Source organism: Siphateles boraxobius, unplaced genomic scaffold, assembly GCF_051911475.1.
Source record: "Siphateles boraxobius isolate OS27281-9 unplaced genomic scaffold, OSU_SipBor_1 7, whole genome shotgun sequence".
Taxonomy (NCBI): Eukaryota; Metazoa; Chordata; class Actinopteri; order Cypriniformes; family Leuciscidae; genus Siphateles; species Siphateles boraxobius.
Genome location: NW_027509197.1, coordinates 14,364,616 through 14,436,704, shown reverse-complemented (window position 1 = coordinate 14,436,704; position 72,089 = coordinate 14,364,616). Strand labels below are relative to the sequence as shown.

At 38.6% G+C, this 72,089-nt stretch overlaps 2 protein-coding genes across 2 annotated transcripts; both read left to right on the top strand.

The window, feature by feature from the left end:
• The first annotated feature begins 33,582 nt into the window (after positions 1–33,582).
• On the top strand, positions 33,583–35,584 carry cxcr4b (chemokine (C-X-C motif), receptor 4b). Its single transcript, XM_077217069.1, has 2 exons — positions 33,583–33,701; positions 34,010–35,584. The coding sequence occupies exons 1-2, from the start codon at positions 33,687–33,689 to the stop codon at positions 35,054–35,056; spliced, it is 1,062 nt and encodes a 353-aa protein (XP_077073184.1). The 5' UTR covers positions 33,583–33,686; the 3' UTR covers positions 35,057–35,584.
• A 2,619-nt stretch (positions 35,585–38,203) lies between these two features.
• Positions 38,204–71,781, top strand: dars1 (aspartyl-tRNA synthetase 1). Its single transcript, XM_077216177.1, has 18 exons — positions 38,204–38,624; positions 43,085–43,187; positions 44,064–44,093; positions 44,778–44,835; positions 45,527–45,619; positions 48,525–48,627; positions 54,753–54,855; positions 58,054–58,134; positions 60,548–60,607; positions 64,693–64,804; positions 67,173–67,307; positions 68,263–68,410; positions 68,948–69,094; positions 69,198–69,240; positions 69,901–69,981; positions 70,074–70,185; positions 70,614–70,685; positions 71,306–71,781. The coding sequence occupies exons 1-18, from the start codon at positions 38,602–38,604 to the stop codon at positions 71,395–71,397; spliced, it is 1,596 nt and encodes a 531-aa protein (XP_077072292.1). The 5' UTR covers positions 38,204–38,601; the 3' UTR covers positions 71,398–71,781.
• Positions 71,782–72,089: the final 308 nt, after the last annotated feature.

Here is a 72,089-nt window from a genome sequence, read left to right as displayed (position 1 = left end):
CGTGGTTTTGTGGCACACTCTACAACCCGGTTCCTCAGAGACGTCGGATTCAGTGGCCAAGAGTTGCGTCGTACAGTAAAGAACTTATCTGAAGCAGCAGAAAGGAGCAGCAACTGGCTGTGGTTGAGACGGAAAGATTCTAGCTGGCTGTGTACAGGCCGCCATGCTACGGTTTCGTAGAATTCTTGAAAACTTGAAAGGTCTGTTGGTTTATTTGTATAGGTTGTATAGTATTTAGAGTCATTACGTTCCTGTGTATATTGCGTGAATGACGGGTGGTTGGGCAGATATTGTGTTTTGCGGTAGGTGGTATGCCATACGGAACCGTTGCCACTGAAACTGCATATTAACGCACCAGTGGGGCTCGACAGCCTTAGTCAAACGGGTTGGCGCGTATGGTTGGGTTGCGGAGAGATTGTGAGATTGTGGTTAGGTCTCAGCAGCAACTGTTGGTTTATTTGTATAGGTTGTATAGTATTTACAGTCATTACGTTCCTGTATATATTGCGTGAATGAAGGGTGGTTGGGCAGATATTGTGTTTTGTGGTAGGTGGTATGCCATACGGAACCGTTGCCACTGAAACTGCATATTAACGCACCAGTGGGGCTCGACAGCCTTAGTCAAACGGGTTGGCGCGTATGGTTGGGTTGCGGTGAGATTGTGGTTAGGTCTCAGCAGCAACTGTTGGTTTATTTGTATAGGTTGTATAGTATTCACAGTCATTACGTTCCTGTGTATATTGCGTGGATGACGGGTGGTTGGGCAGATATTGTGTTTTGTGGTAGGTGGTATGCCATACGGAACCGTTGCCACTGAAACTGCATATTAACGCACCAGTGGGGCTCGACAGCCTTAGTCAAACGGGTTGGCGCGTATGGTTGGGTTGCGGAGAGATTGTGAGATTGTGGTTAGGTCTCAGCAGCAAGAGGGAAGTAGAGGTCAGTAAGCTGGGCTGAGTTGAGTGGGGGACGGAGGGGGTGACTCTGGGACGCCAGAGTCACTGTCGAGCCCTCTTGAGGTGTCGTGGGCTAGTCGACGAAACACTGAGGACGGAAGGTGCCCACTTGAAGACCCTAGAGATGTTCCCTACTCCGCTCAATCCAGAGGGTTTTTATGGGGGGACCGCACTGTGGTTGCAGCCGTTGTGTGTGCTGACGCGCAATACACTGTATTAACACCAGACAGAAAATTCACGTCACCAGATGGAAAGAATGGATGGAGAAGCATAGGTTACTGCAAAGCTACGTCTTAGTTGGTGATTATCTTGGCGAAAGCCGAGTACAAATCAGCATGAAGTTTTAACATCTACTCTCGTGTAATGGAAATCATTAGTGATATTATTCATATTTAGTAATTGTATTGTTTTTACTGTTATAAGTGTCATTAAACGTTTTGTTAATGTGATATGGAAACAAATAGCCTCACGATATATATGATTGTAGTACTGGCCATTATGTCAGCGTTTGTTGCCCGCCAGGTATCCATGGCAGTCACATGACTGCAAAGTATGAATATAATCTTGCTTTTAAAAGTGCATAGAGCTGCTTGTTTTATCTGTTGTTTGTTGATTTTCAAATATAAAACATCAGTTCTTTTTGAACACTTTCCATCTCGTTTTAACAAAACCGTGATAATATTGATAATCACAATAAATTTGGTAACTATAATCGTGATATGAAATTTTCATACCGTCCCATCCCTAGTTTAAATGCCACGGCCTACCTGAGCATTGTTTCTGACCATGTCCATCCCTTTATGGCCACCATGTACCCATCCTCTGATGGCTACTTCCAGCAGGATAATGCACCATGTCACAAAGCTCGAATCATTTCAAATTGGTTTCTTGAACATGACAATGAGTTCACTGTACTAAAATGGCCCCCACAGTCACCAGATCTCAACCCAATAGAGCATGTTTGGGATGTGGTGGAACGGGAGCTTCGTGCCCTGGATGTGCATCCCACAAATCTCCATCAACTGCAAGATGCTATACTATCAATATGGGCCAACATTTCTAAAGAATGCTTTCAGCACCTTGTTGAATAAATGCCACGTAGAATTAAGGCAGTTCTGAACGCGAAAGGGGGTCAAACACAGTATTAGTATGGTGTTCCTAATAATCCTTTAGGTGAGTGTATGTTGCTCTAAGTGTTTTGTTTCTCTGTGAAGTGATATAAACCACGTGAGCTGAGGAACCGCAGCTGAACACAGCTTCAGCAATTCAGGGCTGACAAATGAAAAGTAATTGACTCAGGAGCTAGAAATCAGACCCAGTGGAGGAGGAGTTATCATTCTGAATACTGATCAGCTTATGTGATTGGCATCTAACAACACAGAAAAAGCCCAAAGCACAGAGGGTTTCATCATCAAGTGTGGAAACATTCAAATCGTTACAGAGAGCTATGTCTGCAGGTGAAAATTAGTTGGACATTGTGGTCCTCTCTTGGGACGTAACCCCAAAAATAAAAACTCAAATTCAGAATTCTGAGACAAATCTCTATGTTTGCATTATTTCTTAATAGAATCATTAACAAAATACACAATGCACTGTATGATTCAGGTCTCCAGACTAACTTTTTTCACTAGGAGCACAGTGGCCCCCAACTGAAAATTTTAGGGGCACAACCAGGAAATTTAGGGGCACACACCGTAAATCAACATGCTGACCAAATATTCAAATATCTACTAATTTCCACTGTATTACTAATATAAAATTCTTTGATAATAGACGCAGAAATTACAATGTGCTGTTTCAAATTCAGTGTCACATTTTACTGTGCACATTTAAAGATGCAACAACAAAGTAAACCGTCAGCACCATTGCTGTCATGTTAGTACAAATAGGAAAAAGGGCTTTATTATAAAATAAGGAGTTTATTACATGCACTTCATGAGGCACACACGCACATTTGCACAAACACGCAAGGTCTCTCGCTCCTCCCTCTCTGCCGTGTGCGCAATACACGGTTTGGAGGTCGCAAGCTCTAGATTCCGGGAGATTAAAACTAATTTGCGGGCATCAGGAAGCCGCTATCAATATGCGGGAGACTCCCAGAACTTCCCGGAGACTTGGGATGTCTGCATTATAATTATTATGACTATGATATGATGATGGATTTGATATTATGGATTTTTTCATTAGGCTATTTTTGGTGCCCACTCAGCACTTGGTGCCCTACCCCCCGCCGCGTGATGCGCATGGTGGGAGCGGCGGCGCTGACTGTCGGCAAACTTCGTGTTCCCCGCAGTTTTGGGGTAGTGACTGCAACATTCGCATTTCATGGAGTTTTCACTAGTATAACTCCATGAACTGACCTCGAGTCAGTACACTAGTATAATAGCGTACGCTTCTGTTGTTGTATGTCACACGCATCTCCCACATGACCAGCGTCGGCCAATAGTGGGCCTGCGTGTGACGTAGCTCTACTCAATCACACTACGTTAACTGAGTAGAGGCCCACAGAGAAGGAAATAATAGTTGAAATAAAGTTGTTGTTTTTTTTCTCACAAAAAATATTCTCGTCGCTTGATAAACTTAAGATTGAGCCACTGTAGTCACTTGGACTAATTTAACAATGTCTTTAATAACTTTTCGGGGCTGGCAAGTTTCAATCCCTTAAGAAGCCTATGGAGGAGTGATCCAGCGCTCAGATTTAATCCAAAATATCTTAATTTGTGTTCTGAAGATGAACGAAGGTCTTATGGTGTTGGAAAAACATGAGGGTGAATAAATAATGCCAGAATTTTTATTTTTGGGTGAACTGTCCCTTTAATTGATTTATTGACTATCACGACAGGCCTAATCCAGATTAATGACAGCTAGCCGGCAGCCGTGGCTACCAGCTGGCAAGCTACCAGCTGTAAACCACTTAGCTAGCACAATCATACCACTTAGCATAAAATTTAAATTTTCTCCAGGTATCTCTGTCTCTCTCTCTCATTCAAATGGGCAGTTTGGGTGGCCATACCAGGCGAGATCGGTCGTAAATATGGCGCTGGTCTATTTGATCACACAAGGCATCACAAGTTCATGTTTTACAGCAGAAACCGACAAGCACCCTGGTGTTTGTGAACATCTCGATAAGTCCATTTTAGCGAATCAGCGCGCAAAATTCAGGTCAGGTTACAAGGCTGCTAGTCACAGCGCGCAATATTCAGGTCAGGTGACAAGGCTGCTAGTCACTTTGAAAAGACGTGCTAGCTGAGAGGAGTTTCGTCAAAGCTGACTAAAAGTGATCGAGGATGGTCATTTCAACGAACTTGAACTCGTGATATCTAAAAGCTGAAACTTTTTCAAGCAACCTTGCTAAAGCAGCACGTTAGTGCTGAGGAAATGTGGCGTTATCTGCTTTTGCCCAAAAATTACTTGTGGAGTTATCTATTTTTGCTAAAAAACAAACTTTTAATACATAAAAAAACATACTTTCAATGAACTTTAATTTTGTAAGTTACCTGTATTTTTTAAGCTATTATTACTTATTTAAAACAACCCAGCTGCTATTTGATTGATATTACTTGGAATGCACAAAAAAAAACATGATTCATGAAAATGAACAAGAATACTGTTATCTGTTTCTGCAAATGGACTCTTCTGTAGTAACTTCACAATTTTCCAAGAGTTTAATAAAAAGTAAATTATTATATTTTGGTTGCATTTGTGAGTTAATAAAAATGTAACTGGTTGTGTAAACTTGGCACATAATATCTAAATATCAATAAATCAATCAAATCGAATATTTTTTTGAGGTATCGGGTAAATATCATATTGTTGGCTGAGAGAATCGATATCATATCGTATGGTGATGAACTGTCCGATTTCATTGTCCCTGCATAACTTTGTTTTGCTGCTAACATTTCACTGGTTTGAGTTAAGGCAAGCGTATCAAAGTGAGTACGCTTGGGGATGCAAGCTTGATCTTTCCTGGGTGAAGGTGTTGCCATCCAAGGAAAACTTGTGTGCACGACTATAAATTTATAGTTACTACTAAGTAATACACATAAGAACAATATATTTTATTTATATTTAATTAAAAAATATATATATATAGAATTATACAAGAAATCTACCGTGCACTTTTATCCAAAAAAAATGTTCCTGCGAGTCTAGAGAAAATGAATAGAATTTTGACTTGCAGAACCCAACTTTTGTGCTCTGCCGTAATTTATATAGGCTATATATATACACGCACACATTTTTTTTAAATAATCATTCATAGTAAATTATGCAATCTGCATATTCAATTTAGAACTGTGCTTATCTCCATGTCATGGTGTAATGAACAGAAACTGCTCTTTGTAAATAATTGGAATCTGTTCTGGGAGCGACCTAGGCTCTACCGTGCTGATGGCCTGCACCCCAGCAGAATCGGAGCGGCTGTTCTGTCCGACAACATCTCCAAGACGTTACACACCATATGACTAGTAAGTCAAAGTCCAAATCACAGTCTTTGCTGTCCCAACTTAATTGATATAAGTAGTGTAGAACATTATATAGAAACTGTGTCTATTCCTCGCTTAGTGAGGCCAAACAATAAATCTAGTGTAGGATCTAGCAAAAATCTTATTGTAATTAAACCAGAAAATCTAAATATCAGTGAACAAAAACAATTTCTAAAGCTAGGTCTTCTAAACATTAGATCGCTCACACCTAAGGCGGTTATTGTAAATGAAATGGTCACAGATAATAGTTTCGATGTACTTTGCCTTACTGAAACCTGGCTTAAACCAAATGATTATTTCGGTCTAAATGAGTCCACTCCACCAGGATACTGTTATAAGCATGAGCCCCGTCTGATCGGTCGTGGCGGCGGGGTTGCAACAATCTATAGAGATATTCTTAATGTTACTCAGAAAACAGGTCACAGGTTTAATTCGTTTGAAGTACTTGTGCTAAATGTTACGCTCTTAGATGCAAGAAACAAATCCATATTATCTCTAGCCTTGGCTACCCTATATAGACCTCCAGGGCCCTATGCTGATTTCCTAAAAGAGTTTGCATACTTTCTCTCAGATCTATTGGTCAATGTCGATAAAGCAATAATTGTTGGAGACTTTAACATACACGTAGATAATACAAATGATGCGTTAGGGACTGCGTTTACAGATTTATTAAACTCCTTTGGGGTCACGCAAAACGTCAGCGGTCCCACTCATCGTCTAAATCATACACTAGATTTAATTATATCATATGGAACCAATCCAACTGATATAAATATTATACCGCAAAGTGATGATCTCACTGATCATTACATGGTAACTTGTATAATACGTACTGCTGAAATTTGTCACGTTGCGCAACGTTATCGACCAGGCAGAACAATCCTTCCAACCACTATAGATAGATTCTCAAATAGCTTACCTGATCTATCTCAGCTGCGCAGTGCACCCAAACAAACAGATGAACTAGAGGAAATGACTAGCAGTTTGAGCACCATGTTCTCTAGTACACTAGATATTGTTGCACCAATTAGATTAAAAAAGGTAAGAGAGAAAACTAAAGCACCATGGTACAACAGTGCTACGCATGCAATCAAGAGAGAAACTCGTAACTTAGAGCGTAAATGGAAACAAACTAATTTAGAGGTCTTTAGAATCGCGTGGAAAGACAGTATGTCACGTTATAAAAAGGCTCTAAAAGCAGCAAGGGCTGAGCATCTCCGCAAACTAATAGAAAATAACCAAAATAATCCAAGGTTTTTATTCAACACCGTGGCTAGACTAACAAATAAACAAACATCACCAGAGCAAAATATTCCATTACAATATAGTAGTAATGATTTTATGAATTACTTCAATGAGAAAATAGAAAGCATCCGAAACACAATTGTAAATATACAATCCTCTATGATGTCTTATGATTCAGCCTCAATTATGGCCCCTCTAGAACAACTACACCGCTTTACAACTATAGGACAGGAAGAGCTAAATAAACTTATCATTGCATCGAAACCAACAACATGTTTATTAGATCCAATACCCACTAAACTACTGAAAGAAGTGTTACCTGTAGTCGAAGAGCCTCTTCTTAATATTATTAACTCGTCTTTATTTTTAGGTCATGTTCCAAAAATATTCAAGCTGGCAGTAATAAAACCTCTCATTAAGAAACCGCAATTAGATCCAAATAACTTAGCAAATTACAGACCCATCTCAAATCTTCCATTTATGTCTAAAATACTAGAAAAAATTGTGTCCGCTCAATTGTGCTCTTTCTTACAAGAAAATGATATCTATGAAAAATTCCAGTCGGGATTCAGACCGCATCATAGCACAGAAACTGCGCTAGTTAAAATTACAAATGATTTACTTTTAGCTTCTGACCAAGGCTGTATCTCAATACTAGTTCTACTCGATCTAAGCGCTGCGTTCGACACTATCGATCATAAAATACTCCTGGATCGACTACAAAACTACACTGGTGTTCAGGGACAGGCATTAAGCTGGTTTAGATCTTACTTATCAGACCGTTACCATTTTGTCTGTCTAAATGGGGAAAAATCAAAGATAACGTCAGTAGACTATGGAGTGCCGCAAGGATCGGTGTTAGGCCCTCTGCTATTCTCAATATATATGCTGCCACTTGGTAATATTATAAGAAAACATGGAATTAATTTCCACTGTTATGCTGATGACACTCAATTATATATCTCATCACGACCAGATGAAAACACTAACTTATCTAAATTGACAGAGTGTCTAAATGATATAAAATGCTGGATGACGTGTAATTTCCTGCTATTAAATTCAGATAAAACGGAGGTACTACTTATTGGTCCAAAAAACTACCCACAAAATCCCTTACAATACAACTTTAATTTAGAAGGATGTCCTGTTACTTTATCCACTACAGTAAAAGACCTGGGTGTTATACTAGACCGCAACTTGACTTTCGAAAATCATATTTCATATATTACAAGAACAGCCTTTTTCCACCTTAGAAACATTGCTAAGCTACGCAACATGCTATCTGTTTCTGATGCAGAAAAGTTAGTTCATGCTTTCATGACCTCGAGACTAGATTACTGTAATGCTTTATTAGCTGGCTGTCCTACATCCTCAATTAACAAGCTACAGTTAGTGCAAAATGCAGCTGCTAGAGTTCTTACTAGATCAAGAAAATATGATCATATAACACCTATTTTATCATCTCTACACTGGTTACCTATTAAGTTACGTATCAATTACAAAGTATTCCTACTGACCTATAAAGCCCTAAATGGTTTAGCTCCTGTGTATTTAACAGACCTTCTATCGCCATACAATCCATCGCGCTCTTTAAGATCACTAAATTCGAGGCTTCTGGTCATTCCTAGGATATCTAAGTCCACTAAAGGAGGGAGGGCGTTCTCGCATTTAGCTCCTAAACTCTGGAATAGCCTTCCTGATATTGTACGAGCCTCAGACTCGCTGTCCCAGTTTAAAACTAGATTAAAGACGCATCTCTTTAACCAAGCATTCACTTAATGCTTAACCTTTGATACTGCTGAATCGGTTCGAATGCATTAACATTATGAACATCAGCTATGCTAATTATTTCCCATCTGCCTTTCTGCTGTTATCTCGGGACGCTAGTCCCGAGGTAAATAGCGTTCGTCAGCTCCAGTTTGTATCCAGCCTCTCACGGAGACTTCAGATGCCCCAACGCCTGTGAAGAGACGACTCGACGCCTGTGAAGAGACGACTCAAAGCCGGCGATATGTTATGCCATAAATTAATACTTGATTAACTAACTGTATTTTTCTATGTACATTTCCGAAATGCAATTTCTGTAAAGCTGCTTTGAGACAATGTGTATTGTGAAAAGCGCTATACAAATAAATTTGAATTGAATTGAATTGAATTGAATTATCTGTGCTTAGTAAGCATCTTCTCTAGCATTTATATTCTGTTAGGAAGCCATGTACCCAAAACAGCTTGTTTTGCTCAATAGCCTGCCAACACGAAGAAAAAAAGACTTTGCATGCAAGAACTCTGCGCTTTCCCTCAGCTCACTATGCAGTGACAGAATTGGCCAATTTCACCACCTGCCATGGGCGGTGTTTACACCTCACTCACGTGACTGGGCAAAGAGGCTAATTAAAACCAAGGGAATACTTAAGTGTTGCTTGTCCTTTAGGCTGTTTACACTGGTATTAAGATGTGTTTTGGTCCATCAGATAAAAAGACGACGAGGTAGACCTGCCCGTTTACACCTGGTGATTTATCCTGTCTCTTTTGTCCACTTTCAACCACTTCTGTCCAGATATCTTCGAGGAGGGTCTTTTCAGATCTTTCAATGAAGGACAAAATAAGCTTGCGCAATTTGAACGTGCTTGGAGACGAAAGAGAAAACCACGTGAGAACATCAGCTTTCTTTTCTGCCCTGACAACTGCAAGGATCACGCTGAATGCTTTTGATTGCTTGTTAAAAATCAGGAATGGTGAGAGAACATTGTGCTTGGTTTTTTTTCATCTTTAAACCAAATTTGGGTCTTAAGCCGACAAAGTTTAAATCCTGTCTGGCTAGCGCACTTCCTATAATGTTTAGCATTAAGTCAGTAGGCGGAGAGTAGACGGTCTTTTGTGGCTGTTCAAACGCACTTTTCGACTACCTCTGGAGGTGGTCGAAAGTGGACAAGCTCAAAACGTTTTAGGTCACGTTTAAATCCGTTCATCCACTTGTGATCCAATCGACCAAAATGGATCTTAATACCAGGTGTAACAGCCTTAGTGTTTTAACGAAACAGAATTTAATCAATGACATTTACCTAGCGGTAAGTGACCATTTCAAAACATACTTTCAAAGATTGTTTTAAAACAAAAGTGTTGGGTTTTTCACTATTAGCATGTAAAGGAAAGTACAAAAGTATTCTACACTACTTAAATGAATAGTGAACTCTTGGGATTCAATATCTGATGATCTCATCTCACAAAATTTCCAATTGCTGAAATGGTTTATTCAACATTTCCTCAAACAATGAGGTATAAATAAGATGTCAGCACTGTGTCAGAGGTCTCAGATCTGCCCAGCACACAGCAGAGGGATTGTGGGAAAACACTGCCTTCATATACCTCTCCACATTCATCTGTCCTAGATAAAATTGGCTGCCACCAGGGTTGGCAAGGATCATCCTGCTGTAAATGAAGACTGAGCCAACATAGACGGGCCTGTCAATTTGGCCCCACCATCTTGGGGACCTTCCGGTCCCCAGACCTGCCTGCTCCAACCCTCACCACTATTAAAAGTATACGCAATTCAACTATGGCCAAGGGAAATGTTTAACCACAGCGCTGTCAAAGCGAAGACATATAAAAATTAAACCCCTGCTCTTCCAGGGCCAAAGATGAGAAAGTTAAAGCCATTTAAGTGGAAGCAGCAAGGCGTATTACCTGGGAAACAGAGTGGTTTGTTTATTAGAATAGTAGTACGGGTCGACATACCCGTAAGCGGATTTTCCATCTCACTTGGATTAATGATCTTCTTGTGCGTCTGCTGCTTCATCATTTTGTCATCCATTTAGCTGCTTTATGGCTGTTTTTAAACAGAAACAAAGAGCTACTTGATTTCCACCGCTGAAGAAATGGCTGTCATCTCAAGCACTGATATAAACAGTGGCATAATAATTGAAGTGCTTTACTTTGACTAAAAACACAAAGGGTACTGGCCGTTGGACACACTGGCAGCAGGGGAACAAACTTCTATTTGCTTTGATTTGTGTTAATCTATTTAGCTGACAAACCACCTGGACCAATTGAGATCAATGGTTTAATCCAAATGCTAAGTGTTCCTCGCTGTAAATGCACATGCTAATAATTATGGCGGCGAGGTGTCATTATATTCCTGTAAGGTGTCTCGAGGGATCCGACTTCAAATGAGAATGCTTTGTCTCAATTATGGGCATTTAAACAGGGGGAGTTCGAGATGAGGTGAAATAAAAATTACCCTAAAAATATACTGACAAACAAATTGCATAATATCAGGGGTAATGTATCAACAATCCCCTGAAAAGCCTGCCTCCCACAATGTTTAATTTTCATAACTGCGGGTAAAGCGGTTTCGCAGTCTCTGTGGATAATTTCACATGCTTTTGTTTAAAATCTAATACGGTGGAAAATTACCTCCAGTACATTCATTTCCCCCCAATCCTGCCTGATAAATCGTGCCATTTGAGATGAGAAGGAACAGGTGGGTTTTAAACTGCAGCTTGCCTGAGATGACTAGTGCAAGTCATTTCCATTTTGAGAGGTTTCTTTATTGCTCTCAGTTTTGTTACATCTGTTTTCTGCCATGCTACCTCACCTTGCCTGAAGTTTCTTTGCAACATCGGCTTGTTCAATTTGTATTCCTAAATTACCGAGCATACCATGACTGGCTTATGACTTTCTGAAAACTGAAACACACCTGCAACGAACCAGAACAAGGAGCAACTAATCGTTTCATCTGCGTTTTCATGTTTGTTCACCTTTTTAACACTGAGCTTTAATTGTGTTTCCGAATTAGAGTCATTCGAGAACGTTTAGACAACAGGATAAATTACTCTAATGTTTGTTTTTCCTGACTGAAACAAATTAATCTCATCCTTCACTATTAAACTAACCGAAAATTAGGCAGTATACTCACTGTCAAGACGGTTGTCTTCCAAATAAGAGGGGATTTGTGTTCGCCATCAAATCGATGCAGAATTTATAGAGGCCAGAAAATGGAATTTGCGGGGGAGTGGGGGAAAGCGCACGTGAAAGCTTATCGCAGATTTCACAACTGGTTGAAGATGGTCGCACGGATATTCGACGCGTTGACCAAAAGAAAGCTGGCTTATTTGAAAAAGACTTAGGCTATATGTGAGCTGTGCTTCACAACACACGCGGTCCTTTTTCGCTAATGTGACGTTCCCACCCCTCCGCAAATGTCACTTCCAGGTAGATATAAGTGCTAAAATCTTTGAACATTCCCGTGCAAATAGGATGTAATGGGGAGTAATTAAAGTCATTCAACTATAGCCATACCTAACTAATAGCTTGTTAACAGTTATTTTCAAACTAGTGTAGAGCAGGTGTAGAGTGACGAAACGAATCACTTGATTCAAATAGCACTCGGAAGTTAGAATCGTTTTAGGAACCGATTCCTTTAGACGGTTCAAAAACTGATTCACCTGGGGTCTCTCCAATCATTCACAAAATATCACCCTCTCCGCTAGATGGCACCTACAGCCAATTATAACAATGATTGTCCTTTTGCCATAGATGGCCATAGTCTTAATGCAGTTAAATGTTTAGTAGCTATAGGGCTACTGTTTTTACACAAGTTGTATGGTGCATGTCTGCTTATTATAGGCTAATGCACAACAACTGCCTGAAATGTATAAATAAATATATTTCAAATATATGTTTTAGAACAGCGATGGTTCTGAAAATGGCTGTAGCCTAAGAGCTCTGGGTGAATTAAATAGCCTACATGCTCAAATGTCATTTCTCATTTGCACACATAACATGATACATGTGTTAATATGAAGAAAACGAACAACGGAAAAAAAACAGTGCCAAGCACAATTTGTTCTGCAGCAGGAAGTGATTTTGATCAGCAGCTGCAGAACAAATCACACTTTATCTCAACTCGGTCTGAATGTGAAACTATTATAGCCTCCGTCAAGAAACTCAAAAGCCCCTAAAAGATCACCATATCAAAAGTTCTCTTTTGGTTTTGACATCCCCAGTAACAAAGGCATGTTGTTCCACCACATCAAGAAAAACAGAAAACAAAAATGTTTAAAAAATTCATTATTTTGTCATTCATTATTTAGAGGCAGCATCGGCATGATTGATTTGCAGGCTTTCTCTCCCTTTTTTCTGCCTAATTAGCCTTTGGGCACTCGGTCACAATAATATAAGCCATCTTTTGTTTCCTGTGGCAGCCTTTACTCTGGGATCCATACACACGCACACATGGGAATACTACATGTCACTAGAGAGCAACTCCCCATCATGGCTGCAGGGCAGGAGTGGAGCCACACGGTGGAACCGCCACCATCCCTCTTACTGATTTATGATCTGGAGAGCAACAATAAAACAAGGAGGAGGCCCAATTATTCTTCTGAGGGAAACTGGAGAAAGTATGTTAGCCTTGACTGCTGGAGAAGTGGGCGTGAGAGAGAGGAAAATAAGTCTGGCCCTATGCAGCAGGTTGCTTTTCACCCGAAACCCAGCCATCTACTAAAGTCATGGACAAACAGATAGACCAATTAATGCAACCAATTAAACTTTGGTTTCAGTGCCATTGTAGAGGTTGAAGCTTAATATTTACATTAAAGCTGAAAAAGTTCTGAGTTCATCTGCGTTCAAAAGTTTTTTTCACATTACAAAAAACAGCTGTTTTAAATAGCCATGTGTAGACTTTTTATAGTCGATAGCAAATACTGATCTCCCTACAGAATTCTTCTGCGTATTATCAGTTGGTCTCACAGTAAAGCTGTACAGTGGTTGAGTCTTGCAGTGCATGCAATATAAAAAAGCTGGATATGAAATGTTACATCGCGAGAACATCTGAACACCCAGAGGAGAGAGAACGCAAGCGCTTAAGAAGGAAAAAGAGAGCAGTCTTCACATGAAACATTGATTCATCAAACTTTGATTAAAGCACTGATATATGCCATCTCTAATAGCACTCAACAAAGTGATCACAGATTAAACCAGGAATCTGAAAGTCGCTTGACATATGCTTTGATTTAAGTTCAATCAAAGGAATAAGGGGAAGATTGAGGATCCTGAATTAAAGTGTTTGGAGTGCCACCTGGTGACTGTTTACCATATTGTTTTTTTATTATTATTAAATAAATCTTGACAGGGTCACTGTCAGATGAGGTTACCACTTTAACCCTTGTTCTCTGTTTGGGACCCCTGTCAGTAAGACCCCAAGGTCATTTGAATAGCTCAAAAAGCATACTTAAAATGTTTATATAAATTTACAACCTTACAACCTAAATTATTATATATTTAAGAAATTATTAAAATGTTGGTGTTTCAAACAGCCATGAATTTCCACGCTGCATTTTTGGAGCAGTTTAAGAAAGAGTAAAATTGAAATGACTTAAAATAACTATTATTAATTTTAAATATACAGTATGGGGTCAGTCAGTTTTTACAGAACATGATAGTTTATTACATATGACTCAATCTGGAAAAAGTTTTGAAAAAGTCCCAAAAAAGCGAAACGAAATGGTTCAGCCAACACACAGATACTCGTCCATCAATATGAATTTAACCATCATAATAAGGATGCAAATGAACATCATAATCAGCCTTCTTTCACAGATGGCAGTGCACATGTTGTTTTCCGTCTGTGCGTCTACATTTGTGTGATGTGTTTATTTTGGGAGAATTCAGTGACCCTTTAAGAAACAAACTAATTTTGTGAAGTGAATCACAAAAAAATCTCTACTTTGTCTTTGTTAGCCAAGATGCATTAATACTGACAGGACTAGGCAGATCGGGAGATTTATGACTAAAGTGCAATGACTTCTGAACCCTCTTTTGCCCTGGAGTGCTGTAATGAACACACAACCCTACCCTCGAAGCACAGCTATGACAATTAGCATAACAGGAGCAAGATGTTACATAATTAACTTCTCAACCACGCCATGCTAAAAACCGTTGACATATGAGAACATAGATGTGTTAAACTGTGTTGCATTATCATTCTCCATGATAATGAGTTTGTAGGAACAGCACTTGTGCATATCTAATCTTTGTTCTGATTTGCTGTGCTTGGTGAAGAGACGATTTACATCGATCAAATAACTTAAATGACATAACCTCATTATAAATAGGAAGACAATAAAAATAGTTTCATTTTATTTATGGGAAATAAATATTTATCAGTAGGCTAATAAAATAATTCACCCTAGTAGTTAGCTCCCTAGCTATTTATTTAGCTTTGTTTAACGAAACAAAAAACTTCATTTTAAGAATTTCAAACCTTGTTTTTTTTTACTCTACTTTTTGAAAGTGCCCATGCACTGACTTTCCACCCATTGAGCAGACAATGGTGGAAAGCAGCCCTGTGGGAGGCCTTGAAACCCTGAGCTGAATGCAGTTCTGCTCCAGATGTGTCACCCTGCCATTTTCCTCATCAACAAAGCACAATCGCCGTGCTCCGCTTGTGTGCTTTCAGAATGGCTGTGTCATGTCACTAATCTCTGGGTGCTTGCCTTTGTGTGTGGCTCCTTCAAGCCTGAGCTCTAGCTATTCACTTGAGCAGGCCACACTTCACACCTCCTGTCCTCCTACCCCCCCCCCCCCCCCCCCCCCCCCCCCCACTACAAGACAAGAGGCCATCTGCCCCTCTAATAGATGTCAAGAAGACTCCTGAGGAGGAGTGAGGTACAAGCTTGACCTCTCAGATTTTAAAGCCATGCAACTTCCAAAAAATACTATTTGCATATGGACCCTTTTAACAGTCGTTTCCACAGTTATTGAAATATTAAACCTAGTGATGTTTTTTTCTTTCTTCTTTTTGAATGCACATTTATAACACTATACTGTTATATTACCTTGTCATTAAATTACAGAAAAATGGTTACAGCAAATTTGACATATTTCTCTCTTCTAACCAATGTAATCAATCCCTCAGTATTTTCTTTTGCTATAGGGGAAATGAGAACGCAAGCAATGCATTTGTTGTAGGCCTCAGTTTATGTCCACCATATAAAAGTTTATCCAACTGCAGTATGACTCCTGAGAACCCCAGGACATGTGAAAATTGTCCATTATATTTTATCTTATTAAGTGTTATTTTTTCTTCTGTTATGTTTTATGTCACTTGGGGCTTAAGTGAGCCAGGACCTCAAAAAAAAAAAAAAAAAAGGCAGAGACCCCTGTGTTGGGTTGTTAAAATATTTATTCATGTCTATATCTAAATGAACATGAGGTTAATGTGATCAATATAGAGTCTATGGCTCTGCAACCACTTTACTTTACCATCGGTTGGTTTTAAAATGTCATAGAGCATGAGGTCATGCTTTAAAGTGGCTTTCTTGATCATGAATAAGCCTCTCTCTCATTACAGGTGACACAGAGTTGAACTTGTTTGCATGAAAGACCACAGAACAAGAACGCAACGGAAAGTAGACCAGCGTGAATTCTAGCTTGAAAGTGACCTCACAGCATGTGCACAAGGGGAAACAAACAAGTCACAACTTCTTGTTTTTAATGGTTGCTCTCACGCAATCAGTGCGCAAAACAAGGAAATGGGCAAATGTGACAGTGACTCACCAATGTCCTCGACTATTGATTTAATTTTAGACAAGCGATTTTAGCATGCATAAACAGGCTAGTGTTGGGTTAGGGGGGAGTAAACTAGACAGGGGGAAGTTTCTGGTTTGAACAACATGAGAAGCTCCAGCCATCAGCAGAACACCAGCCAGGTTCACAGAGAGTTCAGCCTCTGGAACACTGTGTTTGAAGTAACATGTTGAATGGCAGAAGTTTGGTAGGGAGTGAAAGGGAGAGCTAATTACCCTGCAGACATCAGCAGACAGCATCATTTTTTATTGCATGTTTTTTTTCAAACTAAATGGCACTGGTAAAAACAACTCTGCAGAAAAAGGTGTTCAGGCTTTTATACTTTAATACTTCTTAATGTAAGTGCCTTTTGAACACCTGCTTTCTAGAGTGGTCTTGTCATTAGCTTATATCATTGAATAAAGAAGTTAGAATACAAGGACAGATACTTTTTCAGTTTTAAAGTGAGTGTCTGGGAAGATATACTTTTGCTAAGATGTTATATGGGGTTTCCATGTGCTCGTTTCCCCAGGCATATCCTTTTTTCTATCCTTAAAAAACATCCAACCAGGACTTCTAAATGAACTATGCCAAGGATTTTGCAGGATTTTTTTCTATTGAAGTGCTCTCTGGTCATCATTTATTATTATTATAGATTAAAGGTGGTAGGCAACTGTGAAAGGTGGCTGCCTGTTTTGGTTGCAGTGTTCAGTGACTGACGTCTGTCATTCTCTGATTAAAATGAAACGCGCTACGTTGACCAGCAGGTAGGACATCGTACCATTGCATTCAGATTAAAACAAACATTTTATGGTCCTACGCCTTCCACAGCCGATATACATATAAATACATTTAAGCCACTTAACTTAATGATGGCTATTAGGATGTAAAGAGACTTTCAACCAGCATAACAAAAAATATTTCTGGTACAAATCACCTACCCTACCTTTAGCAGTTATATGATTATCATTCTATGTGCACATATTGTATTTGTGTTACTTTGACTATTCTCTTTTGATTCCACCTTCTTGCACATCATAATTGGTCACTGCAAAGTGCTCAATTTTGGTCAAACTGCTTTAAAAAGATTTCTGTTTTTATATGGAAATGGTGTCATGTATACGCCCTGGCTCATGCATTTCGAGGCATGTCTGAATCTGGAGCATCAGATAAGCTGTGTTTGTTTTTTCTTTTTTTAAATGTCCCTACAGTGTTCATCAAATACAGATGAAACCTGAATCACGCATATTAGATGAGTTTGAGGTATGATATATATTTCTATAAATAAAAATAATATTATTTATATTGTTTATAAATATCGTTCACACCTTGTGTAAACAAGCAAAATTTGTTTTAATTTAATTTATTATTTAAGTTATCGCTGCATTGAGGAAAAACTTTATGCAAAGTATTAGCAAAATTAACAAAAACAAGATAAGACTAAACTGCACAATGGAACACTCTTATTGCACATCATACAATTGTTCATATTTAAAACAGACCTACTTTGAATGGTTTTATGGTTCAGTGTTTTAAGACAGGCTTCCCCCTGATAAATATGAAAAAGTGATTTGGCCTTAGGAACACCTGAGAACAAATCGGAATAATCCATCTTCTGCAGAAGAAAAGCAGAGAAATGTGATATGGGTGTCTGAGGGCACAGACAAAGCGCTCAGAAGTTGGTTGAGTAATAATTTCTGGTGTCAGACATTGAAGACAATAATAGGTGATTCAGTCTGAGTAATGAACTTATAGCACAGGTGTTGTCATCACCTGGAATGATAACGTTGATTTAATTAACATCAGCCGTGGATGCCAAAAGACTGTTTGCACAAGAAATGCTTTTAGTTCTCAAACAACAGCACATCTGTTAGGGAACAACAGTCAAAATGTACTATTTCTGCAGGGGTTAAAACGTTTCCAATGCTTGTGTATTTTACAATGAACTCTTCAAAACAAAACACATGAAAGCGTGCCAAGGAAATGAAGCAAAATAGTGTCTCATTTTGCATCCTCTACAGAGTTTAGTTCCCTCCAGGACTACCAGCTGCATCTGTTGATGTATCTTCAAGTCACTTCATCTTGTCAGTTACATATAAAACCAGATGGAAACCACCCCGGGGACGTGGCCCTACTAATTCAATTAGACAGGCCTCAGCCGTAGCCCCAGATATAGGCAGTCAGTGGACACCCTGAAAAATGGCAGATTCATCCCCACTGCCACCCTGAAGGCTTAGGGCCCATGATTGATCAGACATTGATTTGATTTGAAGTGAGAGTGAAGAGCACTTTCCTGGGATCTAAGTAAGAGGTCTGAACAAGATTTCCCTTGTCAAATCGTCTGCGTCCTGTGAAGTGACTTTGGCTGTGAACAATATGGGCTTACAGTTGAATGCAATTCGAGCACGATTCAAAACACATTGCTGTGAGTGAGTCAGAACAGAAGATTGGGACATTTTGAGAATTGTACAGCATCCAATATCTGTCTATACACTTCAATCAAGAATTCTGTTAATTTTCAGGCCATCTATTATAGAGGTCTCATGCAACCTAAACTGCCTTTTAAACAAAATATTTTGGTTTTCTATTTGAGATATACGCCAAATGTGATAATACACATGCCGACTAAAGGCTTGTAACACCCAGGACAATAAACAGTAAAAAAAAAAGAAAAAAGAAAAAAGATGCCTTACATTTTTAAGTACAATCAACTTGGATGTTTAAGTCATTTCAACTTAAATTATTAAACTTGTATAACATAAAATAAGTTGAAAATTGCTTAAAGCTCCAGCCCGTAACTTTTTTCGATTAAAATTTATCCAAAATAAATTTGTGAGCAAGCAGCCTACATAACCAGCCAGTGTTCAAAATTATCTGCTTGCCTTAGCTCGATTTAAAACTGTAAGCTCATAATAATGTTTTTAATTCCAGTGGAACTGATGAATTTCCGCTGGAAATTCAAGCATGTCTTTGCGTCATTACGTCACATCTGTACACATACAGAAGGTGTCTCGGCTAGTAGGCTATATTACATGTGAGGATGTTGGAGGTGGAGATTTATAGCCTTTTTTAACAGCACATGATATAATTAAACTTATCAATTTAATGGCGGATCCAGAAAGGTTCAAACGACAATCACCAGTGACAACTGGAGATTCACCCGTTGTAAAATGCAAAAGACTTCGGACTTTGGAGTGCCTACAGAGGAAAAGAGACTGCAACCGGGCCCATGCAAAAACAAGGATAAATATCAGAAGGGCATTAAATGTAGTCACGCAATGCTGATGTTGTTTATTCCAATTCCTGTGATTCCAAATGCCAGTATCCACACCGGCACGGTGACTGACAGCCGCACATTCTCCTAAAAACAATGGATTAATCCGCACTGTGAATGGGCCTTAACTAGTAATCAAATTTTTGTGGATCCTCAAAACACTGCTAAAATGTGAAATTAAAACTGTGTAATTTTGTTATGACTGCCTTCGAGGGGGTTCGAGCCTTAAATGACACTTTGTTAAATGTGAACAGACAATGCTTATATCAGGAATATATTTTGGCTACTTCACAGCAATGCTCTCAGTTTTGCTGTCTGGATCCTGTCGTCAACAGGTTTTATCGGTGAAGACATCTCAGTATTAACAAGTCATAACAGGAAAAAAGGGAAACTGTTGCGTGAAATACAATACAAAATAAACTAAGGGCCGTTACTTACAAAGACCATGCTGGGAGTAAGATTCCCTGTCTGTCCACAAAAAAAAGCCAGGAGGCGGAAAGTTTAGCCAGGAGGGGAAAGGGAGTCCTCTGTTTTCCTTTCTTAAAACACAAAGCCTCATTGGAATCTCCTTTCAGTTTCAGACTTTCATACTTTAAATATACAAATAACAAGGCAGTATTATATGTGGAAATTAGTCCTTAATATTGTATACACGGAATATAAATGTCAACAGTATGAGGAAAAGAAGTGTGTGTGCATGTGTGTCCCAATGAAAAGTACATAAAAGTAAATATACAGTAAATATATTCTTTAAATACATGTATCAGTGATTACTTGGCCTTGTACAGCAGTCAGGCGTCAGAATTTGGAGTTCAGACAGTAGAAGCCTATAATTATGTCAAGAGTTTCACGTTGTGGGCCATCGTTATAGCTTACAGCCTATGAAATTGAGGAACAAAAACAAGTCATGTTAACAGGTTCTTGTTTTTCATGTCTCTCTCTCTCTCCCTCTCTCTATCTCTCTCACCTCCAGACAGAGAAAAGAGAAAAACTACCATTTGTTTTCAGCTTGCTGCAGGCCATTGCTCTGGTCTCGTCTTTCAGGCTTCAAGAAACCAGACCTTGGAGAAGACAGAGTGTGCCGGTATGACTGTGCTGATTATGAACGCTTTGTTTCAGTCCAGTGTTTAAGAAATATCCGCATGTCAGAGCTCTGTATACATGCAGTAGCAGTTAGTGTGAATGTTCTTGATGCATTATGGTGTTCATGTTGGTGATGGAACTCTTTAAAATGTCCATTCTATCTGTCTGAGATTAAAGTTATATTATAAAGATTCTAAAAAAAAATGTAAAGAATATTTATAAGCTTTAGTATATGTAATATTTAGTATTTTATGTCAGTTTTTCCTCAAAAAAACATAAAAGTTTTATTTTAAAAATGCAGTTTCAAATATTCAATGTTTAATATTTATTTGTTTTCAAAAAATGTCCTAGTACCTTAAGTGACCTTAAGTGGATGTGTCAACTCTTCCTCCTGGCTTCCTATAGAAATATACAAAATCTGAGATTAAGTTTTTAACTGATGTTGAGCTTCCGCTTCCCTCCATCTGGACTGACTATACCTCGAATATGACTTGACATGAGACTAATAACACATCAGTAACCTAATAAATAATGAACAACTCTGAAATGCATTGTGGGTGCTCAGAACGCTCATTAGTAGCGTGCCTATGACTCTTCCGTTCACCCATTCATGAGGTCTTATGAGCTGTCATCTGGTGCACCGTCCCTCTTATCTGAGTCAAGTCAAGCAGAATTGAGCGGACCATGTGTTTGATGTGCTCTTTCTCCTCTACTTAAGCCACTCTGGCCATATGGGTGGATTTAGAGCAGAGGACACTTGAAAGGGGGCAAAAGTAGTTGCTCCCCCTCGACCCTTCTGTCACATATAGATGGGCATCATGTTCTTCAGCTGAATGCACATAATGGGCTCTGTTGACAGTTCAGACAGGTTTATCTGTAAATAGCTCAACAACAGTAAAACAGTCTGTCAAAATGTAGGTTACAACTGATTGTTTTTGATTGTTTTGTTATGGAGTGGATTTTTAGGTAATTTCCCTCTGATAGAATAACAGACAGAGAGAATCTGTACCTACGGTCTTGCAATTGCTTGAACCCAGCTAACAGGGAACGTTCTCAGAACTTTGGCTTACATGGAAAGGTTTTCTCAAATATTAAACAATATGACTCAAAAGGGAGAGTAAATGCTAAGTGTTAGATTCAAGTTTCCTGAATTGCTAAAACACTAAACCCTATTCTCTGAACCAAATTCTCAATAGCCTAAACCAGTTTGTTGAATAAATCCCTCTTTCTGTAAAACATTAAACAAGTTCAGGTAGTTAAAAGACTGTTTGCAAATAGACTAGAACAGTTGTCATCGTTTAAACACAATGACTCAAAATAGTTCTCACTTATGTCTAATGATGTGTCCAAACCAACAGTACATAATACAAGTCAGTTCAGAGTGCCAAAATTGACTCAGAATGTTGAACTGAATGTTGATACCAACAATGGATGGAAACATTATAAGAGGGAGAGGAGGAAGAGTATGTGTATAAGAGGTGGTGAACGAAGAGGCAGAAGATGAGAACGAGGATGAGAAAGAGCAAGGTGTGGAGAATGTTTTCAAGGCTGAATCTGGCTTTAGAGTTTTTGAAGAGTTTCTGTTATGTTGGGTTTTTTGGGGGGTTTGTCACGGTAGACATATTCTCTGTTCCTTCTAGTCTTGTGTTTATGTTGTTGGGTGAGTGCACGTGTGTAGTGGGTGTGAGTGTATGACATCACCTGATCCGCTCCAGCTGATCGTCATTCATCACCAGCTGCAATCAATCTCACGACTCCTTAAATACTTACCACTGTTCTATCATCCCTGTCAGATCGTTGTTTGATGTCCTGCGTGTTGGTGTTCCGGTGTTCTGTTCCTGCTTTGTGTTCCTGTTCCTCGTCGTCTGCATCTGGTTCTCCTGTCTTCTCACCGTCACCTCCGCACCGCACTTCTTCACGGATCCTGGCCATCGAAGTCCCTGCGTCACGGTGTTCCTCCTGCTTGTACTGTATTCTTATTATCATCCATTAAACTGTTAACTCGCAACTGCTTCCTGTCCTTCATCCAGACAATATGACAGAACGATCTGACCGTCAAATGGAAGCAGCGAGTTCATCTTCGGGATCTTTGGAAGAATTTATCCAACATAGCATTCGGAGGATGGATTCTCAGCAGCGGGATATCGGCGACACGGGCCGGGCAGTACAAGCATTAGTGACGCAGGTGTCCGAGCTCACCCAGCAGATCCAACGCCTACAGAATCCCGCTGCGCCGCCCACGCCGGCCGTTCCCCCACCACCTCCAGAGAGACCATCGCAGACCGAGCCCCGCCTACCGGTACCAGAGTCATACGCTGGAGAACCAGCCTTTTGCAGAGCGTTTCTGACACGCTGCTCCATGCACTTCGCTCTTCAACCACATACTTTCAACACGGAACAGGCTAAAGTGGCGTTCGTGCTGACGTTGCTAACCGGGAAGGCGGCGCTTTGGGGAACGGCGGTGTGGGAGAATCAGAATCCATGCTGCGCCTCGTTCCAGACCCTCGCCGCCGAGATGAGAAAAGTATTCGATCGGGCTGTCTCTGGGAGGGAGGCAGCCAGAGCATTGGCGGACCTTCGTCAGGGAGAGAAATCTGTCTCCGACTTCTCGATCGAGTTTCGGACCTTGGCGGCGGAGTGCGGCTGGAACGAGGAGGCGCAGTGGGATATGTTCCTGCATGGGTTGGCTGACCACGTCCAGAAAGAGATTTACGCCCTGGATCTGCCGACCACACTGAATGGCCTCATTGATCTTGCTCTGCGGGTGGACGCCCGACTGTCAAGAGTCGAGCGTCGGATTCCGTCCACCCGTACCTTCGGAGGAAATGACGGGACACGATCCAGCGGCAGGGACGTGGTCAGCCCCGTCTACGATCCCGAGCCCATGCAGGTGGGTCGAGCTCGGCTTTCCCGGGAGGAGAGGGAGAGGCGGAGGTCCCAGGGCCTTTGCCTGTATTGTGGAGGAGCGGGACATTTTGCTTATAATTGCCCGGTAAAAGGCCAAGCCCGATAGTAAACTCGAGGCTACTATCGGGTGGGATCTCCGCCAGGAAGACCTCATCAGCGACTACATCTACCTCCACGCTCCTCCCGGTGAGACTAAGATGGTCAGTCCATCAGCACGACTGCCAAGCACTTCTGGACTCTGGGGCTGAAGGTAATTTTATGGACCACACTTTTGCACAGAAATTTCAGATTCCCCTCAGAACTCTCACTCATAGGATCGCTGTTCACGCACTCAATGGACAAGAACTCCCCACCATTTCCCTCTCCACTCAAGACATTACCCTTATCACTTCTGGCAATCACTCTGAGACAGTTTCATTCTACATCATGGATTCACCTCTTGCACCCGTCGTCCTCGGACATCCCTGGCTCCTCCAACACAATCCCCGGGTGGACTGGTTTCATGGATCAGTGCTGGAGTGGAGCAAGGAATGTCATAAGTCTTGTCTCGTGTCTGCTTGTTCGTCTGTGCCTGTTTCTGTTTTTCAGGAGGAAACAGGGGATCTGTCTAACGTGCCCGCAGAGTATCTGGATCTGAAGGAGGTGTTCAGTAAGTCTCGTGCTGCTTCTCTTCCTCCGCATCGTCCCTATGACTGTGCTATAGATTTACTGCCAGGTAAGTCTCCGCCTAAGGGCAAGTTATATTCACTTTCTATTCCAGAAAGAGAGGCTATGGAGAAATACATTTCTGATTCTCTAGCAACCAAGTTCATTCGCCCTTCCTCTTCTCCAGCGGGGGCGGGGTTCTTTTTTGTGGGGAAGGAAGGACGGTTCTCTGCGACCTTGTATTGATTACCGGGGGTTGAATAACATCACGGTAAAGAATACGTATCCTTTGCCGCTGATGTCTTCAGCCTTCGAGAGGTTGCAGGGAGCGTCTATCTTCACAAAATTGGATTTGCGTAACGCTTATCATTTGGTTCGCATTAGGGAGGGGGATGAGTGGAAAACTGCTTTTAACACCCCCAGGGGGCACTTTGAATATTTGGTCATGCCTTTTGGGTTGTCCAACTCCCCAGCAGTTTTCCAGGCACTGGTCAATGACGTGTTGCGAGATATGATCGATCAGTTCATATATGTCTACCTGGATGACATATTGATTTTTTCTTCTTCTCTCCAGGAACATGTGCAACACGTCCGACGAGTGCTTCAGAGGTTGCTAGAGAATGGGCTTTTTGTCAAGGCGGAGAAATGCGATTTTCATGCACAGTCGGTTCCGTTCTTGGGACACATCGTGTCGTCTGAAGGTATGCGGATGGACCCTGAGAAGATCAAGGCTGTGGTGAATTGGCCAACCCCGGATTCTCGCAAGGCCCTGCAGAGGTTCCTGGGGTTCGCCAATTTCTACCGGCGTTTTATTCGCAATTTCAGCCAACTAGTCGCTCCTCTGACTGCCTTGACCTCCCCCAGAACTACGTTCAGGTGGTCTGACACGGCGGAAGCCGTGTTTACCAAACTGAAAGGCCGCTTTGTTTCAGCCCCCATCCTTGTCGCCCCTGATCCCTCACGTCAGTTCATGGTGGAGGTCGACGCGTCAGAGGTGGGAGTAGGTGCAGTGTTGTCCCAACGCTCTCCGGCAGACGACAAGATGCATCCCTGCGCGTTTTTGTCCCATCGTTTGTCACCAGCCGAACGTAACTACGACATTGGTAACAGAGAGCTGTTGGCAGTTAAGTTAGCATTGGAGGAATGGCGCCACTGGTTAGAAGGGTCGGGGGTACCTTTTATCGTCTGGACTGATCACAAGAACCTAGAATACATCAGAACCGCCAAAAGATTGAACTCCAGGCAGGCTCGGTGGGCACTTTTTTTCGGTCGTTTTGACTTTACTCTTTCATACCGTCCGGGTTCCAAGAACATCAAACCCGACGCCTTGTCTCGCATATTTGATTTTTCCGAACGCCCGTCTACTCCCGAGTGCATTTTACCCGAAACTCTATTCGTTTCCACACTCACATGGGAGGTCGAATCGAGGGTCGAGAAGGCCTTAGAAGGGGTAACGCCTCCGCCCGGTTGCCCACCGAATCGTTTGTTTGTGCCGGAGGGATTACGGTCTGACGTTATCCAGTGGGGTCATGGCTCCAATATAGCTTGCCATCCAGGAGTTAATCGCACTAGCTTTTTAGTCAAGCAACGATTCTGGTGGCCACTTATGGCTCGCGACATTCACGATTTTGTTTTGGCCTGCTCGGTTTGTGCTACTGGTAAGACTTCCAATCGACCTCCAGACGGGTTACTTCAGCCGCTGTCGGTTCCTTCGAGACCCTGGTCCCATATCGCTCTAGATTTTATCACCGCCCTCCCCCCCTCTCAGGGGAACACAGTCGTTTTGACTGTGGTGGACCGGTTCTCGAAGGCAGCCCATTTTGTTCCCTTACCCAAATTACCCTCAGCTAAGGAGACAGCGGTGACGGTCGTTGACCACGTTTTTCGGTTACATGGCCTCCCGATTGACGTGGTTTCCGACAGGCGACCCCAGTTCGTGTCCAAATTTTGGCAAGAGTTTTGTAGATTATTGGGGGCGACGGTTAGTCTATCCTCTGGGTTTCATCCCCAGAGCAATGGTCAAACCGAGAGGGCCAATCAGGATTTGGAGAGAGTGTTTTGCGATGTTTGGTCTCCAAGAATCCTTCCTCATGGAGCCAACAGTTGTCTATGGTGGAGTACGCCCACAACACGTTGCCAGTGTCAGCCACGGGCCTATCTCCGTTCGAGTGTAGCGTAGGTTACCAGCCACCAATTTTTCCCAGTATGGAATCCGAGGTTGCGGTCCCCTCCGCTCACGCCTTTGTTCAGAGGTGTCACCGCACCTGGATTAGAGCCCGTGAGACTCTACTCCAGGTGGGGGCGCGCACCAAGGCCAAGGCCGATCGCCACAGGTCAAAGCCTCCCGTATACGTCGTTGGTCAAAAAGTGTGGCTTTCAACTAAGAACATTCCACTGCGCACCGTCTCTAATAAGCTTGCACCCAAATTTATTGGCCCGTTTCCTGTCACCAAGATCATTAGTCCGGTGGCAGTCCGCCTCAAGTTACCTCCAGCGTACAGGAGGGTCCATTCCGCCTTTCATGTATCCAAAATTAAACCCGTGTTTCATTCTCATATTAATCCGCCCGTCCCGGTTCCTCCCCCACCGCGGCTCGTAGATGGGGAGACCACATATTCGGTTAATCGTATTCTGGACTCTAGGCGGAGAGGACGCGGATTTCAGTACTTGGTGGACTGGGAAGGTTACGGTCCGGAGGAGAGAAGTTGGGTGCCTGCTAGAGACATCCTGGATCACTCCCTTATCGATGATTACAATCGACAGGTAACGGAATCTGGGAACGCCAGGAGGCGTTCTTAGGAGGAGGGGTACTGTCACGGTAGACATATTCTCTGTTCCTTCTAGTCTTGTGTTTATGTTGTTGGGTGAGTGCACGTGTGTAGTGGGTGTGAGTGTATGACATCACCTGATCCGCTCCAGCTGATCGTCATTCATCACCAGCTGCAATCAATCTCACGACTCCTTAAATACTTACCACTGTTCTATCATCCCTGTCAGATCGTTGTTTGATGTCCTGCGTGTTGGTGTTCCGGTGTTCTGTTCCTGCTTTGTGTTCCTGTTCCTCGTCGTCTGCATCTGGTTCTCCTGTCTTCTCACCGTCACCTCCGCACCGCACTTCTTCACGGATCCTGGCCATCGAAGTCCCTGCGTCACGGTGTTCCTCCTGCTTGTACTGTATTCTTATTATCATCCATTAAACTGTTAACTCGCAACTGCTTCCTGTCCTTCATCCAGACAATATGACAGGGTTACCATCATGGTGACGAGTGGAGTATGTGCTTAGTTTGAGCTCGACATTGTTTTACTCATTCAGATATCGCTGTGCTAATCAAAGCATTGTGTTACCTGTTAGCATTTACTGAATTAACCAGCAAGCAATAGCTGTTATTTCATCGTCTCGGTTAAACCGATATAGTCGACTATATATGAGTAACCCACTTCTAGCAAACATAACCTTCAATTTGGTTACATGTTGTTTTTTTCCAAACTAACTTATATTTATCCAGTTCCATCTGGTTGGAAGTCGGAGTCATCACTCCGGTATGGAGACGAGTTTGTTGAGGATCAGTGCCGATGGCTGTCGTGTCGATGAGGCCTTCACATGGCTGATGAAGCTGGCACTTCAGGGATGCGTTGTGGATGGGTCCAGGCGCAGGTCCACCATCTGATCTGGATACGACCCGGATCTGTCTGACTTCAGTAAACCTCGGAATAAAGAGAAAGACTAACATTAGCATAGATCCCATTCTTCTTATGATGTTACGAGTACATCCGGGGTTATAGGAAGTGTCCCCGGTTCCGGCTGATCTAATCTATAGCCTAATAATCATTTAACTGATTTAAATAATAGAAATGTATAATGTTCTATATGAATGCCAGGTAAAAGACATGCGTTTTTTTTTTAGTCTAGATTTAAACTGACAGACTGTGTCTGCTTCCCGGACAACGTTAGGAGGACTGTTCCAAAGTTTAGGTGCAAATAGGAATAGGATCTACTGCCTGCATGTTGATTTTGATATTCTAGGTATTATCAACTGGCCAGAATTTTGAAATCGCAGTAGACGTGAAGGACTATAATGCGTTAAGAGCTCGCTCAAGCACTGGGGAGCTAAACCATTTAGTCCTTTGTAAGTAGTCAGCAATATTTAAAAATTGATACAATGTTTAATAGGGAGCCAATACAGTGTTGACAGAACAGCGCTAATATGGTCATACTTCCTGGTTCTGGTAAGAACTCTAGCTGCATCATTTTTGACCAAGTGGACTTTGTTTATTAAGTGTGCAGGGCAACCACCCAGTAGAGCATTACAATAATCTAGCCTTGAGGTCATGAATGCATGAACTAACTGTTGCACATTTTTAATTGAAAGCATATGTCGTAATTTAGATATATTTTTTATATGGAAGAATATGGTTTTAAAGATGCTAGAAACATGGCTTTCAAATGAAGGATTGGTATCTGAAGTGACTGATTACATCAGTTTATTTCGGGTTTACAGTGAAAACTGGGTGTTTTGCAATCTTATGTGGCATACCATGGTCAGTTTGCTCAGCTTCAGTATTGCAAATTAAACCACAATTTATTCGTTGGTGAAGGAAGGTAGGAACTTATCATGGAGAAACAGCATACACCCTTTCCTTCAGACTCCATTTTATCCAAGAAATGCTTGTGAGACACTTCTGTGGTTTGTTTTGGGCTATGAGCCAATAATGAATATAAATTTCAAGCAACACCCCAGGGGAAGTGTCACCATTTGAAATTTCATTTTACCCAACCTATTTTTTCCTTTTTCATTACCCCTTCGTTTTCGAAGTAAACTCGTGTCAGGACGTGTGGGCGAAGAAAATGTGTCAGTGATTTTTTTTTTTTTTTATATGCAAACTGTAGTGCTTCCTGTTGAAAGTTAACACCAAAGATCAGGCAGGCACCCACTCAAAGCACATAGTACAACATGTGACTGCCTGTTTAACATGGTTTCAGTCTCACTTGAGTCACATGTAAACAACATGCAGCAAACCACCAAAGTGAGAGTCAACATTTCTCATCACACATAATTTATCTGAATGGTAGTGTTTGATATTGACACCAAACTTTATGAAGGCACATCTCAAGCCTGTCTAACAAATTCTCCAGTGATTTCTCTCCTCTAATTTAACTCCAAGCGCAAAGTCATGACCTAATGCTATAAGAGGAAGAGCTTTCAGAAAGTGAATAAGTCTGCCCACACCCAAGTAGGAAGCGTAAAAAGGTGCCTTTCTTAGATAAGGCAAACCTTTGTCCTTAAAAATGTCCATTGTCAAATCATAAGACTTCCCTTACACAGTCTTTAAAATTACATTAAGACATTTCCTAAATGTGTCAATGATATGCTATAGGCTTAGAACTGTCAAAGTGCATCCGAATCTCCAAAGTATATCAATGTATCAGTGTCATGGATGCAAAACAACTGGATTTTTTTCCCAACACAGTCACGCTCCAAAATTGAGAAACATTATGATATATGAGTAACACTATCATTTACTCATGAAAGATGAAAAATATTCTGGACTGGAACATGACTAGGCAAATCGTATCATGCCGTTCCCCTGCTTATGTTGGGTGGGTGGGTGGTGAAATATGCAGAACACAACCAAAAAGATACTGGAATGAATTAGGCAACACCCATTCAACGTGTAGTTCTGCATGCCATGTACCATTACCAATAGACCATAGAAAGCATATATGATATTGATGTATGTTTTCAAGCTCACAAAAAGCCCTTTAGCTATTTTATTATGGATCTATATAATGTGCCATCTGAGTACAGAAAAGAGTCTTGATCCTAAACTTGATCTTAAACAGAGTTTGTCGGGACCTATTGTGTTTTGCATAGAGCTACTTAATTAAAATGTATCTAATTAATATAGCTAGCACTTTATTTTCCCCTTGAAATAACTAAAGAGGATCATTATTTTCTTTCATGCAAATTAATCATTTCTGTACTGTAATCATGTGATATTTACCTGATAAATCTGTATTTAAGAGTAAATTTGACTTTTAAATGTTATAAAAACCAAACAGGATGACAAAATGCAAATCAACCTTCTTAGGGTTTTCAATGTCAGATCAAAGTAGAATATATTAAAAAAAAACCAACAGTTTTCACACAAACAGCTTGGTTGTAATTACTGGAAACCCCCTAGCTGAGAATTTCATGATTAATTATGTATCACAGCATATTTTCCAAAAAGCCCAATCTTATGAACCAGAGCTGATCCTTCAGCTCTCATATTATTATGTATGTGATCCTTTGCAAGCGTGCTGATGGCCATGAATGAGTTGTGGCTGCAAAACAAGCATTGTTTACTCTCTGGAGCCTTTACACATTTCGCTCTTTATCTCTGCTGCATTCTTTTACCTTATTTCCATGCTCATTCCCTGCTCCTTAGCTCCCTTGACACTCTTCACACTTTATATTTGAATTCTAAACAGCACACGCATCCTTTATATTCATGGGTACAGACGGCGTATACAGACAGATTGTGTTTAGTGCTCTCAGGACAGGGTATCTTATATTTCACAGGGGGGATTCTAGCTCTGGTTTAGCGAAACACATCCTCCTGACCTGACCCTAGCTCATATAATTGAAAGAAAACAAAACATGGAGGCATTGCCAAGTTAATAATTCAGCCAGAAACGACCTGTCAAAACCTGTTTTAACTTCGACAGTGGAATTTGAAATGCTTACATTTCACATTTCTCTAATTTAACAGATTTTCTTTCATTGAAAATTATATTATCACATAAAATGTTGCATCTATTTAGATAATATGTTAGATTATTGCCCTAAATGTATTAATACCATCTAATACAAATTTACAAGATTATTGATCTTAAATATTTACATTAAATTGCAGTAGTTATTAAGCATTACTGTGCAGGCTTTGCCTTTCTGATCACTTACAAAATAAAATAAGAATAGAGAGAGAAAAAAAATCAAGGCATACCTTTGCTGAACGATTTATATCATCAGCAAAAAGAAAGCGTTAGGCCTTTAAGTGTCTGAACTTTAAGGTATAGGATCAAGCGTTTATTGTTATAGGACAAAGTTACATGATCCTTAAGAAAAAGTGCATAAAAATTCTCTCATGTCATCATCTGTCAGCAAACACTTTTAGATCTACTTGTATTTTTCCTGAGTCACCTTCATTCCATATCCATTTCTCACCAGAGGCCCTGCTGTTGATGTTTCACTGTAACACAATGGATGGAGGAATTCCATCTGTATGGTCCACAGGGCTCTAACTCAAAGATCTGACCAAATGAGAGGACAGACAGACAGACAGACAGACAGACAGACAGACAGACAGACAGACAGACAGACGGACAGACATAACAACAAACACCAAAGAAACATGCAACGTTGACTGCATGGATGGCAAAGATGTTAGGCCTACTCAAAAATTAAATGAATAAATCACTAAAATAAGACTCTCATGTTTCAAAGAAATGTGATTCTGTCATGGCTCACATTTAAGTAGAGTCACAGAGAGTTTGGATCTGTCATTAAATGTTAGTCAGGCATATGATGGAGGTAACTGTGTGACCTTCTTCTTTCATCACTCATGGTTCCTTCAACAATCACAGTTCTACACAAAACAAATTGCAAAGAGGACCAGAGGAGACCTGCCATATAGTAAATCACACTACAAAGTCTTAAGCGACCTCAAGTAACGGCCTTCACACTGTTCTTCACCCACGTAACACGATGTGATCATAAACAAAACTGGGACGTCTGGGAGAGAATTTTAGGTGGTGGGAAAGTTCAATGCACTTTATCTGATTGAATGAATATGTAAGGACTAATGTAGAGTCAGATGGTCATAAGCAAAATAAACCCTGACAGGGCTTTCAGGACCCCGACACAAAACAGAGTGTCTTGTATTGGCCTTTAGGGAATCACTTTGCGATAACGGCCTGCTGACTGAACATTATCCGCCTTGTTACACAGCTACTTAGCAAATAAATAAATAAATTGTCATAAACATTTAATTTTGATTTATAATAATAATAATAATTTAAAATAATAATAATAATAAACTTCCTTGAAGTCATTGATATCTATCTATCTATCTATCTATCTATCTATCTATCTATCTATCTATCTATCTATCTATCTATCTATCTATCTATCTGTCTGTCTGTCTGTCTGTCTGTCTGTTTGTCTGTCTGTCTGTCTGTCTGTCTGTCTGTCTGTCTGTCTGTCTGTCTGTCTGTCTGTTTGTCTGTCTGTTTGTCCGTCCGTCCAACTATCAATGAACTTGTGTATTAATTTTCATATTCATATTTCAATTTTGTTTTGATAGCCGCAAAACTCTGCTATTTTCTGCCAGGCACGAGTTAAATATACAGATATTAAGGTTATGTCAGTAATAATTAAGAGGCTGAGTGCATTGATACAGTTTTTCTAAATCGCTTTGGCACATTTTTTTAAAAAACTTTAACATTCTCTAAACTGTAAGTTCAATTGTCACAACTGTTTGCTGGAACATCAGAACTCTATTGCACGTCATTTATTTGTTTTCTTATAATTACTTTTTATTTGACTCTAACTGCTTTCTATACTATACAAGAATGTCAGTTTTCTCTGTGTATCACACTGAGAATTTTAAATACAGATTCAGACAGTAATTAAAATTTACTGGGGAAAAGTCAATGCTTGCATACATACATCTTACATATCTTCCTATTGCTCTTCTATGACAATAATTTTCAGTTTTCACATTTCTACAAAAATACATGTACTGTATAAATACAAATGTTTTATACAGCCCTGATGTAGATGTTACTGAGTTGTGACGTTCCTCCATGTTCAAAAATGGTAGTGATTGTGCTGTCAGCAAACTATAATCTAGGCCATGTATATTGGTTGATTGATAAAATTGTGATTCCTATTCCTTACAGCGGCAGGCTAATTTAACAAAGTGTCATACATATTTATGAAATATAACATGTCAGAACGATTTTGATCATTGCATGGTTCATTTTGCATGTGATGGCTCACAGAATGTTTAGAATTTGTGAAAAGTGTGACAATTTCACTGAGAATTAACTCATCAGTTTTAATCAACAAGTCATGTGCATTTAGTCATTGTGCAAATTGTAGACAATTGTACTTACTCTTTTGCACACATGCCAAAACACATGCAATTTGCTTAAATCAATAAGTAATCCAAGTCTGATGTGAACAAGAAACGAATTGTTTAGAGATCTGAACTTATTGTTTTGAGGGAAAAAAACTCATTTGAGAATTGACTGCTAACCACTGCTAACTTCTGAGGTTTTTTTAGGTTGTTTTTTTTTACTTGGATGAGAGAGATGCCCTGCCCTGCTGAGCTCCGCTGACGTCATGACCCCGCCTTGTTGAATATAAAGGGGCGTGTCAGACTGTAAGGAGGACTATTTAAATGCTGCGACATGAGGTCCGTTGACTGAAATTTGTGGAGAGACTTTTGGGCGGTTTTTGTGCTCACCTGTTTTACGACATGGACTTTTACGATGTAAGTTGTTTTAAGACAAATGTAAAACGCTTTATAGTGTGATATTTGATTAAATGCTCAATAATAAGACTTGGTCAGTTGTTTATGTTTATCATGTATGGTAACCTGCTTGTCATGTTTTACTATTCAGGTTTTGTGTGGTTTTAAAACATTTTAAAGCAACCTTTTTGTATTTTTAAGTTTTTAAGTAAAATAAATCATGTGTTTATTGTTTTTTTATATAGCCTATATATATTTTCATTGCTACTTTTAATGTCAACAGCATGTTGCTTATGTGAAATTAATCAATATACTGTTATTTTCTTCAGCACATCATTTTAGACAACGGTACAGACTCCGGGTCTGGGGATTTTGATGATTTTGAACTTTGTGACCTTACGGACAACAATGACTTCCCAAAAATCTTCCTTCCTACTGTATATGGGATTATATTTGTCTTGGGAATCATTGGCAATGGACTTGTGGTGCTTGTGATGGGCTTCCAGAAGAAGTCGAAGAACATGACAGACAAGTACAGATTGCATCTCTCCATCGCCGACCTCCTGTTTGTCCTCACTCTGCCCTTTTGGGCTGTGGATGCGGCTAGCGGTTGGCATTTTGGGAGATTTATGTGCGTCACAGTTAACATGATCTACACTCTGAATTTGTACAGCAGCGTGTTGATCCTGGCCTTCATCAGTCTGGATAGATATCTGGCAGTTGTCCGTGCCACAAACAGCCAGGCCGTCAGGAAGCTCCTCGCAGAAAGGGTGATCTACCTTGGAGTTTGGCTCCCAGCGACCCTGCTCACCGTGCCCGATCTGGTCTTCGCAAAAGTCCACAATACGGGCATGAATCCGATCTGCCAGCTCACCTACCCGCAGCAGGGGAACATGGTGTGGAAGGCTTATTTCCGCTTCCAGCACATCATCTTTGGCTTTCTGCTGCCTGGTCTGATCATTCTAACCTGTTACTGTATCATCATCTCAAAACTGTCCAAGAACTCCAAGGGTCAGGCCCTGAAGAGGAAGGCGCTGAAGACGACTGTCATCCTCATCCTCTGCTTCTTCATCTGCTGGTTGCCTTACTGTGCCGGGATCCTGGTGGACACTCTGGTGACGCTGAACGTCATATCTCACAGCTGTTTCCTGGAACAGGGTCTGGAGAAATGGATCTTCTTTACTGAGGCACTGGCGTACTTCCACTGCTGTCTCAACCCCATCCTTTATGCTTTCCTGGGAGTCAGGTTCAGTAAATCTGCCCGTAACGCTCTGAGCATCAGCAGTAGATCGAGTCACAAGATGTTGACCAAGAAAAGAGGCCATATATCATCAGTATCTACTGAGTCCGAGTCATCCAGTGTGCTGTCCAGTTAATGGACACTTTTGTACATAAAACTTTCTGTCATGGAGGACTAAGCTTTCTTTTTTATCTTTTTAAAAAAGGACTTTACTACACTTTTTGTACATTTTAAACTCTTTATTGTGTTTATAATTATTTTGTACGACTTTATTTTCTGGTGTTTTTATTCAGCTACTTAAATTTATATTTTTTAAATGTTTGTACTTTGTTCTTTGTACTTTTATTGCAGGGCCTAAAGGCATGAGCCTTGACAAAGTCTGTATGCTTGCAAAAGTTCTTATCAGGAAATGTTGCATTGTCTTTTGTCTGATTCAGAATGCGTAGTGTAAATTATTTGTACATAGTTCATTGTTTGCCAGTGTGTGTGTGTGTTGTGCACTTAGCTTTCCTATTTCCCCATAAGCTTTCTGATATTTATTAAAATGGTAGCTCATGCTGTAAAAATGTTTAACAAAGTGTTGTAGAGTTGTAATTTAATCATGTCACAATTATTGCATGTTGACTTCTATTTCATAATAAAACATAAAAATCACCACTTTTAATGAGGTCTGACAAAGTGTTGTCTTGCATCTCTCAAGTGGCCATGTCAACCGCCTTTTGAAAAGAGACCAACCAAAAGGAGCTTCTGGAAATCTACTGGGAAAACCCATGATCAAACCCCATTAACTCTGAGTCAGAGAAACCTCAGTCAAGCACATCACAGGTCAAAAACAGATGTTAAGTTTATTCAAACACCCAAAACACAATAAGTCTGTGAAAATTATAATTTTTTAATCAAATAATTATGAACAAATATTACTATATATATATTTAAATTTTGTTACAATAATTATTTTTTTAAGTATCTCAAATATGGTCAGAAATGTGATCAACCTTTTTATTTAGATCTGCAAATAAAGCTGTAAAGGGAGTCTTATTGCAAAATAAATCTTTTATTGAGGTCTGACAAAGTGTGGTCTTGCATTTCTCAAGTGGCCATATCCAACCACACACACACACAGACACATACACACACACACACCTCCACCCCCAATCTCTCTGTGGGGGTGGGGTAGAGCTGAAGGTCTGTCAAGTTACCAAAACAAAAGCTCCACCTGATCTTCTGCTGAACAGAATGGCCGAGGAGAGGGTCTGTAATTTTAAGAACATCTGTGTTCTTTAGCGTTTTAAGCAACTGCTGATACAGAACACCCATCAACTTACAAAGGGACGGAATTGGCTTTCCCTAGGGATTTCTTCTTGTATCAGATAACAAGCAAAATAAGTTAATAAGGTAGTTTTGAAGATGTAAAGAGTGAAATGATAAAATCTGCAGAATGCAATTTTGTATGTATTTTTTTGCTGAGAGAAATAATTAAAATTTGAATCTCACAAAACAGATTCAAAAGATACAATATTTTATTTGTTTTATATAATGAGGTTCAATCCAGTTAAATATATTTTATCCTCCACTTCTTATTATTGTAACATGCTTTATTATTTTTTTACTAATGATGCCAATCAGCATGATGTGGCAATTTCAGCTAGAAAATACCTACTCTTAATTTAAATTTAAATCAGCATAAATTCATATACCCCCCAAAAAATCACTTTACATTAATGAGAATGCATAAGGATCTTTTTTACTGAATGGGGAATGGGGTGCTTAGTTGTCCTGAAAATTATGTCACAATGCAAAAATCTTAAAAGCTACTTTTCATTTGCAAAAAACGAAGAAGAATTCCAGTTCCTAAATGATGACAAAAAAAAAAAAAAGCTTTTGATGGGAATTTTCTTCTTTCTTACAGTAAGATTCACCATATTACTGTTAATAGGCCTACTGTATGAACCAGGAACCTTTGACCTCTGTTTGCAATGCAAATATATCAGTCATCAAGTTGTGGTCTATTGCTTGATGAATAATAATCAGGTTACAGTAGCAAGTTAGCAGCCATGAAGTACCTATACACCATTCATGCAGAACACTGATATTCACAAGGTTTGTATTATAATGACCAAACTCATGTTTAATACAGCATTTCAAATTACCATTTCTAAAGACTCCAATGAGGTGTGAAGTACCCTGCATCAAGTCTTTAAGGTTTATGGTTATTTTTCACTGTCTGCTCTCACAGTAAGAGGCCAGTAAAAATAGAGAATTGGGTGCTGCATTTTGTTCATTTGGAAATGTCCTGGAATGGTTCTGTCATTAGCATGAGAGCTGTTCTCAAAAGCCACGGCACACCATTAACACTCCATTGAGCTCAGCTAGACCATCTCTCCCATCTCTAAACCGCCATTTGAAAAAGACCACCAAAAGGAGCTTCTGGAAATCTAATCCATTATCAAACCCCATTAACTCAGAGTCAGAGAAACTTCATCAAGCACATCACAGGTCAAAAACATATATTGAGTTCATCCAAAACACAATGAGTCTGTTAAAATTATAATTTTAAAAGAAGATAATTATGAACAAAATATTACAATATATAGCAAATAAATATATATATATATATATATATATATATATATATATATATATATATATATATATATATATATATATATATATATATCATATATAAGTATATGATAAGTATCTCAAATATGGCCAGAAATGTGATCAACCTGTTTATTTAGATCTGCAAATAAAGGTGTAAAGGGAGCCTAATTGCACAGAAGGATGATTAGACTGTATTTCCTATTCTTGACATTAACGTATTATTACATTTACATTGTTTTGACAGGGAGATCTGGAAGGTTGCATCCTGCATTACGACCTTCTGTGACTAATAGCTGTTGTAAGACTTTAAAGGCATGTAACATAACTAAATACAACTAACAGAAGTGGTTGTCTGTCTGCAACTCAGGAGAAAGGGTGTCTTGAGGTTATTGATGGTCTGATTAACACACACACACACACACACACACACACACACACACACACACACACACACACACACACAGGTTTACATGTTTTTTGGAGAGTTCCCATATACATAATGGTTTTTATACTGTAGTAGGCTAGTATCCCCTTACACTAACCATACCGATCACAAAACACTTTCTAAACTTTTACATTTTCAAAACAATTTAGTATGGTTTATGACCAGATTTCCTCATGGGGACCAAAAAAAGAGAGAAGACATTTGGTCCCCATAAGGTACACATACGCGCGCGCGCACACACACACACACACACACACACACGCACGAACGCACGCACACAGACACACACACAGTAACCTATTAACCCTGAAAAATAAACAAAGAATGTAGTTTTTGTTTTATGCTGGACATAATGTGTTATTTCACTTCTATTTTATTTGACTGAACTAAGGAGATCTAAAGAGGACAAATTTCAATGAGAGCGCGCGCGGATAAAACAGTAACTAGGAACTTTTTATGTGGAGACGTGTTCTACACGGATTAGCAGGGACGTTGTGAATGTGTAACAGCAAAACACTTCCACCTCTTTTCCACATGTCCTGCGATCCCAGTGGCTGTCATTGCACATCAACACAGCTGAAATTTTAAATAATCAGCGCTTTTGTTTCACTACATCCGACCAGAGCTGAACTATGACTAAAGAAAATGTACAAGGGTGAGAAACCAATCTCATTGTTTTCGTCGGATGTTTAATATTTGTGGTCATGGCATTTATTAGCTAGCCTTGCTGCTAGCTCAGTCTAATAGAGTTGCAGCTGATTGCATCAGCAGTTTAGAGATCTTTAACTATGACAGCCGAATAGTATCTTTAATGGCAATTTAAGTTAGACAGAATATTAGAAATTCTAGATAACCTTTTTGCAACAGTGGTAACTTTTAGGTGTGAAGTATCTTAATCTTAATCTTAGTCTTAATCATTGTCTTCAGTCACACGATACCTCAGATATCATTCTAATTTGCTGCTCAAGAAACATTCTTGCAGAAAACTGTTGTGCTGCTTAGGCTAATATTTTTTTTGTGGAAATCGTGATAACTTACTTTTTCCAGGATTCTTTGATAAATAAATAGTTCAAAATGCTGTAACATTAAAAATGCTTCTACTTTCACCTTTGATCAGTTTACTCCGTCCTTGCTAAATAAAGTATTAACTTATTTTAAATGGTAGTTTACAGGCTTTAAAGATAAAAGTACCTACTTTTAGTTTTCAGAGAACAAAGTGAAAATAAGAACCAGAGTTTTAAACGCATACATGTATTTGAAAACTTCAAATACATTGATCATTTCACTTTAATTATTAGCAGTTGAATAATTATTATTATAGATTATTTCTATAATAATGCTATGCTGTTCCCGAAGCAGTGTTATGTAAACAATACTGTTTATGGTTTAATATATAAACCGTAATTTGATTATTCTTATGATGATCACAGCTGCTGTCTGGAGTGGTGTGGAGGGCATCTGAAAGCTCCACCCTTATTTTTATATCCCTGCTCTGCCCCGGGCCTTGTGTTTCTGTGTAAATACATAACCCCAAATCTGGCACAGGCCTTTAATTATCGGCAGCCTTCTCATTCTCTTCTATCTGCCCCAGTGCTTCCAATTTCCTGTGAGCAGAAATTGCAGTGATGCTTTGGTGGACCGTCATCCTTGAATTCCCTTGAAAACTGGTCATACCTTCACTGTGGCCCTTTACATCCTTCGCTGCATTACGTGCTAATGCATAATATTGAGGGGGGAGTGGGGTTGTTTATTGCCCACTTTGGCACGGTTAAGGCCTCAGCAGTGCCTGCGGCTGGACCATTTTTGCCTGTTGGCAGCGGTAGTGCTTGGGAAGACATTCACAGATCTGTTTTGTTTAAACTTCTGCAGCACTGTGTGTGTACAGGCACTTGATCCTGTGTTGCCTGGGGGCTGCCATATGGTCGCCTGCCCGGATTCTGTTGTTTTTGGGGGTGCTTTGTAGATCAGAGTTGGATAAAGAGCAAGACTCTGGATTCATAGTTTCTTTCTTTTGTTCTATTGTTTGGAGCAATTAGTGTAATAAAAAATGTCTGGAGGTGGAGGATGGGCTTGTCCTGCTCATGGTTTGACCACCTGTTACTCTTGTGGTTTCAGATAAAATGGTGGCATTCATTGCAATGCCATATTTAACATCCATAGAGAGAGAACTGAATTTAAATTTAGCAAATGAGTGATTAGTAATGGGGCGTATTTAAAGTGGTTGGTCGGTCCTGTAAGCTGACACCATGTGTTATACAGAGAGTTTAAAATGGTAATAGAGATCACAAGGGCATGCAATTCCATTAGCCTATGCCCTGTGATCAGTTTACCTATTGTTGGGGTTTCAGTGTAATTGTGTTTGTTTTAAATAACTGTTGTATTTCTTGGTAATTCATCTCTGCCATATTAACTAATGATGGATGGATGGAAGTATTGGTAAATGTTGGACTCACTTGGTTAATGGACTTGGTCAGCCAAGTGTCTGAACTAACCTAATGTCCCAGGGACTCTTGTTTTAATGCCAATAAGTAAAGTGTTTTAAGAGTAGGCTAATTTATTTAAGTTTTATGCTATACCAAGACAAATAGTATCTAAATAAGTTTTACTACTAACTTTTTAAACAAGCTTATTTCTTGCCATAGGCCTATCATTTAGAGGAAATAAGCTTCCGAAAACCAGTCAGTATCTGGTGTGACCACCATTTGCCTCACGCAGTGCAACACATCTCCTTCGCTTAGAGTTGATCAGCTTGTTGATTGTGGCCTGTGGAATGTTGGTCCACTCGTCTTCAATGGCTGTGCGAAGTTGCTGGATATTGGCAGGACCTGGAACATGCTGTCTTATACGCCGATCCAGACCATCCCTCCCTAACATGCTCAATAAGTGACATGTCCGTTCAGTATGCTGACCATGCAAGAACTGGGATGTTTTCAGCTTCCAGGAATTATGTACAGATCCTTGCAACAAACTTTGTTTGAGTTCCTAAATGGTCTAGTGGTAAATCTTTTGCCAAGCGTGTCAGAGGTTACGGGTTCTAATCCGCACTCGTATATATTTTTTTCTCTCATCAAAACTGAATATGTTCATCAGTGGTTACAGTCTATATCAAGCAGGGACCCGTTTGTGTTTTATTTTGTGATTTCTCCGGAATGAATAGAGTCCGCAACGGCGATAGAGTGTAGACTGCGCGAGTCACAGAGAACACTGTATCCATGACCCTGATCGCCGCGGCAACGAGCGCTCAGCTTGAGTTAAAAAAACACACATTTTAGCGCTAGAACTCTTTATTTAATAGCAAACTAAATGAATGCTCTGCTAGTTAACTGGAGATGTTTTTTTTATTTATATTAGGTAAATGGTGGGACAGACTTCACTGGATCTAAACAAATTAATCTAACCATAGATGTGACCAGTAGAAGTGGCTTTCTTAATCTGTTTAAAATAATTTTGCAAGGGTTCTTGCAAAAAAATAAAAATAATTACCAAGAAATTGAGAGAAATTAATCTAATAATCTCTATCCCCCCTCTCTCTTTCTCTATTGCTCTCTTCCTCTCTAAATGCCCACAAAATCGGACTGAGCATCCCAGAAAAAAGCAAAGTTATAGATAGTTACAGATATGGAAGTTGTTAGTTATTTGTATTTTTTGTTGCTGTGCACATTACTACCTGTGGTCCTTTAAGTGTATTAGAAAAACTGATGGCTGACTGACTCAAAACATTATTTTGGCTATAGCCTTTTTTGTTGCAGTTTTTAGTTTAAAGCTAAATTTAAAGACTCAGATGTTGTCTTTTTTATTAATTAAAAAAAAAAAAATTCTACAGGAAAGTTGTATTTGTCAAGCCCTAAGCTGCTCCCAATAACCAAGCTGCTAAGTTAATATGCTGGACATGTTGCTTGCAAATAAATACACAGGTGTCAATTCATGATACATTGTCTTCTCTTAAATGTAATACTTATGTACATTGTTGTTAAAAAAAGTTTAATAAGTAATGCTACATGATAAATAGAAGGCTTCAAATAGACCCTGTAATCGGTGATCGGTATCAGGTGATACAGCTTCCAGTAATCGGGGATCTGTGATCGGCCCCAAAAATCCTGATCGGAGCACCCCAGTTGTGAGGCCGGTTGAATGTACTGCCAAATAATTCCATTTAAGGATTATAGAGGCCACTGTGCTCTTAGGAACCTTAAGTGCAGCAGAATCTTTTTTTTTAACCTTGGCCAGATCTGTGCCTTGCCACAATTCTGTCTCTGAGCTCTTCAGGCAGTTCATTCGACCTCATGATTCTCATTTGCTCTGACATGCACTGTGAACTGTAAGGTCTTATATAGACAGGTGTGTGGGTTTCCTAATCAAGTCCAATCAGTATAATCAAACACAGCTGGACTCAAATGAAGGTGTAGAACAATCTCAAGGATGATCAGAAGAAATGGACAGCACCTGAGTTAAATATATGAGTGTCACAGCAAAGGGTCTGAATACTTAGATATTTCGGTTTTTCTTTTTTAATAAATGTGCAAAAGTGTCAACAATTCTGTGTTTTTCTGTTAATATGGGGTGCTGTGTGTACAATAATGAGGGAAAAAAAAGAACTTAAATGATTTCAGCAAATGGCTGCAATATAACAAAGAGTGAACAATTTAAGGTGGTCTGAATACTTTCTGTACCCACTCTATATATATATATATATATATATATATATATATATATATATATAAATATATAATGTATACTCTGTATGTGACACACAGGTAGGCCTAATCATTCCCACCCTAAACTGTTTGCCTATATCAGTCTGTTGTTACAGTATGGGACAGTCATATTGCGAGAGTGATTTTGCAGTAGACAGACAGACAGACATCACACTTCCTGTGCTGCTATAACTAGACTACCTAGACCACAGGAGCACAAGCAAACACCACTGATGAAAGTTTAATTTAGCCTTTGTTGTTTTTTTGGCCATGCTGCAACAATAGATGAAAGACACAGCAACTTAAAAAGCCAGCAGGACCCCCCCCCCTCCCTATCTATTAGAAAAGCTTCCCAGAAGGAAACTAAAAAAAGGTAGATGGAAGTTTGACAGAGCTGATTTTTGTTGTCTTCCTGTTTCAGAGCTGGCGAGGAGGAGCAGCAGGCCCAGTCCAAGAAAGGCCTGAAGAAACAGCAGAAGGAAGCAGAGAAAGCAGCGAAGAAGGCAGAGAAACAGGCCAAGCTGGTGAGGCGACACAAACCCTGCCGCTGTTCTGCCCACCGCTGCCGTATGGAGGGGCTTCTATTGTTCTGCAATTCCTGTTCTTACAAATCTGTTTATATGCTCAAACATAGGGCTGTTTCTGCATCCAGAAAATATCTCCCCAATATTTTAAACAGTCAAATCAACCATCTGGCTCATTTCGTTGGCTTAATGTGTTATTTCACTTGAAGTGAATAAAATTGAGGCTGTAAGGTATAGGAGTACAGTTTGTTCAATAGTGTACTGGCTTTTTATTTTTAAAATGTATTTTATTAAAGAATGAAATAAAATATCAGTTGTTTACAGAGGGATTGTATCAAAACAAATATACTTTTTAAAATAATATACACACACACACACACACAAAAATAATAATAAAATAATACATTTAACAAAAATAACAAAACAACATATAATAACAAGTATATAAGTAAATTAAAACAGTGCAAAGCATCCAAAAATACCCTTGTTCAAATATTGTAAGCTTAAAGTCTTTACTAAGCAGTTTTTTTTGTGGTATTTGTGGAATGTTTTGTTGATTAAGCGATTGACACTCAAGTACACAAGATTCATTAAACAAGGCAGAAACAAGCAGAACAAATCATTATTAAATTAATGCATTATTTGGAATAATTTACACAGAATCCACAACTGCTATAACTGCAAAACTGTAATTGTATTTTAAATTTTAGAACTCAAGTGTACTTGTAGAATTAAGTGTTTTGTGAACTTGCAGTGTTTGCTTTTCTGCAGAATAATCAGCATGTGTTTTATCTTCATGTTAGCCCTTACTGAGGAGGGTCTGTTTTCCCTTTACTGTTGAAGTTTTATTGAAATCAGCTCCTCTGTTTGATTCAGGCCGCAGAGCAGCAGGATGCTGATGAGGATGTAAGTACTGTTCACTTATTCCGAATATCACATTTCACATGTTAAAAGACATAGTTATAATATATATATATATATATATATATGGGAACTATACTTTTTGTGATGCTCCATAAAAGTGGTCCATATGACTAATTTCTGAAAACATTAGTGATTTGAGGAAAATAGCAATGTAAGTCATTAATCACTGAATATCCTAACATAACCATATTGATGTTAGTTTCATTTGTTTCTTTAGAGTTTGATCTTTTTCAGTAAATCTGTTGATCCATTCACAAAATCAGTCTGAAAGATTTGTTCACGAATTGAACTGATCTTGTTCTCACATTCAACTTATTGATGAACCATGGTCCAATCACCAGGTTCTCAAATTAGCAGCTTACTGGAGCGGATGATTATCAGTATTTAACATTTGGAATGAATTAACTAATTTTGGTCTGTTTGACTTGGGATAGAGTGCTCGTATGGACTTCTTTTATGATACTTTTTTGATACTTTTGCATCTTTCTTGAAACTTGAAATCTTCAGTACCCATTCAAACATTCTCTTTTGGTGTTACAAGGAAGAAAGTAATTCACCTGGATTAATGACATGAAGTTGAATAAATGATGACAGAATTAAAAAAAATATCTGAACTGTCCCTTTAAAATTAATTACCATCCCGGTCTTCTTCTTTTCTCCTTTCAGGACTTTGCCAAGGATCGCTATGGGATCTGTCCTTTGGTCCAATCCCAGCAGAAACTGGGTCAGTGTCCTTCTCAGTTTTTAAGGGAAGATTTAGGAGGTCATCTCGCTCCCACAGGATGAAGAGAGACAGGTTTTCCTGTGCAAAATTAGCCATAGAATGATAATTAGGAATGTCTTCAAGCTTAAGAGATAATATAAAGCTTTTGGGATCTCCCTGTCGTCCCCTTCAGCTCTCCCTGATGTTCCTCCCTTCGCTGTCACACATAATAGTCTTGAATAACAGTATAAGATAAATCTCGGATGTGGAGTTAGGTTGACATCACTCCCAACTGTCCGGCTTTGAGTTTTTAAGCTCTGCTTCTACAGAACAAAGTCGTCTCCCCCCAGCATTGCTCTCGGGCAGAGATAGACGAAGCTTTCATGTGGGCGGATTCTGGATCATCCAAACGCTTTGAGCACTTTCACTGTGGCTAAGCGGGAACGCCCCGTCTCCGCTGCCTCTTAATAAATTCAAAATGTGAGTCAGTGGAGGCCGGGTGACACTGGGTTTGTCAAAACGGAGTAGAATTCACTTGATGGTTACCTTTCAGACGGGGCTTGTTATGTTTCATATTTATTAGCCCTCTTCCCGGTGGCTTTGTAATCCGAGTGAATGTCTTTGTGGAGCTCTGTGTACAAGGGGGAGGCCTGTCGTCTTTGATGTCTTTTCTCTGAGACTCTCTCTCTCTCTCTCTCCTGGATGGAGGCAGACAGGGCGTTGGTGCGTGTCCAGGACCTGACACCCGAGAAGGCAGAGCAGCAGATCTGGGTGCGTGCCAGAATTCACACCAGCAGAGCTAAAGGTAAACTCCTCCTCGCTGTTACACAAGCGCAGCTGTTGCTGGAAGTGTAGCTCAATTCATTTCAACACGTGGAAGCTGCTCTTACTAAAGCTCAAGGGTTTCATATTTGACATAACTGACATTATTGCAATTTATAAAAACTTAAAAATCATTATGATCATTATCATAATGAAAGATACGGAAAATGGGTTTGTATCATCTAAAACTGTTGAATATGGAGAAAGATTTGGAACAGCATCCTACCATTCTATGCATGCTTTTGTTAGAGTACACATCATTTATACTTGGAAGGTTTAAAAGTCATATAATACTCAGATGATTTGTGGTGCAGTCACAGCAAAATTATGTGATGTGAAATGCTGTCATCTGAACAGGAATCCACCCGATAGGAATTTCAGATGAGGCAAATCATTTCTTCACATGGATTTTGCATTGGATTAAAATATGAAATTAAATTTAAACAGGCGAGTCTGAACGACCACTATAAAGCTGCTTAGTTTGGAAGTGCCCTCTAAGGAAGTGGTTCTTCATCCATCGCTACATTGCTGATAATGGACAATGGACTTTCTTTGCCCGCAAAATTTTGTTAACATGACTGCACTTACCAAAATATGAATGTGACTATAGTTTCTTTAGAATGCACTTTCCATTCTTAGTGCGACAAATGAACAGGAAGTAATGTCTGCCACTATTATGATCTCTGTATTGATTGATTTAATCAGACTGCCAAAGGTATTTTACAAAATAATGAATTAACAATACAAAACAACTTGATAACATGTCGCCACTCACTGAATAAACAGAGTATTCACTACAATTTATTTTAAACATAGCCATTGTGTAAAAACAGCTAATTTTCTATACACATTAAATAACCAAATTATCTATTAAAATTGATAAAATGTGAAGTATGCAATTAGAGCACACACCATTCATTGGCTTGTCATGTCACAGTGGGATGCACCCTAAATGCCCTTCCACTTTGAGTGTCAGTTTTGAACATGTTTTCGTGGCATACTACTGATTGAAATGTTTATTGTTGCATACTTCTTCATGTTCTTTTTTTATAGTATAAAATGTATATGTGATGCACAGCTATATGTTAGTATTCAACTTCAAATCTAGACTTTTTTTATTATGTGGATTGTCACATCCATGTTGATTGATTTATTTTTTTACTTTATTTTTATATAACTTTTCAGAACAAAGACAAACAGTAACATAGTCAACGCAGCTTCAAGGGCATTTACATGGAAATTATTTCAAAATGTGCCATTTACAGAAAAAAAACATACACCTCTTTCCACACCCATGATTAATGCAGGTGATGAGGACCATAGGGGATATGGGTGCCCCCAACATGTACCATATCTTTGCCAAATTTATATTTGGATGAATTGCAATGGCGATGGAGGCCTGTAATAACCGTGGCCATTTTCCCTACAAAACTAACAAACACTTCCTGTGGTTGCGTTTTGTTAATAGTAAATGTCTTTTAATAGAAACTGTTCAGTTTCCTCAGCTTTAGTGAAACTTTGTGGCTTCCACTGTCTTTCCCACACAATCCAAGTCTGATGAGGTCTGCACGTACACGTCTGGTTGAAGAGTGCAGGAATGAATAAACCATGTATTATGGCTATATCACTAACATTTCCTTCCAGGACAACGTCCATGTCAAGAATCATTTAACCTCCAGCTTCCCTCATTCTGTCAGTGTGCTCTGGGCAGAAGAATGTCCTTTAGCACAACAACATCCTGATTTGCTCTGTTTTTAACTATCTGTCAGGCTCTGAACACTGAGGGGGACTTCAAAGAGTCTGGGTGGTCTCTGATCTTGACCTGATCCGTGTCAGGTTTACACAAATCGGAGTTTGTTCACTCTCAAGGTGTCTGATTAGCAATTTGGTGACAAGTCTGGACTATGTACATTGTGTCTTTCAAAGAGATGTCCTGTCTGTTGACGGCTGATTGGTGCCAGTAGATTTGGTGCTTTTATTTAACTCCTCTGACTAGCGTTGAACCAGCCTGCTCTACAATAATCTCTGACCTTAATCATAGTTTGTTTGAGGTGTCTTTGACACTGTCGTAATATGACAATATTCTCAAGTAATTGGTTAATATTTAGTGTTGATACACTCATTCTTATATCTATGGTTTTGTAATCAGAACCCATATACTACATGAATGTTTCCGTTTCTGTAAAGACACAGGAAACTGCATTTGCAAAAACATAATATAATGTGATGTAGCACACATGCAGAGGGCGATCCCTTTGGGGACTGGATTAAGAAAGTGAAAACATTATTATGTTGTGTTGTGCTCCGTTTCCATTCAAATGTTTGGGGTCAGTCAAGTCTTTTATGCTCACCAAGGGTGCATTTATTTGATCAAAAATAATCCATTTTAAATTTCACAATTTAAAATAACTGTTTTCTGTTTGAATATATTTTTAAAATGTAATTTATTCCTGTGATGGCAAAGCTGAATTTTCAGCATCATTGCTCCAGTCTTCAGTGTCACATGATCCTTTCAGAAATCATTCAAATATGCTGATTTGGAGCTCAAAGACATTTATTATTATTATCAATGTTGAAAACAGTTAATATTTTTGTGGAAACCGATACTTTTTTTCAGTATTCTTCGATGAATAGAACGCTCTAACGAACAGCATTTATTTGAGATAGAAATCCTTTGGAACATTATACTTGTCTTTACTCTCACTTTCGAAAAATTTAATGCATCCTTGCTGAATAAAAGTATTAATTCCTTTAAAAACAAAAATCCCAAAACATTTGAACAGTAGTGTTATGTGTAATTAGTGGGCTCTTTGTCCAGGCCAGTTAACATCCACCCTGGTTTTAAGGTATGTTGAGGTATGTTTACTGACAGGTTGTTTTTCCTCTAGGGAAACAGTGCTTCTTGGTCTTGCGTCACCAGCAGTTCACCGTGCAGGCCCTGCTCGCCGTGGGAGAACGTGCGAGCAAGCAGATGGTCAAGTTTGCAGCTAAGTGAGTAGAGGCTATGTTTCCTGTCAAACAATGGTGGGAAAAGTGAAGTCCTGGCGACTCATTCCATTTTACCATGTTGAGTAACGATCGATAAAGTTTCACTTCAGAACAAAAGCTCAATTTTTGCAGTCGGAAACGGCTTTCCCTCAACACTGTAATGGGTCGTTCCCCTTAAAACAACAAATAGTAGATACATCAGAGAGACAGAGATCTACTTTAAAGTCTGGCCTGAATGAATGACTCTGGGTTAGGGGTCAAATAGAGGGTTGTGGGACAATAGGACCAACATTCAGTCACAAATACAACACTGAAACCTTTCGTTTCATACAATGCGGCACGTGAGTTACCAGTTAGTTTCTTATTTATTATCGGCTCAGTCTGGATGTATGGAAATATGAATGTTTGAAAATGTTTCATCAGATAGTAAGCTTTCATGGCTATATGGTAGACAAGTCACTTTGTTTTCAAGTCCACTTCCAGTCTTTTAAGAGGGTCAGAGGGGTTTGCTGCTTAACAGAGCTAACATCCTCTGTTTTCTCATGCAGCATTGAATGGAGGCTAAACTATTCACTTTATCAGTCGTGAATTAGGAAGGTTGATAATCAGCATGTGTTGATCTTGTTTCCCTTTGCTTGCATTTTAATGTAATTGTTCTCGACTCAAAGGGTCCTGGTTGATATCTGTGCACTTGGTTATTTGTTAACTGAAAGATTTCACTTCGGCAGAAATCTTAGATGAGCGTTTCCACACATCGCAGATCTTTGGAGCAGATTATTTGTGTTTTGTAGAGAAACTTCCTCTCTCTGTGTGTTACGTAAATGTTTGTGGAGTAACATAACGGTTGGAGAGTTTCAGTTAGGGGATGTTAAAGAAATAATCTAGTTCCCACATGAAATGGCATTTTCTTTTATTGTTGGCGCATGTTTAACACACCCAACTTGTTCCATCAAACACCTCATTTATTTGATTTATGTACCTGTTAATAAACATTTTTGAGTACAAGAATCATCTAAAGTAATGATGTGGCATATTTTAAAGTAATGTAGATCCATATCAGGTTACTCTAAGATGCACATTTCCCATTTCTATTGTTTACCTGTAATTCTGTTTGAGAGCAAGCTCACATTTCCTAAAACAGGTTTATTGTTCAGTTTTTTGAAAGTAAAATTGACGGAAAAATATCATGCAAGTTTGAATATTGCAGGGTGAATAATTAAACGTATTGTAAAATACATAGTTTTGAATTTCAAATCAGTTTGGACGGGTCGTGTTCAAAGAAATATTTCAAAACTTGCTTAATTATATTTTATGTTACTTAGCAGAAATATTCTATTTATTTGTTGTAAATATTTATATTTAAATAATTTTTTTTATAAAAGCAATAGTCATAATTAACTTGGATGCATTACAGTGCACATTACATGGTTATTTTCACATCCTTTTACCATAGTAGAATCTACCATTCAGAATCTACATGCAATGCAAATGAAATAATTCTACATAAATATAATATAAAATATAAATTTCATTCACTGGTAGTCAAGTAAACAGTCTGTAATAAAATAATAACAAATACAAGCAATGGCACAAATAAATAACAGAAAAAATATGCAAATTAAATAAACAGTGTTTTTCAGGTAGTAGTTAGATACAGATTAAGTATATTATGTACAGAAATTGATTAAAGTAATTACACGTAAAAGTAATTACATGTAATTGCATTGTTAACGCAATTAACGTGGCATTTGTTATTTTTTGTCATCCTTTGGCTAGTGTTCCATGATCCCGCTTTTATACGCGCGAATGCTTAAACCATTCATGCGTCAACCATTCAGGTTGAAAGAGCCAGTATCATGTGCACAGACCGTACGCCAGAATACAGTTCTCTTTCGCACTTGAACGAACAATAACACACACAATTATGCCAAAATGCTGTTTGTCGAGAATCTTCATAACATAAGAGCAGTCTTATGATGGACGTAAAGAATTGTGAGAGAATGAGGCGTGTGTGAGATCCGCGTCTCTGTCAGCAACGGCTGCTCTTAAAGGGCCAGTGGCCAATAAAGCTTTGTCAGTAAAGTTAAACAAAGAACAAATGGAACACAGAAAATTACTCACTGCTCTTGACTAAAGATCTTGTGTTAAATAAGGATTAGTCTATATATAATTTATAATTTTATGCAGCGCAGACTTTTTGATAACTTTATTCAATTTCTGTATATGTCCTACCTGTTAGACCGGAAGGGCACAGGTAAATATGATATTTATTATGGGTTTATTCGAGGAATGGATTGTTTTAAGTTCACTTAAATTAAAAGCTGTTATCTTTTTTGAAGCCTAATAAATGTTTTAAAACATTTATACCTTTCAATTTTAATGACCAAATCACTGTAATGTTGGATGGCTATACTTAATGTTTAAAATGGGGGAGAGGGGGTCATTTTTATCCAGACATCAATGGCTTATTGTTCATTATAGGTGTCATCAATCATTTAGTTTGTGTTGCTAGTTTGAGTTGAGAAATACACATTTCAGAATCATCACTAATCTGTGTGTGCATTTTGCTTTAGAACTCAAGCAAGTTGACTCATGAAACCATTTGTTTATTATATCGCAATCGCAATATTGACCTCAATAATCGCTATATGACATTTTCCCCAAATCGTGCAGCCCTAATACTCACCAAGATAACGTTTTGGCATTTTGACATAATTTTGTGTGAAATTGTCCTTTCAAGCGCAAGAAGACGTGAAAGAGAGCTCAATTCAGCTTCGCATGTGCAATTTGCGCACACAAAAACTTGCGCTTTAATGTTTAAATTGGCAAGGCTTAAAAACGTGTGCAAATGATAAACTTCCATGACGACTTAGCACTGGTCCGATCGGGACAGTCAACAAGCCCTTCATGTGCTCTCTTTCTCTCACGGTTGAGTGTGTGTGTGTGAGAGAAAGCGACAGAGGACGCTGTCAGCCAAACGACGGTGTGTAAAGCTCAACAGGCAACGAAATTATATCTGCTCTAAACTTATTTTTTGCCTTACAGGTGACTGTAATTTACTACATTGGCTAATTAAAGATATTTTTAGTCGCCTCTCATGAAATGTGGTCGCATATGTGAGTGATTTACTCTCTTTGTAGAGGGTTGCTTTGTAGTATTGAAATTTATCTTGAATACAAACCAGGCTATAAAGCTACTCAGTGCTGATGTCCACCGTAATTTTACATGCTTCTTTACACCACTTCACCTCCTGTTTGTGCCATATCTGTGTATATTAAGATTATTAAGCATTGCTTCCTGAACATAGGATGCTCCAGACTCTGATTAGAGTTTCTTTCCTGCTGAGCCTTCCCACCTCAAAACACTACAGACAAGCACCATGTTATTTGGAGCACAGATCCCCCTAGATGATGCGTAGTCTTCTTTGCAAAAACTGTCACTCAGATTTGAAACTAACTAATAGCTCTGTATCTTAATTATTAGCCGTGCTTGCTAATCTTCTTCAGTAAATTTAGTTTGAAATGGAATGTTGTTTGGCAAAAGCCTATGAGCTCAATCAGAGGGCAGGTCAAACACACTTGCTCTCTGTGTAATCCTCTCTTTATATCCACCTCTCTCCTCCACCCAGTGTCCTTTCAATGCGGAGCCCATCATGGGCGGCTTAGTGTTCAGTAACCAGACTTAATCAGGACTTATGAAGAGTGTCTGTATGGAGATTGTTTGAGAGAGCCGTGTGAGCAGAACTGATCCCAGAGCGATGTGGCCGCTCTCTGAGCAGCAGCTGGCAGGGACTGGCGCGTCTCATTCTCACTCTCTCTGGTCTCTCATTACTCCTATGTAATGACTAGAGCTGAAGGTTGCAATCTCAATTTGTGCCGTCTGCTTCTCCAGCAGACAGTTGGCCGTCGCTTTTACGTTTGACCTTAGAGAGACGACATGGCTTAGACTTACCAATCTAATATTGTTTCACTAAAAGCAGTAGGTCATCCAAAATTAAAGTGGTAAATTTATCACTCTCATGACGTTCCAGACCGGTTTGACATTATTTTAAATTTGATGACCGATCTTGAATGATAGTTCAAAGTGACTGTCAGTCAAGCTTAAAAAAATATTGTGTTCCACTGAAAAAAACCCATGCTTAACATATTCGTTTGAAATGAGAGGTTAAGTAGATGGTATTATTTCCATCTTTAGGTGAATGCCCTTTATTGCTAAGATTTTTTTCAGTATTTGTGGTGATGAGAATCCTGTGGCCTTTTGGTTTGTGATGTAAAGAACTTAAAATACATACTGTTTAAGCATAGTAAAAGTGACGTGGGTTGTCTTTGAACGGGGAAAAGGAGAACCCTGTATATCACGTGGGAGAAGTCACATGTGAAGACACTGTTGCCTAACAATGTGATCTCATGAGTTTCCATGAAGTTGTTCTACAGTTTTTGTTTCATGTGTGCTATTCTAAAAGTTGTTTGAAAAACACCTAAGACTTATCATTAAGTCTTAAAAAAAGTTTTTATAAAATTCAAATTGTGCTTTTTGAGGGACATTTATATTCATTGTATTGTGACCAATTAGTTATTAAAAGAGCAAGTGTTCTGTACACTACCGTTCAAAGGTTTAGGGTCAGCAAGGGGATTTATTTTAAATTAAACAGGGGAACGGGACAGATTAATAGCTGCGCAGTACTTGGTAGCCTTGTCCGCCTAAATTAATTATAAATAAACATATATTTATATATTTACTATAATAAACTTGTAGGCTATTTGCAGTATATTAAATCGTTTTTTGACCTAATTATTTTGCACTGAAATGACACACTCGAGTCTGTCGGCTCTGACAGCGTTGCATTACGTGCACCTGCGCAATATAGCCTATGATTTCCGAAAATAGTACTGTCAACTAGTGATATCAGCACAAGAACTGTTGAGGAATATGCAACATGATTTAGACTATTGTTTTTGTCATAATGTTATTATAACTGACAGACACTATCATTTCAGCCGCTCTGTGCATGTCTTCGCACGGAGCGAGGCTGAACATAGGAGCTCAGTTTCGCGGCTGAGACCGAATAGACTATATTTATTTAAAGCTTTTACTCTTAAACACACAAGGCACGTCCACTTTAATGAAAAAAGAATATTTATTAAACAAACCAGATCAAGACGAGAGCAGAAACGAAATAAAGTGCATAACTGAAAAATAAAGCATATAGGCTCAAAACAAATACAAACAGCGCAAAAAAAGGCTAAACATTTTTTTTTATAATAAAGTGCCCAAATTCAATAAATAATACTAGAAATAAATGGTCACAATAAAAAAAAGTGAACCATAAAATGTTTCCAGCGTGGTCTGGGTGTGTCTGGGGGATGCTACCGTCGTTGCGTGCGGGTGCGCCTGCAGTTAACTTATAAAACGATTATTACTAATTGGCATATTTCAATGTTTTATGCCAATTCTGATATGTTCATTCATATAGCAACTCAAAACAGACGGGGCAACTGAACGCAGACAAGTTAGCTTACCGTTTTTAGGTGATATGCCATGTTTGATGTCGAGCTGTGAGATGCAAACTTTGCCTTCGACTCTTTTTCTATTTTCTATTTTCATAAAATACTGCCACACTCCAGATGTCTTTGTCATGGTAGATTACTCTGACAGTAAATTAAACGCTAAATTCAGCAAACCACCATGGATGATGCAGACCAATCTTCAATCTGTCTCCAGTGGGTTGGGCTAATCCAAAAAAGTGAAAACAAGGGGGGTGTTCTGAAGACAGACTGTTACCTGTGAAACAGGGTTGCTCTGAAAACACCCCCATTAGCAATTAGTGATGAAATGAATGTAATGAAATTAACGCAGCAAAAAGTCGACCAATCAGAATTTTAGTCGAGCCAGAACTTATCGACCAATAAATCGAGTAGTCAACTGGGAGATTACAGCCCTAGTAGTGTGAACTCTAAAACGCCCATAAAACTGTATATATAATGTTTATACAAGATTTATGAATATATATTTGTAATCACTTTTGGAGTGCATTTATTGATTTTTCAGGACACTAGTGCCTCATTTCATGTCAGCTGTCCAAATGTGTTTTCCCCCTTCATCCTCATGCTGTATTTTTCTATTCACAGCCTCACGAAGGAGAGCATCATTGACGTGGAGGCTGTGGTGAAGAAGGTGGAGCAGAAGATCGAGAGCTGTTCCCAGCAGGATGTGGAGCTCCATGTTGAGAGGGTAGAGATCAAAGATCTATATTACTTGATTAAAAGAATACATCTGATTTAGGGCTGGACAATAATTCAATATCAATATATATCGCGATATTATTTTTTTCCGATAACGGTGATATGATTTTTAAACACATTTTCGATTTTTCAATATACATAGCAGCATTTGTCACTGACTGACGTTAGGCGCGCAGCCGTCAGAAAGAGCAGAACACAATTGGCTACTTTCCTGATGACGTACACCACAGACACGCAGCCACTGCTCAGAGCAGCGGATCTCCAACGCGGCAAGTTTCAGCCACAGAATGAGTGCCCCTGACCGCAATGCAAATTTGACTGAACGAGCTTCCTCAAGTGAGGAGAAAGCAGACGAAATAGTTGATAAGAGAGGAAAGACTAATTCAGTGGTATAAATTCAGTGGTGTTTCGGTGTTTCAGCGTGCTGCAAAATGTGCCGGAGTGTGACTGCCGAGTCCGACTAGCAGCGGGAAGACATCAAACGAGGATCAGGAGATAGACTGTGCCGATGCGCGCGTCCGCGGCCAGGAACGTCGCGTCCACACTCTAAAAATAGCTCACCGAAAGTTCTAATGAGCAGGTATCGCTCCCTGTGAATGTCCTGACGCGCGCACACACACACACACGCACATGACGCGCAGAATCCAGTTCTCTTTCTTTAGCGCTTGAATAATAACACACACATTTATGCCAAAATGTCCGTTTTGTCAATGGTATCCTCACAAGAACAGTCTAAATGAGTTAAATAAAATCTTAAATGAAAGTTAAGAGTAGCCTAAATGAGAAAATTAAATGAGTAAATCCTCTCATCAGCGACAGATCTTAAAGGGACAGCAGCCAATTCTGTCTGTCAGTTAAGTTAACCAAAGAACAAAGGGGAACATAGCAAATTACTCACTGATCTTGTCTAAAGAACGTGTGTAGCTTTAATAAGGATTAATCTATATTTAATTTATAATTCATGCAGTTCAGACTATTTGATAACCTTATTCAATTTCTGTATATTTCAGTTTTATTTACACACAAAACATTAATGGTGAACATTTTTGACTTTATAAAATGATTATCTCAAGTCTTGAAAAAAGTAAGACATATTTTTGTTATACATAGTTTAGTAGCCTACTTTTATTTTTGGCAGAATTTATCATTATAATCAACTTAATTATTTCCTGGATTTTGTAACACCATAGTCCCTAAATTTATGTAAATGCAGGAAATGGGATTTAAATCGGAAAAATATTCCCCCATTTTGTTTACCAAATGTTTCACAAATGTTATGGCAAATGTAAATTTAAAAACAGAAATGCATTGCCATTTTACATATTACATTGTCATTTTCCATATTACATTTCAAACTGAATATTGCTACCCATATGCTTTCATAGTCTTGTAGCAGGTATTGAGAAGAGAATATTATTGTTATGATGGGTTATTTCATTGCTTCATGTAGTTTGTTATGGTGCAGTAGCGAAAGACTCCAGCAGATTTCACAGACTTGGCAAATTCATTTTTCAGAAGATTGTAGGAACAGACCTCTGTTATGGGCGGCCTTGGCAGTTTTTCTGAGGCTTTTATAATGTTCATATCGATATCGGAATTATATCGTATCGACGGAAATTAAGAAATATATTGTGATATAAAATTTGGCCATATCGTCCAGCCCTAATCTGATTTACATCTCTGTAAAATAGGGCTGCAACTAACGATTATTTTGATAATCGATTAATCGGACGATTATTTTTTCGATTAATCAATTAATCGGATAGAAATTAAATTAGATTTTTTTTTTATTATAACTAAATAAAACCGTAAATCAGGGTATTTATGTGTAAAAGTGTACTTTAAAAAGTGCAAAATCCACACATTGAGTTTTACTAATATCAATATTTGCATTGTTTTTAATGATAATTGTTGATGGCAAGTTGACAAACATGATTATTGTTAAAAAAATGATATCCAACATATTATGTTTTAACACAATTTTTGTTAAAACAAATTTACACAGACATGTTGTTCAGATGTGAATATCTGAACTAAAAACAAACTAAAAACATCTAAAATATATAATTCATTTAATTTTTATTTAAAATTAATTATATATAAGGAATATAAGGATAAAGAATATAATATATATTATATATATAATATATAAAAGAATATAATATAAGGATAAATTGATTAAATAAATATAGAAAGACTGAAAACAATTGTGTGAATGTAGAGCCGCAGTAGATCGCGTTTGAAAAACAATTAAAAAAAAAAGAGAACGGAATGGAGGTAACGTTACCCAGCAAGCTAACAGGCTTGAGTAAAGGACAGGAGAAATTATGCATTAGTGCACAAGCATTCGCTGAAAACCACTGAGTACAGTGACTAAAAAACAATATTTTACTGCTGCTGTTATTAACTGCCTTTGTATTTAATGCTTCACTTTGTAAACACCGTTTTAATTTAACCTATTTCTGCGGTAGCGCTATTTTAATCCATCACTTACGTTGCGAGCGAACTGATTGCACAACCTGATGCTCGAGACAAAATACAGACATCCCGGAAGTCCCGGGAGTCTCCCGCATATTGATTGCGGCTCCCTGATGCCCGCGAATTAGTTCAAACTCCCGAAATCTAGAGCGCGCAAGCAAGAGCGCGCATGCGAGACAGAAGAGACTGCTCCAAACCGTGTAGCGCGCGCGCTCGGCAGAGCGCCTGAGGGAGAGAGACCTTGCGTGTGTGTGCGTACCAGTAAACGCTCCCCGTGATGTAAGCAGACCAACTAATCGATAATGACATTCGTTGACAACGATTTTCATAACCGATTATAATCGATTTTATCGATTAGTTGTTGCAGCCCTACTGTAAATATTGAAAGTTTAATCGGAAACAATCCTTATAATGGTATATAGGATCTTTGTAATTGTATCTTTCACAACAATAAGACCTGCAAAAACCTGTGAGACTTACTTTCTTCTGTGGAACATAAAAGGAGCTGTGTAGCACAATGTCTACAAAGCTTCTGTAGTTCATGCAATAAAAGTGGATGGGGACCAGGGACAGTTGAGGTCACTATTCACGTTCATTGTATGGAAAAGGGCAGCTTAGACATTCTGCTAGATAACTTCTTTTTGTTGAGGAGTTTTGTATTAAAGCTGCAATCATAGCTTAAACTCTCTTTTCTGTGTCTTTGTCCTAGATCTTTGTGATCAGCCAGTCTGAGGCCAGACTTCCCCTTCAGCTAGAAGACGCTGTCAGGCCCGAGGGAGAAGGAGATGAGGTGAGAAACGGTCAAAAACAAAACCTAAATGAAAAATGTTAAAACAGTTCTCTCAGTTCAGTGTTACAATAATCCAGAGTCCAAGTTCAGTTAGACATGTTGAGTTAAAAGAAATGCAAGCATACTGCACAGTATATAGTACACTGCATAGTATTTCTTTTTGAAAACTATGAAGAACCAAACTTTTTTTATAGTAGTGTTACATTGTTGACAGTATTGCATTGTGGTACATAGCATTTCTTGCAGTGTATAGCCCAAAGTAAATTTCGTTTTTGAGCGTATGCGTACAGTCGAACACGTTGCCTTTCAAAGTATACTGCATTTGACAGCATGTGCGAAGGAAAGTTTCATCTTTGTCCATTGTCTGTCCATTTTGCTCCAGAAGTTATGACTGATAAAATGTCTTGTATTCTTTGGAACTAAAGTTACGGCTATCTCATAACCTCCTCACACAAGCGCTTGTCAATGCGGACATCTGTCATTGTTGCAGTGTTTTGTTGTTGTTCTGTCTCTTTAGTTCAGATTTCTACTGTGAAACGAGATCTTGTGGAATAACTGATCAGTGCAAAACAAATTCAATGCGCACGTACGACCCGCACGTTATAAGAAACGTGCTGCGATCCTTCTATTCTGGTGACACCTGAGACGACCCTTGTGTACGAGTAAAAACCAAAGTATACTTTGGGCTTAAGCTGTTGTGTACTTCTAATAGCAAATGCAGCAGGTCATCCATGCATACCATGCATATGGAAAATTACTGTGCACAGTATACATGCTACAGACTACAGAAATGGCTATTCATAGCTTCTGTCTTTGCCCCTCTTTCTTGACGTCAGTCAGTTCTTGGTGTTTATGTAGTAAGACAAAACCAGCTGCAGTTGCTGTCCAGGTGTTCTCTGCAGGGATTCCACAACGCCAGTCAGACAGAGCATCTGCCGCCTCATTACGCCTGTGTCTTATCGGCCCGGTCTCGAGCTCCTACAGGCTTTATGAAGAAAAGATAACTCAGGAGCCATGGGGCAGCCTCTGCAAGATAAACTATTTGAATATAGTTTTTGAATATATACACTACTGTTCAAAACTTTTAAAATGTTTGGGTGGGTTTCTTATGCTACATTTGTTTGACCAAAATTACAAAAAAAACAGTGACATTCTAAAACATTATAACAATTTAAAATAACTGTTTTTTTTTGTCTTAATATATTTTAAAATATAATTTATTATCCTGATGGCACAGCTGAATTTTCAGAATTATTACGCCAGTCTTCCGTGTCACATGATCCTTCAGAAATGTTTAATATGCTGATTTGGTGCTCAAGAAACATTATTATAAATGGTGATTAATATTCATATTTTCATGGAAAACATAATTATTTTCAGGATTCTTTGAAGAATATATGTGACATTTATTTATTGAGGAGGAATAACCCCTTGAGATGAGCCATCTCGTTTTCGAGGGGGTCCTCGAATCCAGATACAGAAATTGACATTGACCTTACAACAGCAGTCAAATAGAAAATAACAAAATAAAAAACACATACACATACAAGACTCTCCAAAGGTGGCGCACTCATCCCTAAACAAAGTAAACACACATAATATGTATGTACCGAAACACACATCTAGACACCAGTAAGCACATATACATACAAAAAAATGTATGGTATCAACTCAATCAGTGGTAGCCACTACAGAGTGTAGTAGACCACCGATAATACTTCAACTTCTGCCCCGACCTGTGTCCTTTAACCAGCTCAAAAACAAAAACAAATATTTTTTAAACAATTACATATATTTTGAAGATGTTGAGCTAGGTGATTTCTAAACATTGAAAAGGAAGTTAAAGAGCGAATTACAATTGGAAGGTTATTCCAATCATACAGTGCTTTGAATTGAAATGCATATCTTCCTATTTCTTTATTGATTATAAATTTCAAAACAACAGCATTCATTTGAAATAGAAATCTTTTGTAACCTTATGAATGTCTCTACTGTGACTTTTGATCAATTTAATGCACCCTTGTGGAATAAAAGTATTAATTTCTTTAAAAAAAAACGTACTGACTTTTGATTGGCACTGTATATTATACCTGCATAATTTTCAGCTTGTTGCAAACTTTCTTTTTGTAAATTTAAGTATAAAAGTTTAAAGATGAAAATAAAGTTAAATGAAAATTATAAATATTTAAAAGTGAATGTGTGTGTGTGTGTGTGTGTATATATATATATATCAGGCCAGTGATAATGTTGGCATGGCAAGTGCAAATTAGTCTGGGAGAAAAAAAAACTTATTGTTGATCCCTGATGGAAGAATCATTTAGATTTGGAATTACACGATTTTGAACCATTCAGATTTATTTGTGAGCTGTCAACAGAATTTTGAAGAAGAGTAATCGTGTCCTTTTTCTTTCAGGAGGGAAGAGCCACTGTCAATCAGGACACTAGACTGGACAACAGAGTTATCGATTTGAGGGTAAGCCAAGAGTAAAGTTTACAAGTATTTCCATCCTTCGGATGAGACGTTAAACCGAGGTCCTGACTCTCTGTGGTCATAAAAAAATCCCAGTATGTCCTTCGGAAAAAGAGTAGGGGTATAACCCCGGCATCCTGGCCAAATTGGCCCATTGCCCATATAAATGTAACAAATTATTAATTATTATTACAAGAATAAAGTTTAAACATAAGCCTAAAGTTAAACCTAAGCCAGTACTATTTGAAGTCGGCATGAAATCAGAATTGACATTATTTACTTTGTTAGCGCACAAAACTAGTCTTGTGGTGAACAATCGACCCGTGCAAGTTAATACACAGAAAAAAATAGTTTGTCGTGGTGATCTTTAATCAAAATCTGAAAATTTGCTTCCGTTCCGGAATGGCGTTCCTTCTCTGATGACGTCAGTTTGATGCCTTGGGATGAATAATCTTCCCTCTCCCCTCCAACCGTCAGTCTGCTTTGAGCAAAAGATGGAGAGGATGTCACGGAACGTGCAAGGCAAAAAAGGTGTGAGGACTCAAATGCAGGAGAATGGTAATTTATTACAAAAATAAACAAACACAAAGCAAAAAACCCACGAGGGGGAAAACACAATGAATAAAAATGAAACCACAACTGAACCTTAACATGAAGCGGGGAACGGGAGACATTAGACAACGATCCGACGAAGACTGCAAACAAGAGGAGACTTAAGAAGGGAACAAATCAAGAGGGGACAGGTGGAAGAACTCAAACAATAATCAGGTAACGAGGGGGAGGGATCAGACAACGACAAGAGCACATGGCCCAAAATAACAAAACACCCATGTGCAACACAAGACAGGACAGGCATGTGACAGAGGAGGTGCGCTAAAATAAAACCATGCACTTTATTCAATATTCCGTTTCAGTTGGAAATACTTCACAACACTGAAGTAAAGTTATTTGCAACTTCCGGTTCCGGGTCTAAATTTCTTATCAGTTTTATTTAGATAAACGTGACGTAAAAGTATAACAATGTTAAATGAAAAGAGTTTTTACTCTAATAAAACATGGATTTGCGAGCATAAGCGGAACTAAAGGTGTCCAAATAAACACGTTGTTGTCTTTGGTGAATCTGGACAATTGTGAAACAGCTGTATCGTCATCATGTAGCCCCTCTGGAGAAACTGCACTGACTGAACCAGCTGACTGCTTTCGTATCGCTCTCGCTGTATGATGGCATACGTCACGCGGCGTCTGTACTTTCCAACTGGCATACGCTGCTTCAACTCACACGCTAATCATTCAGAGCAGTGTCTTGTGAAGTCGAATACACCTATTAAGATAAATGGGAATCTATCGGATAGTTTTCTGCAGTTACTACTGTATAGACCTCCTTAGTGTATCCTCCCTGACTTCCTGTTATTGTGAAATGAGAACAAGGCGATAAGGTTCTGAAATAAAGGAAAATCCCAAATGAGCTTTTTGTTCTGATTTATGAAGTCCCGATGATGTGGTTGTAGGACTCGGGCGCTGCGATTGGACTCCTGTGCTATGTGAGAGCACCTGTTTCTGAGACAATGTGTTTGTGTGCTTTCACACTTTCATTTTAGTGAAGAGCAAAGCAATAAACGGTTTTCAGCGTTGGCTGGATTAGCTCCGACATAATGAAAGACCTCCATGTCACGCACCCACAAACCAAATGTTTTTTTGTTTGTTTTTTACACACCAAAGGAGATTGAAATCTGGCAGTGTTGTAGGACTGTGACAATGCACCAAACTCTGAGAGAGCTGCTCTTTTTTGAGAACTTCCAGAAAGTGAAGGCAGAAATCTGAGAGCGCGAGGCGGGGGAGTCAAACCACAGGACAACTGCTTTTCGCGCCTATTTGGTTTTCACTGCAACCTTGTGACCGTAAAGTGATGCACACAGCTCCTTTCTCCACGCCTACTGCGAGAGACGTGCGAGGACGTCAACTGAAACCTGCGTGTTTCCACACTCCACTGATAACAGCTTTGCATATAAACTGTACAACAACTTAGTTTACAGACTAGTCACTAAATGTCCTGGCAACATATCCCCTGGCGCCGGGTTATCATGATCTGCACTAAGAACATAGACAGACTGTCTTAATATGTTGCCTCTTTGATATTTATTAGCCGATTAATAGGAGGAAGCCCTATTGTCCTGTTTATAGTACATTTACTGCATGGTTTTAAAGTGATAAATTACTACACAATAACTAATATTTAAAAAAAAAGTTAATCTACAGTTTTCTAGTTACGTTCAGCTATATGTTATTGTTCAGCTATATGACATTTGCTGTTAGTGAGTGCAATCTCTATTTAATTATTTTTAAAACAAATACATTAGTCAAGTTGTAGGAACACATTTACAAACCACAAATGATAATATGAACTTTTTTAACTACTTAGATGTGGACATTTTCTGAAAGGAAGGCAGCATCTAAGATATCTTGATTTGAACCTATTCTAAAGCAGAAACACATTTATGATTTTGTAAATAAGGCTATACCAGAGTGCATTGACAAGCTCAGGGATGAGAAATAACATTTATAAATATACTCTACTGTTCAAAAGTTTGGGGTAAGATTTTGTTGTTGTTGAAAGAAATCAATATTTTAACAAGGTTGCAATAATTTAATTAAAAGTGACACTGAATAATAAATGTTTCTTGGGCATCAAATCAGCATATTAGAATGATATCTGAAGGATCATGTGACACTGAAGATTGGAGTAATGATGCAAAAAATTCAGCTTCAGGGTTAAAAAATACATTAAATTAGACAAGTTAAATTGTTTTATTTCACAGTAGTACTGTTTTACTGTATTTTTGATCAAATAGATTTCTTGCTAAAATATGATCAATTCTTACCAACCCCAAACTTTTGAACTGTAGTGTACTTCTTTTCAGTACTGAAACTGATCATTTTAATATTTTAATCCCCTATCTTACCCATTGTCGGTGTCTGCTATGTATTTCTTGTATTTATCACCCAAACATGTTAACTTCAAACCAAAGTTCGCCAGCCATCTTTATTAACACCCTCTTACCGTAAGACCAACTCTTATCGGCTTTAAGACCAGAAACTCTAAAACTGTTTGTCAAGTTTGCAGGTCAGTATTAGATTTATCAGCAATAAAAAATGACAGTTATGGTATCATAAATTTAGCCTATTCAGCTGAAATCACGCACAAATAGCAGTTTTCCGAGACCAGCTAATGCACAAGCATGTTAGATTTTTTCTGCAGAGCTGTTGATTTAAAATCAATTGCATTTCATTAGGAAGCTGCCTTGGAAGGTTGCTGCCTATGTAGGCAGTGCACTGCAAGGAACCTTACTTCATTTTGGCACAGAGCTAATTTATGTGATACTTCCCGGTCTAAAAATCTCCCTTAGGGAGTTTTAGAGGTTTATAATGTGGTCATAATGAGGTTGAAACTACAAACATGAAACCAGAATAAATCTGATTAACTTAAATCTCCAAAGAAATCTTAATGTTATACTATCACATAATGAATTCTTGCCTGCAAAAGCTAGTCTGTCCTAACTAAATCAAATCCAGTAAAACAAGAGGCTTGAAATATTGATATAGAAGCTGATTGTTTCTGTAGGATTTATGCGAGCTGTAGGTCACGAAGAATCGGAAACGCGACCCATATCACGGGTCATCAGGGAGTCATCCGATTCATGGGATATTCATGCTGAAAAAGCTTTTTTGCTCAATACCAAAGGATTCAGGAGGCTTTTTTGTTGCTGAAGATTGATTTTGCAAGTACCGTGTCCCTTTGGTACTGTGAAGAAGACCTAATTTATTTGTAATTCTGAAAAAATGACCAGAATATATTACGTTGCCAGTGAGATTTTATTGTAACATCATAAAAAGAGGTCTTCTGAGATCTAGCGTTGTTTCCTCCAGAACTTCTGCAGAAATCCTTTCAAAACCTTTGCGGTGCAAAAGGAAATGTAGATGATTCAAGGTGTCACATTGCATAAAAAGAGAAGTGCTGACATCAGTCCCTGACACACCCAAACAAACAGCTTACATAAGATGTTTACTAACCCATGTGTGTTCCCTCACAGACTACGACCAGCCAGGCCATCTTCCGGCTGCAGTCCGGCGTATGTCAGCTCTTCAGAGACACGCTCATCAACAAGGGCTTCGTGGAGATTCAGACCCCCAAGATCATCTCTGGTACGACCATCTCCAAGTTCACTTCATCTCTCTCCTTTTGTTCTCATCTCTGCATAATTTTGGAGAGTCAGGGGAAGTCAACATTGGCCTAAGCATGGTAGAGGAGCCATCAATGGTCTTACCTGTAATTATAGCCTTATTGTAACAAATGCTACTGTTGAACATTTACTAGAACTAAGGTATATTTTCATAAGGACAAGTAGAAGTTAGAATCAAGAGCCATGTGTAAAATGTGTTCTGACATTGACTGAAAAACCTGGCCTTCAGATATTCTAAGAAATTACGGACGAAATCATCAAGAGCCTAAGGAACTGTTAAGGAGTAGGAAATAAACTGTTTCAATATAAGAAAATGTTAGGCAAAGTTAGCTTGACTTCATGTGGCACTTTGAATTTGAACATTCTGTCAAACTGATAAGGTTCCAGGTGCTTAAATAATATAAAATAGATCATCTTATGTAAGCAAGTAATTGTTAACTAGGCTATTATTTTTTATTGAAGCTATACATACATCAACCAACTTTGCATGTGTGGATGATAACACAAAAGACCATTTTGCAAAAATAAATAAGCAATTAAATCAACCTCATTGCTAAAACTTTCCCCACATCTGAATCAACTTTTCTGAAATATTGTTCAGCAAAATGCCACATTACGGCATATACTGCATATTAAACGTGGTTTGGATTCCATTTTGTCTTTAAAATCAGTACAAAATGAAATTTTGCTCTCTCTGGTTTTTAAATGCAGGTTTGGATCTATAGTGAACGATTCATCCATTCATGTTTTTTTTTGATCTCGTAATTTTTAATCATAATATCTTTACTCAATCTTCTGGTGAACCAACAGACTTCTCTCTGGTGATGTATACCGGATGTCTCCGATCATTCAGTGTTGTTCTTCAGTCCCACACCTTTCTTACAATCGACTGCAAGCTTACATTCAGATATCCCTTCATTCAGTTATCAACCGATGGATAGAAACCAAGTCCCTGCACTACTTTTTTTTTTAATCGAATGTACCTCACAATACGGAAGAAAAGATCTGCCGCTACTTTCATTGTTATGGCTTTAACCTAACAGAGCATCTGAGATGTCATAAGGCGAACAGTCTCGTCTCCGTGTTCACACTGGAGGATCTGTATTCATGACGGCAGGGACAGAGTAGTACAGGTTTTATCTCTGTTCCTCACGCACCGAGCCTTCTGAATGATTTCCTGCTCATGGTGTCTAACTTAGTTTATTGTTCTTTCTCTGCACCTTCAGTCTCTAAAAATTTCAATTTCAAGGATTGATACTTTTTCATTTTCGGTGGTAAAAAAAAGTTTGCACTGTCAAAACACTGGCTGAAGAAAAAGGGGTGTTTATTAAGGAGATATGCCTCCAGTCACTGATAGGGTGCCATCATGTTAGCACTCTTGATATGGTGGGTACACAGAGTGCTATGGGATCTGCTGGGATTCATGAGCACAGCTGTCTTTGTGAAGAGTTCAGGGCCTGTTTCATTTGACTTGACTCAAGACTCATCTCTTAAAAGCACAGTTCACCCAAAAATAAATCTCATATAATATGCTACAAAAGGTTTCCATTTCAGATAAATGCTTTTTAACTTTCTGTTCACCAAAGAACACACGTATATATATATATATATATATATATATATATATATATATATATATATATATATATATATGTATGTGTGTGTGTGTGTGTATATAATGCGTATGTGTATGTGTGTGTATATATATATATATATATATATATATATATATATATATATATATATATATATATGTGTGTGTGTGTGTATATAATGCGTGTATGTGTATATGTATAAGTGTGTGTGTGTGTGTGTGTGTGTACTGGATACTGTCCTTAGTTGCTGAAAGTCTAGTGTAAAAATGATGGTGCTGAACTACTCAACAGTCTCTTAAATACGCTTCTTTTTTAGTCCACCAATGATTTCAAAGTTCTATGTATTACGTCAGCAAAGGTCTCAGTGGTGTTACAACACTTTCCCTCAACAAAACCCCCCTGTTGTGTTTGTGTGGTTTTCGCTGTTAAGGAAAACAGTTGCTTTCATTTCCTCTGCACCCCGACCGGCCAATCAGAACACATCTTTGTGACGCATACGCATTTCGAATTTAAACTTTGCCGCCTTTGGTGTGATCCGCCAGCATCAACATCAACATTGTGTTCTTTCAGTAAAACCGCATGACATCCGGTGTGCACACACCCAACTGTACGTGCCCTAAAGAACATCATGCTCATATTTACCACGCTTGCCATGAGAATTATCAGCTCACATTTGTGGACAAAATGTTACACATGACTACAGTACAAATGTTTTTTTTTTTGTGTTCTTAACAGCTGCCAGTGAGGGTGGCGCAAATGTCTTCACCGTCTCCTACTTCAAAACCAGTGCGTACCTGGCCCAGTCCCCTCAGCTCTACAAGCAAATGTGCATTTGTGCTGACTTTGACAAAGTCTTCTGTGTCGGACCAGGTAAAGCATAAAAATACACCCTCCCGTCTCTTTATTTTCCCTCTATTTGCTGTTTCCATCTTTAGGTCATCTTTAAAGTGGACAGTAAGATTTAACTGAACGTCCAGAGACAATCTCATAGACTGTGGCCTATAGAGTATCTGGCCACTTATTTGTAGAGGTCACCTTCACCAGTATCTCCTCCTTGCCAGTATGCAGATCAGGACATACTGCAGGATAAATAGACGGATTGCGCTATTGGTGCTTTTGGAGGGCACAGAAATCCCTCAGTGAATAGAGCAAGATTATCAAACACTTTTAGCTGAGCCGTTGGGCATAGACTTCAGAAAAATTCAGCTCATCAGGGACCTCTGCTGATGGGAGGTCACATTGTAGAAACTGCATAAGTGTTTTTTTTTTGTATACCTGGGTATATTCAAAACAAGTGCATTAGTCTGATTTTTTTGGCAAGAATATTTTGATAATTGATGATCTTGTTTTTTGACACGGAAATTTGAACAGCTGCATTTTACAAATGTAACTGCTACTAATATTGCTAGGCAGTTTTATTTTAGTATTATTTAAACACTATTATAGTATTGTGAATACTTTTGTTTCATTTTAGTAATTTTGTTTTGTGCTTTTGACCTTTTTCTTAGTAAATATAAAGAGAAATATAAAAAAACTATTTATTTTTAGTACAGTAAGTACTTCAACTTAAAATTATTTTATTTGAGTTAGTCGTCAAGGCAGCATTTCTAATTTATTTCAAATATTTCAAAACGTTTTAATAGTTTTGATTTTTGTTAACTATATCAACACTGCAACAAAGATGCATGTTTGCATAAGATTTTTTTTGTCTGCTGGAAACAATAGTAATGGGTTTAAAATCATGTTCCACTCAAGTTTGCCCAGTGTTTTAAATGAAATACTAAGGTTACTATGAATGTGAATCTCAGTTGTGTGTTTCTTCTAGTGTTTAGGGCTGAGGATTCCAACACTCATCGCCATCTGACGGAGTTTGTGGGTCTGGATATTGAAATGACTTTCAATTATCATTACCATGAGGTCATTGACTCCATTACTGACACCATGGTTCAGATCTTTAAAGGACTACGTGACCGGTAAGGGACGTGACTCCTTCAACATCCCCTTAAGTTCTCAAAAGTTTTAGTGAAGTCGTATTTCCTTTTAGAATAACGTGTTCCCATCAGAATAATGTCACATGAATTTCACTTGAAATTAATTAAAAGTGACCTCATTTATTCGGTAAACACCCTTTCTTTCACCTGTTATAAACCACGTTCATGTGGTTTATAATAACAAGGATATACACTGCCATCTAGTGGTCAGATTATTATTTATAAATATATTACATTATAACTGAAGTATTTTGCTGTCATTGTGTGGCAAATATTGCATACAATTGGAAATCCGACCGAAGCAGTCTCTATATGTAGAATGCATGAATATTTTATCCAGTAATCACAAACAACCTGACCAGCACTAAGAAAAGGGACATTTGCCTACTAATGGTTCACATTTGAAAGACCTTGAGAGACGCTTTTCAATTAAATCTTGGGCCTACATTTCATGCAAGGTCTCCTTTCTAGCTATGCATTCTCTTTTAATGGTGTGACTGTGATGCGGATCCACTGCAGGTTCCAGACAGAGATCCAGACCGTGAACAAGCAGTACCCCAGTGAGCCGTTCAAGTTCCTGGAGCCCACTCTGAGACTGGAGTATATGGAGGGAGTGGCAATGCTCAGAGCTGCTGGAGTGGAAATGGGCGATGAAGAAGATTTGAGGTCAGTGTGGCTTTCTTTCATAGAATTTCCCACATTGCACACACAGGGAATCTGTAACAGATTTTATAACAGATCTGTAATCTTTTAATTTTTTCTTCCTCAGCACACCCAACGAAAAGCTGCTTGGTCGTCTTGTGAAGGACAAGGTAAAAAGAAGTGATATATACTTGTGTTCAAATGTTTGGGGCCGATTCGTTTTTTTGAAAATGTTTTTGAAGGGAATATCTCAGCATTTGTTGTGCATTTGTTTGATCTAAAATGCAGTAAAACAGTAATATTGTGAAATTTTATTGCAATTCAGATTTCATCTTTTCATAGATTTAGTCATTTTCAGCATCATTACTCCAGACTTCAATGTCACATGACCAGGGCTTGACATTAACTTGTAACTTGCCAGCCACTCTGGCTAGTGGTTTTTCATAGTTCACTCAGAATTTTCACTGCCACAATTTTGAAATGGAAATGGTTAAGAAAAAAAAGAAGCTTTTCCCTGAAATAAGAAATAGGATGATAATACTACAAAATACAGACAATACTATACATACTATAGAACCCCAAGCTCCCTCTTTAGTCCACCCAGATTATTCATGGAAACTGTGAAAAATATGTCATTCTGAAGTCAGTTTGACATGTTTCTTTACTGCTTAAGGTCAGAGAGAGTGGAAAATGTCCTTTTAAAACAACATTTTCAATGTTTTTAGCTCCAGACATTTTGAAATCTAGACTTTGGGGACAAAATGTAATTCTACAAAGTATACGTGGAATATGCCCCATATAAATTAAACACACCTTTGTGATTATTTTAGTATGACACTGACTTCTATGTTCTGGACAAATACCCCTTGGCAGTAAGGCCATTCTACACCATGCCTGACCCCAACGACCCGGTAAGTGTTTTAAAGCCTTGTTAATCTAAATACATAGCTTTTTATTCACAGACTATGTGGTTCATAACAAACACCACATGTTCTTCCTGCAGAAATACTCCAACTCATATGATATGTTCATGAGAGGAGAGGAGATCCTGTCAGGAGCTCAGAGAGTCCACGATGCTCAGCTGCTCACTGAAAGGGCAATGCACCACAGCATTGGTAATTCAACAGCTGTGTTACAAAACCTACTAGAGTTTGGTGTTAACACATGTTGCTAAGCTAAAAAAACAAGAATGCACAAAATATCTAAATGTTGGTTGACCATAATGCATTTGAATTTCAACACTCCTCAGTATTTCATCTGCTTACTTTATTTTAAGGTGTCCTTGTTACAGTGTAATTTTAGATTTAAGTATTGAGCAATATTAATTAACTACATGTTCTTACTATAGGGCTAGGGTTAAGATCAGGGTGTGGTTTAGGGTTAGTTTCATGTAATGATGCATAATTTATAGTTATTACTATAGTAACTACATGTAACAAGGACTCTGTAAATATAAAGTGTCACCCTTCATCTTTATGGTAAATACTGACTACTCTAATGTCTGTTTTTAAGTAGATGACTCATTTTTTACTCTTTGTTACAGACCTGGATAAGATCAAGGCCTACATTGACTCGTTCCGTTATGGAGCGCCTCCTCATGCTGGCGGTGGCATAGGTGACGAACATTTTTTTACTATCTTGTAGTTTAGAAATGGTTGAATTGAACAGTTTAGTTACACTACTGTTCAAAGATTTGGAGTCTGAAAGAAATTCATACTATTATTCAGCAAGGATGCATTAAATTGATCAAAAGGGGACAGTAAAGACTTTTACATGGTTTCAACATCATTTTATTTCAAATATATTCTGATATTCATCAAAGAATCCTGAGAAAAATTTATCATGATTTTCACAAAATTAAGCAGCACAACTGTTGTCAACATTGATAATAAGAAATGTTTCTTGAGCAGCCAATCAGCATATTAGAATGATTTCTGAAGGTTCATGTGATTGATTTAGCTTTGCCAACAGAGGAATTATTATATTTTAAAATATATTCAGATAGAAAATAATAATTTTAAATTGTAAAAATATTTCACATTAATACAGTTTTTACTATATTTTTGATCAAATCAGTGCAGCCTTGGCGGGTATAAAAGACTTATTATAAAAAACAAAATAATTCTTACAGATCCCAGTCTTTTGAATTGTAGTGTATAGTTTCTAAAACAGTTTTAGTGTTTTAAAAATATTTCTGGCACAAGTGCATGATGTGTAATGTATGCCATCTCTTAGGTCTGGAGAGAGTGACCATGCTTTATCTCGGCCTACACAACGTACGTCAGACCTCCATGTTCCCCCGTGACCCCAAACGCCTGACCCCATAAAGATTAAAGTAGCCGGTCAGCCTCTCGTCTCCCATCCCGCCTGTACAACAGTACAAGCCTTCGGTCACTCAACCATCAGGGATCTGGACGTGCTAGGATGGGGAATTGCCATGACGATTAACCCACAAAAATTTAGCCACTTTTATAATACTTCTCACCAGATACAGAAGGATGTTAGATACATCTAATATACTTAAACCATTGAAGGGAATCAAAGTGAACTGTTAAATGATGCAGATGGTATTGTGACATGTAGATCTTGTGTCATTAAAATCATACTGTACATGTAGGTTTTTTTTCTACTGATCTATGTTCCTTACACACCAAGTTTTTGAGAATTCTAAAAAATAAATGAAACTGCACATGCACAATTAATTAACTAAATAGTATGTTTTTGATTGTTCTTCTTCTGAATGTTTGACTATAATGTGCAAAAAAAGCACATTAATGAATGTTTCAAGTGAACAAATCATAAGCACTTCCTATATGATTCCCCAAACATTGACAGTCAATATTACATCACTTCCAGCTTTGTAACGCCAGTGTAGACCTTTAGGGATAGTTCATAAAAATAAAAGAGTTCTGTCATTTTTTTTACTCATGTCATTCCAAACCTATATGACTTTTTTTTTCTGTGGAACATAAATTAAGAAATGCTGGTAAGCATTGCTGGGTTTGGTTACCATTGACTT

Coding starts and splice junctions, on each gene's coding strand:
- dars1 (XM_077216177.1), top strand. CDS start 38,602: ATGACTAAAGAAAATGTACAAGG. Junction 44,094..44,777: donor AGCAGGATGCTGATGAGGAT/GTAAGTACTGTT, acceptor TTCTCCTTTCAG/GACTTTGCCAAGGATCGCTA. Junction 70,686..71,305: donor TCATGCTGGCGGTGGCATAG/GTGACGAACATT, acceptor GCCATCTCTTAG/GTCTGGAGAGAGTGACCATG.